This window comes from Cupressus sempervirens, chromosome 9, assembly GCF_028749045.1.
Source record: "Cupressus sempervirens isolate cs-2001-9-10 chromosome 9, ASM2874904v1, whole genome shotgun sequence".
Taxonomy (NCBI): Eukaryota; Viridiplantae; Streptophyta; class Pinopsida; order Cupressales; family Cupressaceae; genus Cupressus; species Cupressus sempervirens.
Window position 1 is genome coordinate 712,676,628 of NC_143126.1, and position 72,089 is coordinate 712,748,716.

Consider the following 72,089-nt stretch of genomic DNA (forward strand, 5'->3'; position numbering starts at 1 on the left):
AGATCAGTGACTTGAAGCATCCATTGGGCTATAGAGTCATGAAAAATGTGGATCCTATGCATTATGAAACCCTAACCCTACCTCTATGACAAAAAAACACTAAAAATCCTACCTCTAACTATAAAACAAGAACTATGCAACTCGAACTAGGAACTCAAAAACCTTTTGCAACCTTTAAAACTTCAAAACTTGCTATCTTCCAGAGGGACAACCTGCACTAATGCACTTAATTAAAAGCAAGAAAACTACTCTAATATGTACAATTTTTTTTAACCTTCTCTAAAAGTAACTTTTAAGGTAAATTTCATTGACTGAGATTAGGAGAACTTCACCATCAAGCCTGGATAGTTGAAAAATGTTGGCCTCTTTGCAATTGATAACTACATAGGGACCACTTCATAATGTATCAAACTTTGAGTGTCACCTTGGTTTTGCCCTGTCTGCATCCCATTTTAATACCAAATCACCTTCTCTAAATATTTGAACCCTAGCCTTCCTATCAAAACTCCTTTTTACCTGCTATTGATGTGTTTCTAGGGTTTGCATGGCCTATTTCCTTTTCTCTTCTAGTTCCATCAATTCTGCTATTCTTACTATCATGACATCATTTTATATTAGCTCTAGCTGATGAGCTAGTTCTAGGGATGGAAACTCTAATAAAATTGGAAGCTTGGCTTCCTTGCCATATACCAACATAAAGGGTGAATTTCCTATGGCCCTCCTAGGTGTTATTCTATCAGCCCACAATGCTATCCTTAACTTTTGATGCCAACATTTTTTATTGTCCTTTATAGTCCTTTTCATGATTTTGATTAGGTTTTTGTTGGATGATTTAACCAATATATTAACTTGAGGATAGTAGTTTGAGGATGTGCTCAAGTGGATATTATAATCAAGTGCCCATGCACAAATTTGAGCTCTTACAAAAGATTTTGCATTATTTGAAATAATGGTTGAAGGGACACCAAACCTAGTTATGATTCCATCAAAGAATTAAATAATAGAAGATTCTATGGTATCCTTGAATTCTATTGCCTCTATTCATTTGGTAAAATAATCTGTGGCTACCAAGATCCATTTGTGATGAGCAATAGAGGGTGGGTTTATTGGACCAATAAAATCCAAACCCCATTGAGAAAAGGGTTGGTTTACCTAAATGGGATGGAGAGGAAGAGCTACAAGCTTTTTCTTACTAGAGAAGAAGGCACATTTCTCACACTTCCTTACATATTTATGACAATCATGGAACACAGATGGCTAATAGTAACCAGCCTTCATGATCTTCATTGTAGTTGTCCTTGCTAAGAAGTGGCCACCATCAGGACCATCATGAAACTCGTTGATCATTCTTTCAGCTTGGTTTGTGTTAATGCATCTTAATAAGGCCCCATTAAATTCTCTCTTGAAAAGGATACCATCAACTATGATATAAGGAATTGATTGCAGCCTATACTCTCTCCTTTTAGTTCTATCAAATCCATGTGGATATCTTCCCTATACCAAGAAGGTATTCATATCATGCAACCAATCATTCTAATTTTCATTCCCTATTGGTTGCTCATTCTATATTAAGAGGGAAACTTCCTTAGGTGTCTCAAAAGAAGAGACCATCTACTCACACAATCCGCTACCTCTCACAAGTTTGGTGATCCTAATATCAATATCATATTCCATGACTTTTGTCATCTATCCATCTCTTTTTTCATTGATATCTTTATTTAGCAGGAACTCCTTTACACTTGCATGTGGAACCAAGAGCTAAACCTTTTTATGAGACAAAAGATGTCTACATTTTTTGAGATCCCTTATAACAACAAGGAATTTTTTCTCTACATAGCTATATCTTCCTTCATAATCCTTAAGCCTTTCACTAAAGAAAGTAGTGGGCTGCTTCAAATTCTCATCATTCAGCTATCTTAGAACAATTGATATACTTGATTCTCCTCCAAGGGAGTAAAGGATGAAGTCTCTATCAAACTTGGGATTGACAAGAATGGGAGCTAATGCAATTGATTTCTTGATCTTTTCAAAATTAAGTTTCCCCTCCTTGGTCCAAGTAAACACCATATTCTTCTTCAACATAGCTGTGAGAGTCTTCATCATGGAGGCAAGGTCCAAGATCAACCTTCTTACAAAGTTGATCCCACCAAGAAAGCTCTATAATCCTTTCTTATGACTAGGGAGTGGGAGAGAGGGAATTGCTTCTATTCTCTCTAGATCTATTGCTAACCTATCTCTTGACACAGTATGTCTTAGGAGCTTTCCTTGGTTAGTGGCAAACACACACTTCTTGGGATTTAGGAAAACACCATACTCTTTACATCTTTCAAATATCTTTCTCAAATGATCAAAGTGATCTGCTACATGCTTTGAGAAAATAGTTATATCATCAAGATAGACTAATAAAAAATTTTCCAACACACCCTTGAAGGCCATCTCCATTGCTTTCTAAAATGTGGCACTTGCATTGGTTAGTCCAAAAGGGATCTTACATAAGCACAGGTTCCCCATATGGTAGTGAATGTTGTTTTAGATCTATCTGACTCTTGGACCAGCAACTAATTATAGCCTAAAAAGAAAACTAAGAAAGAAAACCTTTCTGAGCCACTAACCTTGGATAGAACTTGCTCCATAGAAGGAAGGGGATGGTGATCATTAAGAGAAGCCTTAGTAAGATCCCTAAAATCTACACACAATCTGATTTCTCCATTCTTCTTTCTAATAGGAACAAGATTGGCTACCCATGAAGAATGCTTAATAGGAAAAATGATATTGGCTTCTATAAGTTTGGATACTTCCTTTCTCATTAAAGGTTCAATCTTGGATTCACTAGCCTTTATTTTTGTCTAATAGGCTTAGCATCATGGTTTAAATCTATGGTATGCTGAAATAAATTTGAGTCAAAACCCCTTAAGTCTCCATATGTCCAAGCAATAAAATCTTTGAATTCTTGACATAAATTAATAAAAACTTCTTGTTCAACATCAGTGCACACCTTTCCCAAGTTAAGAGTCTTTCCATCAACAACAATGACATTAGTGTAGTCATCCCTCTTTGTGGTCAAGTTTGAACCTCTACCTTTGGTTTGATCATCAAAGTTGAAAATGCCCCCTAAGGTGACTAGATCTTTAGGATTTTTTTTGGAATTTAGGTTCATAATCTGGTCCCCATACTAACTTTGTAGCTTGGACTAATTTCTAGTAGGGAACTCTACTTCATTTTGCAAGAAATTAACAATCTATAAATCAAAATCAAATACTTGTCAATTTGTGAAATTATCTAGGATGGAAGGCCTTACAAAATTTTTGATTCACTACTTCTTTTCATTAGTAACATGCTCTGGTATATCATAATGAGCACCAATGGTTGCAAGTCTATTAGCATGTTTGCTTTTATTTCTTGGGATGCTCTAAATATTGAAAGCCTGAAAGCCTTCGAGTAGATCCCAAACTCTATGTTTGTATGATTTGAGGAGGTTGTTCTTCATGATATTCAGATTTTTAACTTGATTAACAACCAACTCACTATCCCCAAATATCCCTAAGATTTTGATTCCCCTCCTTTGTGCTTGTTGGAGACCTTGGATCAAAGCCTCATATTCTGCCACATTATTAGTACAACTAAATTGGAGCCTAAAGGAGAAGTAGTACTTTACTTGTGTGGGATAAATCAACATCACACCTACCCATGATCCATTCTTATTTCTTGAGCCATTACATAAATACTCCATAGCCCACTTACATCCTCTTTGGTTTTCATAAGGTTAGGGACAAGAGCATCCTTTTCTAACACAAAATATGTACCAAGACCTATCTCAAGGGTTTCTAATATGGGATCAAATTGATATGCATTAGCCCATTTATCTAAGAGAAAATTAGGTGTCTCTACTAGGGAAGTGGTAGGTTCATTCACTATGTCATTCTCATCCATTTCTAGGATAGTGCAATTCATATTGATGAGATTAGGGGTGTAGGGTTCAATATGATGGAGGGCTAGAGGCTCTACTTTGATTGAAGCCTTGGTCCCATATTTTGTTCTAAAAAACATGAATGACCAATCAGAAGATATGTAACCACCTTTTTGGTGCAATGAAGTCTCTTGAAAGACAAATGGAAAGGTGTGGCTTGACTTCAACAACGGATATATCTTGAGTTACAATACAACGAAGGCATGCATATAGGGCCATTTCTACATTCCTAAGGATCCCTATAGTCTTGATAGTACTGGCATCTAATTGTAATACATCCCTAACAGTGGGTTCATATATCATCTCTAAAACATCAACAACACACTTAGGCATCATTAAACTACTAGCCCCTAAATTAGTCATGAAATTGTGGACTAGGTTATCCCCTATAATTAGAGAAACATAAAATGGAGGAGGTATAACCTTTTTACTTTCCATTCTAGGTGGCTAATCTTTTAGTTCAATACTTTTGAACTCCTGTGGCAATAACTTCTTATGTATGGGTATAGTACGAATAGCATCCCACATAGAAATATTCACATTTGTCTTCTTCATCTAATCTACTACATTGAATGAGGCATTATGTGCTATAATAGAAGCTTTAGGAACTGCATGTGTAGGAGGTTGAGATGGAACAAATTGGGGACTATTCACATCTCCTCTAGGATTACTTTTCCTTTGTTGTAGAAGAGCAGTGGCTCAATCATCTTTTGCTTGTACATGAGGCACCCAATTTGACATTGAAGCTTGTTAGGAGGAGGAGGGGTAGCATCTTTAATAGCTGTTCTTTTTCTCCTAGTGTTGTGAGCAATGGAATCATGTTATACATTACAATGTTCCTCCACCTGATGATTCATAAAGGAACAGTACCCTATCTTTGCATATATGAGGCATCTTTGGATTGGTTTTCCTTGTATGATTGTCCTACTATAGGCTCTTGAACTATCAAAGCCAATTAAGATTTAGCCTTCTAACACATGCAATAGACATAGGAGTAATTGCAGGAGGGAGAAAAATCTTGATCTTGGGCTATATTGTTTTGAGGGACTATGGCCCTACTTTGGTTTGAATTTGAGGTAGAGACATGACTATTCTACCTAGTTTGATCAAAATAATTGTTCCCATAATCAGGCTTTGGAGCCTACCATTGTTCAAAGTTTGATATTGCAATTGATGAGCATTACTACCTTGAGCTTTTTGCCTTTCCAATGTCACCACTTTGTTACCCACCTTTTGCATCATATAGAAGTTATCTTCCAATTTTTTCTCTTGGCCTTGCAATCTTTTATCTATTTTCAATATCATAGACTACATCATCTCCTTGATTTCACCTTTTCCACTTGAATACAGGGAAGCTTGAGGGACTATGGAAAGGGGTTGTGATGTAGAAGTTATGGGAATAGGGGCCATTACTAGTTGGTGATTTGGGGCATTGGGGAAGAAGGGCATAGGAGGCCTTAGGGCTAACTTTCCTCCTTGTATCAATATGTTTTCAGCCCTTATTTCAATTACATAAGCATTAGGTAAATTGTCTCCTCCCATGGTTTGGATTGTGGTGACAATGTCATTGTTAAAAGCCTTGAGGTAATGTATGAAGGGATTACCAGGGGTAGACTTCACTGAAGTTAGTATTTTGTCCCATGTTTTTTGAAATTTGTAATTGAAATCAGTGATACATTAATGGGGGGATCTTTTTATAGTAGTTAGTTGTTCTAAAAGTGACAAATAGTCACTTTTTTCCTCAAAGTGTTTACATAGTCCTGCTCCTAATCAATCCCAATCTATTATAGAACCATGAGGCAACACTCTATACCATTGAAGTGCTTTACCTTTTAAAAATGAAGCTAGGAGTCTAGTAGCCACATCATCTTCTATAATACCATGGATATTACAAACATTTGCTACCTCTTGAATATGTTCCAAGGAAGAGATAGAAGTTTTACCAATAAATTCAGGTATACTTTTAAGTCTAGCTACTAGTATGTCATGTCTTTGTGCTAATAAAAGGGGACTTCCACCATTAAAAGTGGAAAAAGCATGAGATCTAGGATGGGCCATATGAAATAATGGTCTATTTATATGAGCAGATAACAACCTAGGCTAAGGTTTGACAACAAGAGGAGTAGAGATGGATCTTGTAGGTGTATTTGTTACTACTATGCTCCTAACTAGTGATAAAGATACAAGTTATCTAAAAAGGACGAGACTTCTACTATTGAGCAAAAGAAGTATAGATCTATGATCAGAGGATTGCAATATCTTACTCACACAAGGCCAAATATATAAAATGTAGTTGGAATTGTTACAAGATTCCAAACTGATCCTAGAGAAGCACATTATGTAGTAGTCAAAATGATATTTAGATATTTGAAAGGAACACTAGAGTTTAGATTGTGGTATGAAAAGTCTAATGATTTTACTCTAAGTGCTTATACTAATGCTGATTAGGTAGACAATATGATGATAGAAAGAGCACCGGTGGCGGAGCCTTTTTTCTTGGAGGAAGATTGGTTTCTTAGCTAATAAAGAAGTAAGATTGTACCTCATAAAGTACAATGGAAGTAAAATATGTTGTAGTAGCAAAAAATTACAATCAAGTTGTTTTGATGAAGCAGATTTTGAAAGATATAAGGATAGAAATTAGTGAACTTGTTGTCATACATTGTGACAACACAAGCACAATAAATATGTCTAAGAATCTAGTGTTGCATTTGAAGACCAAGCACATTTCTATCAAGTATCACATTTTGAGAGAGAAAGTTGTAGAAAAAGAAATTACATTGGAGTATGTGAGCACTAAAGAGCAGATTGTAGATATATTCACCAAGCCTCTTCCCAAAGAGACTTTTGAGTATTTGTGAGGTATGCTAGGGGTTATGCCCCTTATTACATTAGAGTAGAAGATGCAAGAGTGCATCAGTCTAGTGTAACAGAGCACCATTGTTTGTCTAGACTAAATGCTGATGCTTCCTATATGGGGGAGTATTCAGGATGGATAGAGTCATCTAGGAATCTTTTTGGATATTTTTTTAAATAGTGTCTTTGGAAACTTGAGCTAGTAAGAATAAATTGATGCAGAGTTTGATGGTTGTAGATACCTTTGACATTGGTGTTAATGGGGGAGAAGTACAACCTAAAAAAAATCATAAAAAAATCATGGGGGAGAAACAAAAACATCATGAGGAAAAAGATCACAGGGAGAAGAAAAGATAAGAAAGAACAAGTACAACATGTTTGAGAGAAGAAAAAAGTTGGGGAGAATGATTGATGAAGATGATTTGAAAATATAGGTTAATAGTCTTTTGCAATTGGTATTCTTGGAACTAGATGTTTCTCATCTATGTTTCCATCAATTCCAAAGGGGTAGATTGTTGGAAACATGAATGCTGATGATATTCCTAAGGGGGAGTATTGTAGATATGTTACATTCATGATCGAGTTTGTCATTGATGTCAGCATAGTAGTTTTCTGTGGTATCTAATAGAAGAATAGTGGAAAGATCAAGTTAATACAGATGACTAGTTGAGTATTCTCACTATCTAAGGATATGGGGGATAATTTTGAGTATCTAGTATATGCAATTAACATTAGATGAAGAAATGTTAATTTTGGAAGAAGTTATGTAAGTTTTGGTGATGTCTGTTTTGAGATAGAGTTTACAAAGGCATGTTCTACTAAACTTGTTATATCTCTTAGTAGAATCATTAGTATGAGAATTGAGGTTGAGGATGTGAAGAAGACATGTGTGTGATGACATGGCTAAGTTCACTCATCATAATATTGCATGTATAGAAATATATTCAAGTTGCAAGGTGAAAGATTAATGGTATTGCTAAGTGTAACATGTTCTTAATGTGGTCCTCTAATAATTAATTGAGAAGGTCTAACAACTGACTCAAGGGATTGTTTTATGGACTTGGTATAAAGGAAGGACATTTTACTTTATCATATGGTATGGAATTTTATCATAGAGAGATGATTGTAAGAAATAGAGAGAGAAAAATGTGAAGTTGAACAAAGCAAAGCGGAAGTGAAGGAAACTTCATTGCTAAGGTTTTATTATGTGATCTAAGTTTGATATTTGGATCTGAGGTTCATGAACTAGTCTACAAGGTCTAATAGTGATTGGTTCAATTAATAGAACAAATAAAAGAGGAACATGATAGTAAATTACTTTTTTGGGAAATGAGCTCTTCTTGTAGTTGAAATTGCATGTTTTGTCAGTGGGCTCTTCTTGCATAAATTAGACTACAACTCCTAACAAGGTTGGCACAACTCCTAATAGGATTGGAATCTTCTAATAGGGATTTAAAGTCTCCTAATAGGGACTCTATGTACTAAATGTTGTAATGGACTCCTATCAGGGTCCATCCTGTAAAAAGTAATATTTATATTAATATATCATCTTGTGGGCATCATTCCCACCAAGTTTTTCCCTTTGATCAAGGGTTTCCTTAGTTAACATATCTGGTGTTATTATCTATGTGCACCTTATTATAGTTTTTGCTTACTTTGGTTGAACAAATAAGATTGTTTAAGAATAATAAATGTTTTAATTATTGGATGAATAATTCACCTCCCCTCTCAGTTATCTTGGTGGACTATTTTTTCTAACAATTTCCTCCTCCCCAAAGTATCCTTTAGGATCTAGTTTGTAGACATAAGCTGATTGTGGTGGTGGATTTTTGTGTGGTGTCTCATCTACCATGAATTTGAGGAGTGCATACTCTATAGAGAACTTGTCAACATGGATAATTCTTGGTTGGCCCCAATAAATGAGTTCAAGATGAGTGAGGGGAAGGTCTATGAGGTTAATAGATAGTTCATGGAGCACAAAGGATCCCAAGATAATTTTTTCAAGGAAAATGTCACCTTAGGATTTCATTTTGACTTCCTTGGGGATGTCTTCAACCTCTACAAGATTTTCAAGATGTTTAAGAAGGCATGGCCATCTTTAGTGGTGCACCTTGTTACAAGGAGTCCATAGCCTAGACCTTTCCTTTTCTCTTCCTTGTATAGTTCTATAGGTTGTCTGATGTCTAACTCTTCATGACCTAGGCCACCTCCTTGATAATCCCATTATTTAGTAGCAAGGCAATGTGAGTGTGGATATTTTTGTTTGAAGTAGTCAATGAGGTCTTTAACCTTTGGTGGTGGTTCTCTATATAGCCATGTACTAATATTAGGGATTATTTCCTCTCCATTGAGGATCCCATTAGCAATAAATGTGGTGGTTCTAAGTTGTTTGAATTGAGGAGTCATGTCTGGCTTTGGCCCCTGATAGGTTAGGTGCCCCCAAGTATGTGGGTCAAGTGGTAAAACACCTACAATAAATGCATTTGAGAGACTATATTCACCACAACCTTGGTCATTGATCTTAACTATGGAAAGAGTGGAGGCCAAGATGTTATCTAGATCATGAAAAGTACTAGAGGAGCTATCCATGGTGTTTTTAGTTTCAATTTTGAGGAAATGGTTATCATATGAGGCATTGAATGCATTTCAGTAAGAAAAGGGTTTAGGATCAATGTGGATGGTTATCTCAGTGTCATGATACAAAAATTTGATGCAATGATGATATGTGGACATAACGACCTTCATAGCATGAATCCATGGTCGGCCAAGGAGGATTTTGAATGGTAAGTTAAGATCAACTATATGAAGATTTTTTCTTGAGTGGTAGGGAAAACTCTAAGTGGTAGCAAGATAGTTCTTTCAATGGTTCACATCAGGTTGTCATAGGCTTTGATAGTGATGACTTCATTTATGATATCTTCCTCAATGTATCCTTCTTGTTTGATGAACTTTAAAGTGCATAGAATTAAGGTTGATTCATTATCTATCATGACCCTTTTTGATAACAAAATTAGAAACCATGATGGCAATGTGGAGTGGAAGTATATGATCTAGTTCAATAGCTAGGATGTTAGAGGTTTTGAAGGACAATATGCATGAGGCAGAGATATGGCCTTCTAAGTTTTGGAACTCGGTGGAATTGATATCAGTGGGAACGCAAGACTCATGAAGGGTATTGTCAAGGATTTATTTTTAAAGTGGACTCATGCATAGAAGATTTAAAATAGAAATTTGTGTGAGCATATTTCCAAGGTCTTCCAAGATATTATATAGGGGTCTCGATGGGATAGCTATAGATATCTTAGCTATATTGATTCATGCCCTTCTTGTGGTAAGTGCACATTGGTTATCTGGGCCTTTCATAATTATCACATTTATAGAAGGATTTATCTGAGATATGGAACCAATTAAATTACCATAATCTAAGTATTTCAAAGTGTATCTATGTGATTTACCATAGTTATCACCTTGTTTGGTCTAAAAATTATTTGGATTGTTGGTATTGCTGGTGTTGGTGTTATTTATAGGGGCCTTCCCTATATTTTTGTTGTGTGGGGGAAATACATTTTGGTAGATCAATAGTCCTACATTCAAAGAGGCTTGGGCCCCCAATATGATTTTCTTTTGATTGATGAGGTCTTGTACATAGTCCTTGAGTTGCATATACTTAAGGGTGGGATGTCCTTTAACATGGTGAAATTTGCAAAACTCACTTTCTCTATATGAGGATATCCTTGATTGATTATGATATAATGGTTGTGTTTGTGGATGTCAGATAAGATTGTCTTTGGTTAGGTTTTCAAAAATGACATCAAGTGGCTCCCCCAAAGGGGTGTATACTTAGGACTACCTTTGGACTCGTGGCCTTGGCCTAGCTGCTATAGTAATGACATTAGTTTCATTTCAAGGATTGGGTGTGTGTATTGTGTTGATTGTTCTTTGGTAGAGTTTTTTGGTAGGATTATTAGTACACACTTTGTTGATAGGTTACCTATTGTTTTTGTTGCTTTATTTGTTGATAAGGAGTATTTGGTGTGCTTTGTGCTACTCCAACTGCATGAACTTGTCAGGTATCTATAGAGCCATCCATGACTATGTTTTTAAAAAAAAGTTCCAATACCATGGTTTATCATTGTATTGTCCTCATTCTTGGGTGTTTTCTTTGTAAATTTTGGTGACACCATCATTAATGATTCCTTACTCAAGAATCATCCATTTTTCCTTGATATCTTTATATGTTTGCAAGTAATTCATAACCATGTGGTCTACAAGACTAGGATGTGTGTTTTTAATGGTCATCTTCACAAGGTAGTGTTTGGGTAAGGTGCATGAGATCTAAGTTGTGAGATTTTTCCATCTTTATAAGTAACTAGAGAGGCTTCCCCCCCCCCCACTTTTGTTTGGTGTTGACTAGATCTATGAAAAATAACTCAGTTTGAACTAGGTGAGCATATTGGGCCACAAAGGCTTTTGAAAGATTAGCAAAGTTACTAATTGTGCCTTGTGGTATGCAACCAAACCATTCAAGAGTAGGGCCTCCTAGACTTTTAGGAAAAATTTGTATGAGGAATATGTCATTGTAAGTGACTTCTTGGTAGTGCATATAAAACTCTTTGGCATGTGTGACAGGGTGTCTTTTCCCCCTAAATTTATCAAATTTGAGGACTTCAAAGTGTTTAGGGAAGGATGTCATCATTATAGTCTTGTCAAAGGGATATGGACAATCATTCTCAAACTTGAAGGTCTTGGATTTAATTCCATCCTTAACTGATTTTAGGGAATTTTTATTTTCTTCTCCCTTAGGGTTGACAGGTGTTATTATTGGTGCTCCTAGCAGAGGGTATGTATCAGATGTCATAGGTAAATGTAGATGGCTTTGGTTTGTATACTATGGTGGATGAAATATAGATTGTGGTACTATAGCGATGAGATTTATGAATTCTTAGAATGGTGGTTGGATGCATTATTGTATTTGTTGGATGTTTTTTTGATAAGGAGGTTATCATGATAGAGGTTAGATGTGAGACTGCTATCTAGTCAAAGGTTCTATATGGAGGTTTCGAAATGTGATGAGTATATTGGGATTTTCTAGAAGGGTGGTGGTGGTGGATATAATGGTGCTACAGTTTGGGATTGAGTGCTTTGCTAAGGTGGCAAATGGGAGTTTTATGGAGCCAAATAGTTAGTATAAGGAAATGTGCCTAGTGTATGTACTGATTGGTGTTGTATGGTTTTGTTTCTTCCTAGAGGTGGCATGTAAAAATAATTTGTGATGGTTGATTTAGGGTTAATGGAGGATGGTGGTGGTAGTTGGAAATTGGGCATGAATAGATTTCTAGTGAAAAGGTTAGTAGGTGGTCCTTGTGGTTGTGTAAAATTCCAAGGGCCTAGTGGAAATGAAGTGGTGGTGCTTTGACCAGAAACAAATGGGTTGATATTGATAGTGGGTGGGATAAAAGGTGGATTGCCAAACACTGAGGAAGGAATTCTTGTGGTGTAATGAAGTAGTGATTGGATGTGTTGTTGAGAGGGATTGACTATAGTGCTAGTAGATGTATATGAAGTGGAAGAAAAAACTGAGGGAAAGAGGGTGCAATGCTACAAAGTGAGACAGAAGTAGATTGCAAAATTGGAGTAGTAATGGTGGAGATGGTTTAAGACATGGATGGTGTAGTAGTGGTAAGTTGGGATGTTGTGTGGACTAATGATTGTGCCATGGTGGGTTGATTACTTTGTGGAATGGGAGCTTTGAGTTGAGTTGATGGTATCTTTGAATCTATGGGTTTTGGTTGTGTTAATTGATATCCTTTGTTTGCTATAAAAAGGAGGTCATTAGGATCATAAGGACCAATAGGTAGTGGTAGTCATCCAAACAAAGGATGTGTAGGATTTGATATGTCGAAAGACAATAGTCTCTCAAAGTCAAAGACACTGACATTATATCTTAAGAAGTTTGCCATGATGGTTTCCCTATTGTTAGATTGTCATGATTGATTAGGAAAGTACTGTACATCATAAATTCTTTAGGGCTAGGGGCATCACCACAAAAAAAATTTTGGGCCCTATTTTATCAAGATTTTGGGCTGGCATGTAATTATTAATTATAACACTAAAGCAGTAAACATACTTGTATAAAAAGAGCTTAGGGTTAGGGATTATTTCATAGTTGTGATGAGAAATTGGTTCTTGCAATGGTATTGAGTTGAAAGGGATTATAGATTGTAATCAGGTTATAATCACTATATCATACTAATATTGGACTTGTTGTTTGGTGGACATAGTCCAAGGATTGGGTGAACCATCTTAAATCTTGGTGTCTTGTGTTCTTTTCTATGTGATCTATTGTTTTTTATTATTGGATATATTTGCATGTAATTGTTATTTATGTCTGTGGTTTAATCCTAACAAGTGGCATTAGAGCAAGGTTGTTCTTTCAATTATCCTCTATAGGAAAGTCTCACAGTTGAGTGGGAGTCTCACAGTCAAGTGGGAGTGATGGCAGATGAGGGTAAGTTGAGGGTTGATAGGTTTAATGGGTAGAACTTCCAGTTATGGAAGATACAAATAGAAGATTATCTTTATTAGAAGAATTTATAGAAGTCGTTAGAAGGAAAAATTAAGAATTAGGGATCTATGTCAAATGATGAATGTGATCTTTTAGACAAAAAGACACTTGGAAGCATTCAATTATGCATGGCACCATCAGTGACATTTAATATTACAAAAGCAAAGACAATAGAAGAGTTGATAAAAACCCTAGTGACACTATATGAAAAGCCCTTTGCTTCAAACAAGGTATTTCTCATGAAGTATTTATTTAATATGAAAATGGTAGAAGGTGGATCTATTGCAGATCATTTAAATGAGTTTAATACTATTACTAATTAGTTATCTTCTATGGGTATCAATTTTGATGAAGAAATTAGGGCTCTCTTGATTTTGTGTTCTTTGCCTGAAAGCTAGAATGACTTGGTAATGGATGTGAGTAATTCTATTCCTGGATCTAGTACCCTAAAATGTGAAGATGTGATCAGTGTTGTTTTGAGTGAGGAAATTTGTAGGAAAACCTCAGGTGGATCTACATTAAGAAGTGCTTTGAATGCACAAAGCAAGAGCGAAATGACTGAGAGAGGAAGTAACTCTAGAAATCATGGGAAATCAAGAGGAAAGTCAAAGGACAAGAGGTCTCAATCAAGAGGACCAAATGACTATTGGTACTATGGGAAACGAAGGCAAAAAAAAGAAAGATTGTTGGAATCAAAAGAAAAATGAAGGAGATAAACTAGATGGAGATAAGGAGGCAAATGTGGTAAGTAAAAAATCCAAAGAGGATGCTTTGCTTTTGTCTTTAGAAAGTATTGATGATTCATGGGTTTTAGATTCTAGTGCTTCATTTCATGCTACATCTCATAGAGGTTATTTCATTGATTATGTCCAAGGAAATTTTGGACTTGTTTATTTGGGGGATAATGAACCCTATCAAATTGTTGGAAAGGAAAAAGTTAAGATTAAGTTGCAGAATGGGAATGATTGGCTACTACATGAGGTAAGACATGTTCCAAGGCTGAGTAGGAATTTAATTTCAGCAGGGCAACTCGGTGATGAGGGTTGTGTAGTTACTTTTCATGATAAAAATTGGAAGGTTTCAAAAGGTTCCCTTGTAGTAGCAAAAGGTGTGAAAGTAGGCACCTTATATCTTTGTATAGGTCATATTGTTCCTTCTACTTTAATTGTTCAAGAGAAAAATGAATGTTTAGAAATATTTGCTACAGTTGAGTAGGGAGAACAAATAGCTACTGTAAGTTTTGATACAGCACTGTGGCACAATAGACTTGGGCACATGAGTGAGAAAGGTATGAAAGTACTTCATTCAAAGAAAGTTTTACTAGGTCTAAAATGTGTTAATATAGATTTATGTGAAAGTCATGTGTATGGAAAACAAAAGAGAGTGAGTTTTTTAAAGACTAGGAAGGAAAATAAAAAGGAGAAATTAGAGCTTGTGCATACTGATTTATGAGGACCAGCTCAGGTATCTTCCCTTGGTGGCTCTCATTATTAGGTTACATTTATTGATGACACAACTAGAAAAGTATGAGTTTATTTATTTAGATAGAAATCTAATGTATTTCAAACTTTTAAGAAATGGAAATGTTTGGTTGAAAATGAAATTGGTAAGAAATTAAAATGTCTCAGATCTAATAATAGTGGTAAGTATTGCAGTCATGAATTTGAAGATTATTTCTCCACTAATGTTATTTATAGAAAACTATTCCAAGGATTCCATAGGAAAATGGAGTCGATGAACACATGAACTAGACTATAATAGAATGTGTAAGGAGCATGAGGTTGCATGCTAGGTTGCCCTTACACATGTGGGTGGAGGCTATCAATACTGCTATATATTTTTGATTAATAGAGGTCCCTCTACTCCTTTGGGTTGTGGTATTTGTTAGGAACCTGTGTGTTCCTTCTATTTATTTTGTTAGAGTAGTGTTGTTGGACGCATATGCTTTGTAAGTCGTCCCGTGAGTATATTTTATTATCCCACATGCATAGGTAGTATTACTTTTCTAGATCGTACCCAGTATATAAGAATAGGTTGAGGCCCTTGATGGGCACGGACGAATTTATTGTATTGAGCTTGCTCAAAGGAGGTTACCCCCTCGAAGTGGCCTGCGATCAGTAGATTCATTCTGAGTTCTGCTATCACTTTGTATTCTGTTATTTCGAGCATTCTCACGATATTGCTATAAGGAGGTTCTTCACATCTGGTATCAGAGCACTCTCTTGGGCTCGCTGGGTGGAAATTACATCAAATTTTTTTTCTGTCGTGGCCTTCAGGTTCCTCTCACTTCTAATATCTCTTGTTATTGCAATAACTCTTTTCAGTTGTTCTGTCTGTGAGTGAATTTTTCTAAGTCGACTGTTCAAAAAAAAAAAAAAAAAAAAAAGAGTAAAATTTTTTCTGTTTTTTAGTCGTAGCTTCCTTGTTTGCTTTCTGTTTCTGCTCATACTTCCGCAGAACGTCTGCAATATCATTTCGCATACTTCCTTCCTTGGCGACCCAACCCCAAATTTTACATATCAAAGCCCTAAATCCCTCATTTATCTAATTTTTGGGTTTGCCCTATCTTTTTCACCGCTCATCCAATCGCCACCAAACTGAGCCACAAGATTCAATTCCTCATTTTGCTCCCTTATCCCTCTTGGACTGTTCGCCTCATTTCGCCTCCCTACCCTTGAAACCCTCATTTTTCTTTTTCCCTTGCCCCCAGATAGTCTCCCACCACCCGTCGAACACCCATTTCCTATATGAGTTTTACCCAAATCCAAGTTTGCCGTAACTAAAAAAGTTTTTGTTTCTCATCTTCTACCCATTCCAAAAAAAAAAAAAAACTTTGTTTTATGGTTGTTACGCGTACAAGAGCAAAAATCATGGAAGAGGACATTGCATCCCTCAAAACCAAACTTCAAGATCTAGATGACAAAATTCTGGGTCTTAACTTTCAGCAGTCAGCCATGAGCCGAAACCATTCAGGAGATACTGGGTCCTCTTCTGGCAATTTCCGTGGACCAAAGCTTGATTTTCCATGCTTCGATGGTTCTGATCCGACTGGATGGATCTATAGGGCAGAGCAGTATTTCAGCTTGCATAATACTTTGGATAACCACAAAGTCCCCCTTGCATCTTTTCATTTGGAACATGAAGCTCTTCAATGGTTCCGTTGGTACATCAAGGCTAATGTAGGCCCAACGTGGAGAGAATTGTGCACCCTCATTTTGGAGCGCTTTGGCCCTAGTTCCTTTGATGATTTCACAGGAGCACTCACTAAACTGCGTCAAACAGGCACTGTAAGAGAATACCAGACAGAGTTTGAAAAATTAGCTAATTACACAGAGGGCTTGTCTGATGAATTCTTCCGTAGTTGTTTTGTCAGTGGTCTGAAGGATGCACTTCGCTCAGAAGTCAAAATGTTTCGACCTACTACAATGATGGAAGCCCTTGGGTTGGCTAAGTTAGCGGAAGACAAGATTAGTGCTCTACAACGCTCCAGATCTAATTTTGTTCCATTCAGAAATACAGGTTCTCACAACCCTCCAGTCATACCAGCTCCCAGAACTACTCCGATCAAGCACTTGTCTGAAACAGAGATGCGAGTCAGGCGAGACAAAGGGCTTTGTTATAATTGTGATGAGAAATGGTCTCGGGGCCATAGATGTGTTCAGCAAAAGCTCTATCTCTTGGATGTGGATTCTCCACCGGAACTGGAAGAATATGTAGATGCTCAGGAAACAGTGAATGATGAAGTTGAGCCTCACCAGCCTGAACCTCCTTCACCAGAAGCTCCACCAGAGATATCTGTCCATGCTTTGGCAGGAGTCACTACTCCACAAACCATGTGGGTCCAGGGTTTCTTCAAGAAGATCCCTCTTACTATACTCATTGATTCTGGTAGCACTCATAACTTCATTGATCCACGAATAGCCAAACAGGCTGATTGCTTTATCCATCCCTGCTCTAGCTTTGAAGTCATGATTGCCAATGGGGGCACTTTACCTTGTAAAGGGAAATGTTGCAATGTGTGTCTCTCTATTGGAGATTATAACATGTGCTCTGACATGTTTGCCTTACCCTTAGGTGGCTGTGATGTGGTTTTGGGTGCCCAATGGTTACGCACTCTTGGCCCCATTCTCTGGGATTTTGCTGAACTTTGGATGCAGTTTTCAGCCGAGGGGCACCAACACACTTTGAAAGGCTTACAACCAGGGTCTCTCAGCATCATCAGTTCCCACCGTATGGAAAAACTTCTTAAGAAGAATTCACATGGTGTCATCGCTCAGCTCCATTCCATTCAGATGCAGCCATCAGCAGTCTCTAGCACTCCTACCGATCTCCAACACATTTTGGACAAGTATTCTGGTATATTTGCTGAACCTGTGGGATTACCTCCTTCTCGTCCAGAGGACCACCGTATTCAGCTCCTTCCTGGCAGTGTTTCGCCCAACATCAGGCCCTACCGCTACCCATTTCATCAGAAGACCAAAATCGAGATACTTGTCCGTGACTTACTGAAGCAAGGTATTATTCGCCCTCGTACCAGTTCCTTTTCTTCTCCAGTTCTGCTTGTTCGCAAAAAAGATGGGTCATGGCAACTCTGCATTGATTTCCGAGCACTTAATCATCTCACTATAAAGGACAAGTTTCCCATTCCAGTTGTTGATAAACTTCTTGATGAACTTCATGGGGCTCATTTTTTCTCCAAGTTAGATCTTCGTTCTGGGTATCATCAAATTCGGGTTAATGAGGAGGATATACCTAAAACTGCCTTCCGCACACATGATGGTCACTATGAATTTTTAGTCATGCCCTTTGGCCTCACGAATGCTCCTTCAACATTTCAGGCAGTGATGAATAACATATTTCGACCATACCTCCAGAAATTCATTCTGGTCTTCTTTGATGATATCCTCATATATAGCAAAACTTGGGCTGAGCATCTCCATCATCTGGAGCTTGTCTTGCAACTTCTCTCTGATCATCAACTCTATGCAAAACTATCTAAATGTGTGTTTGGCCAGGAGGAAGTGGAGTATCTCGGGCATATTGTTGCACACCATGGAGTGCGGGTGGATCCTACAAAAATAGATGCCATGAAAACTTGGTCGCATCCTAAAACTCTCAAGAGCCTTCAGGGTTTTTTTGGGTTGACTGGCTACTACCGCAAGTTTGTCAAAGATTACGGGAAAATTGCAGCACCATTGACAGCTCTGTTAAAAAAGGATGCCTTCTCCTGGACCCCTGTTGCTGAGACTGCATTTGAACAACTGAAACAAGCTATGTGCAGTACACCTGTTCTCGCGATGCCAGATTTTTCCAAACCCTTCACTATTGAGAGTGATGCTTGCGGCAATGGATTGGGTGCTGTTCTCCTGCAAGATGACCATCCTATTGCGTTCACTAGAAAAGCCCTCTCTGGTAAGAATCTAGCCCTCTCTACTTATGAAAAAGAAATGATGGCTATTTTGCATGCTGTACAGAAGTGGCGGCCATACCTCTTAGGGAGTCATTTTTGCATCAGAACCGATCACCAAAGTCTGAAATACTTCCTGGAACAACGGGTATCCTCTCCTACACAACAGAAATGGGTCAGCAAACTCATGGGGTATGATTATGAGATCACCTACAAGAAGGGTAAGGAGAATATTGTGGCAGATGCTCTTTCTCGCACATTTGATAATCAAGCTTCCCTTTTCGCTATTTCTATGCCCATTCCCAATTGGTTAGCGTCTCTTCAGCAGGGCTATGACAGTGACTCTTCTTTATCTCAAATCATTCACCAGCTAGCCAATAATCCTTCTGCTATACCACATTACTCTTGGGATGGTGCTTCTCTTCGATACAAGGGTCGGCTAGTGCTTCCTCAGAACCCAGCTCTACATCAGGCTATTTTTTATGAACTCCATGCTTCTCCTTTAGCAGGGCACTCAGGCTTCCTCAAAACTTATGAGCGAGCAAGGAGAAACTTCTTTTGGAAAGGGATGAAACAGATGATTCAACAGATGGTGGCTGAATGTGATACTTGCCAACGCCACAAGGGTGAAACGACCCTCCTTCCTGGCTTGCTCGAACCATTGCCCATCCCTACACGGATTTGGACTGATATTTCTATGGATTTCATTGAAGGGCTTCCTAAATCTGGTGGCAAGACAGTGATCTTGGTTATGGTTGATCGTCTCTCAAAATATAGTCATTTTTGTGCCCTCAGCCACCCCTATACTGCCTCCTCTGTTGCACAAATCTTCATGGACCAGATATTTCGTCTTCATGGACTCCCTTCTTCCATTGTCTCTGATCGTGATGCAACTTTTACCAGTCATTTTTGGACTGAACTGTTTCAGAAAACTGGCACCAAACTGAAGATGAGTTCGGGCTATCACCCACAAACTGATGGTCAAACTGAAATTGTCAATAAATGCTTGGAAACTTATCTTCGTTGCTTCACTTCCGAACAGCAACATCAGTGGGCCAAGTGGCTCCCTTTAGCTGAATGGTGGTACAATACCTCTTACCACACTACCTCTAAAATGACTCCATATGAAGCAGTCTATGGTCAGGCACCTCCAGTGCTCCTTCCCTACACTCCCAACAGCTCACCAGTCCAGGCAGTTGACATAGTTCTCCGCAGCAGGGATCAGATTCTTCGTACCTTACAGGATAATCTTCACATGGCCCGTAATCGGATGAAACAGCAAGCAGATCAACACCGTTCTGAGCGCTCATTTCAAGTTGGGGATATGGTTTTTCTTCGTCTACAACCATACAAACAATCCTCCCTAAAGTTGAAAGGGCGTCATAAGCTGGCCCCAAAATTTTATGGGCCTTATAAGGTTCTGCAAAAGATTGGTTCAGTTGCTTATAAACTGGAACTTCCTCCTTCTTCCCGCATTCATCCAGTCTTTCATGTTTCTTGTCTAAAGAAAGTTCTGGGTACCACTGTCAGAGCACAAACTACTCTCCCTGAAATGGATACGGAAGGATCCATTATCCTGGAGCCGGTGGCAATCATTGGCCAGTGCACTCGCCAGCTTCGCTCTCGCTCCATCTCTGAGGTCTTGATTCAGTGGCATGGCATGCAACCAGAGGATGCTACCTGGGAACCCCTTCTTCAGATTCAACAACAATTTCCACACCTTAAGCTTTGAGGACAAAGCTTTTTTCTAAGGGAGAGGGGATGTTAGGAACCTGTGTGTTCCTTCTGTTTATTTTGTTAGAGTAGTGTTGTTGGATGCATATGCTTTGTAAGTCGTCTCGTGAGTATATTTTATTATCCCACATGCATAGGTAGTATTACTTTTCTAGATCGTACCCAGTATATAAGAATAGGTTGAGGCCCTTGATGGGCACGGACGAATTTATTGTATTGAGCTTGCTCAAAGGAGGTTACCCCCTCGAAGTGGCCTGCGATCAGTAGATTCATTCTGAGTTCTGCTATCACTTTGTATTCTGTTATTTCGAGCATTCTCATGATATTGCTATAAGGAGGTTCTTCACAGTATTCTAGAGGAAGCATGGACTAGTAAGAAGGCAAGTTATTCTTTTCTCAAAACCTTCAGTTGTGAAGCATTTTCTCACATAGATTTTGAAAATAGAACCAAGCTAGAAGCTAAGTCAAAGAAATGTGTATTTGTTGGATATGGCATTAATGAATTTGGTTATAGGCTTTGGGATTTTGAAAATTAGAAAAATGTAAGAAGTAGGGATGTCATATTCAATGAGAAAGTGTTGTAGAAAGATCTATTGCAACAATATGAGAAGAAAGAAGATGATTATGTAGTGCTAGATGATACTCCACAAGATGATGTTCCAACCATTCCTCATGATGTGCAATAACTGCAACAACAAATACCACACACACTGGTGCATGTTAGAGATCAAAAAGACAAATTAGACCTCCAAAATGATCTTCTCCCTCTTTGTAGTCTATTTTATTAACAGATGTTGGTGAACTTAAATGTTATGATGAAGCTGTGCAGGTGGATACTAAGATTCAGTTGGAGTTTGAAATGAAAGACAAAATGGACTCTTCGCTACAGAATAAGACATGGGATTAATGCAAGTTGCTTGTTGGTAAAAAGGCTTTATAGAATAAGTGGGTTTACAAGCTGAAAGAAGAGGAAGGAGGACAGAAAATATTTAAAGCTAGGTTAGTTGTAAAAGGATTTGCACAAAAAAAGGGCATTGATTTTGATGAGATATTTTCTCTAGTTGTTTAAATGACTTCTATCCATACTATTTTAAGTCTTGTGGCTATTGAAGATTTGCATTTAGAGAAGCTTGATGTTAAAACAACCTTTCTTCATGGTGATTTGGATGAAGAGATATATATGGCTCAACCACAGGGATTTGCAGTCAAAGGTAAGGAGAACTTAGTGTGCAAATTGAAGAAAAGTTTATATGACTTGAAGCAAGCACCTTGGCAATGGTATTTGAAATTTGATAGTTTTATGCATGAGCATGGATATAATAGGTGTCATTTAGATCACTGTATTTAATTTTTGAGGTTGTGTAATGCCCCACCAAGGGATCCAAAGAATTAACCTAAAATTTCACTAAGTTTGGTAGAATTTTTTTTTATAAAAGACATGAAAGTTAAACCATACACATAGTAACGGAAGTAATAACAACATTTAACTAAAAGTAAACATAAACATACATAATAGGTTACACTTCTTTAAGGATCCCTTAACGTTGAATCACATCAAAATTAACTAATGTTGATTCTATCTAATTCCATCTAACATCACATCCTCATGAAGTAATAATGATAAATCCAACATTCTCAAAATAATATGCTTTTGTTCCAAATGTCCCTTAGTAAATTATATTTCAGAATGCTCAATCATCCACTGTACATGCCACAGGGTATGAAAGACATAAAAGAATATACATATGTGAAAATTAAGTACATCATCCTAATCTAATCCGTGATGCAAGTGTAGTAAGTAAATGAAACCGATGTCATACATGATATCATCATCATAGAAGATATAAACATCCATCATAACAGATATCCATATATCACAAACATAACTAACTAAGTGCATGGTTCCTCCCAACCATAAATAGCATCATTAGACCATCGTGGGTCCTAGCCATCCCTCTGTGCATAACATTCCAAATCACCGAAGAGATCATTGGTATTATCATAGTAGGAATGTCACTCCTAAAACATACTACATCATATGTAGAAAGAAATCTAATCATGCAAAATAAAGCATAAGGAAAATAAATAACATCATCTATCATATGCTAATCATCAATATAAGGATACATGTCCACCATCATAATCCATGAACAAAATGAAGATAGATGCCAACAAAGAATGCATCAGCCACGGTGTCTCAGATAGATCTCAAATGGTAAGAGTGAAAAAGCACTACCACCTGACTGCATGGAACCTAAATGGTCCATTCCCACCATGCTAAGGAGATAATCTCAAATCCCAAATAGGTTATCAAATCACATAGCACAAATACTTTCTAAGTCTAGGAATCCTAAATGTATACTAACTCAAGGGTTCCAATCACAAAACGACATCTAATCCCAGAGGCACAAAAAAGACATGTAGGAAACCTACTATGCAAGTGAGAAGTGTCATCACATGGATCATGCTAGAGTTACCCTGGTAGTCTCTCACTCAATAGACCCTAGCCCACTAGTGATCCCTATGTAGCCACTAGTATCCTCTTGTACTGACGAGGCATACTACAGAATGCAAGGTCGCAACCAAGCATTCTCTCTACTCCCATCCTAGTCTATACTAGCACTCGAGGCATGGGCGAGAACAAACAATTATCTTATTAGGTTCATTTAAGACAATATTAAGTGTAATTTTTTCACTTATTAAAACAACTTACAATGAGTTACCCTGGTAGCCTCTTAGGGCCCCAACCCCCATTGCAAGCCACTTCTTGACACTATAAGTAGATAACCTACACTAAGCATATGGAATCATAAATCACAAAATCACCATAGTCCTATACAAGTGATTGGAAAAATACCAAAACATAATCCATATTAAGAGCATCAAATCTCCATGAGCAACTGAAAAGCATCCATAGATAATCATGACCACAACAGTTTTCTATTGGCAACTAAAGGTATCACTGATAATATTGGTTCTCAACAAGCAACCAAAAAGTATCTCAAAGTCATACTGATCGAAGAATCCAAAATGGTCGAGTCAAAACATGTCACAACATGACATCATCAAGATCAAATAAAAAATTCAATTCCATCAAAGTGACTGGAATGTAATCCAAATACAACTGATCGATATCTCATAAAAAGTTTACATATATCACAGCTTACACAAGTAGACTGAAGACAATATCAATCAGCATGCCCTGGTTGGGTTTAAAAAGACCGAGATCAAAAGACATCATCATGACAACACAATCATAACCCTCGAGCCTCTGGTAGACATCCTATAACTAGTCAACAATCTAGTCAACCCAAAAACCCAAAATAGATAGCATAGAGAAAACACAAAATGCAAGCACATGTTTGGGTTTGTTTAAAATCACATAGTTGAATTAAGTATGGGGTTCCAATTTTCATTTTGGAATTAAAAATCAAATGAGGGAACGTTTATACGTTTTTTTCAAACCCGTGTATTTGTTTTGATGGATAAAGGTTTCCCCCTATAACTCTTAGAGTTCAATGTTCTAGGAATATATGTTATACATTATATGTTATTTTGGTAATGAATTGTAGTTTTCAAATAACTCAATTTCTTCTCTTGAGAACCCCAAAATAATAACTTAAATATTTCATTTATAACATTCTCATTAACCTTAATTAGACTAAATTCTAATTAAGTAAATTGATTAATTTAAAACTATATATTATTTATTTAAAATCTAATTAACTTGAATATTAAAATTTCATTAATATATATATACATATATACATATATATACATATATATACATATAGATATATATATACATATATATATATACACATATATATATATATATACATATATACATATATATATATATACATATATACACATACATATATATATATATATATACATATACATATATATATATATATATACATATATACATATATATATATATACACATATATACATATATATATACATATATACATACATATATATATATACATATATACATACATACATATATATATATATATCAATTATTAATATATATATACATATATTTATATATATAATAATTAACATATAATAAATTTTTTAATATTTAATATTATTAATCACATATGAAATCAAATCTCAAATCATATCATATCTTTTACCAATGATAATATAAAAAAAATTGGTATATTGTACATGCCGTGGCCCGCATTATTGATGTTGTTGTTAAGCGACAATGTCGTGCAATCCTATCTCTATCGCAGGGCCTGCGACGACAGTCACAGTACTTGCGATAGCAGGCTCGTGGTTGATGATGGCTTAAAAAGGGAACGGGATGGGATAAAACCCCCCTCCCATTGTGATATATATTATTTTTGTTTGCTATAATTTTTTTAAAAAAAAACAAACATTGATTCCCATTTGCAAGTACACTATGAATTTATTCCTTCTACCACACATGAGGTCGTTGGGGTTCGGGTCCGTCCCTCCCAAATATTTTAAATAATTTTTTTTACAAATGTTATATAAACTCTTTTGTATTTTAAATTACGAATTTGCATAGTGAATTTATATATATAAAGGATTTATATATATACATATTCAGATCAAGCTCAAATCTGAGATATGAATACAACATACCCTTTTTAAAAAGAATTATCTATTTATTCCTTCTAATAGATTTGCTTATAAAAAATTTAACCCCTAGTCCGATAGATTCCTCAGATCTATGCATGTGGGGGATTTCTCATATAGGAATTTAAATATCCAAGACAAGAATGAATATAATTAGAACATTCATGCATAAAATCCTCAGAAAGTATTCATAAAACACGAAGAAGACAGGAAGTGCAAGAAGTGAAAATAACATATGCAAAAATCATGAGTGACTACCTAGATGCTGATGCTAAATCACTTCTCCTCAGAATTTGTAGAGCAAGCTCCTTCCTTCTCCTACGTTCCTCGGGTCCTCTAAACACCCTCCTCGAGCTTCTAGGAGTGCCTGAATATAAAGAACTCTCAGGAAGCACCTAGAATGTCTGTAGAAACAACCAGAAGATGGGATAAGTGTTAACAACTAAGCACAAGCTTTTTCCAACCTTCTAGATGAGTCACAAGGTTGTAGACACCATGTGCTTAATTTGTGTGCTAACTCCTATGTTGTAGACATATGTGCTATCAAGAGGTGCACTTACTCCTAGGTAGACTTATAACTTTTATTTTAATTCTTTTACCATTATTAATATTATTTTTTATTATTATTAATTTTAATTTCTTTTATTTAATCCTATTACTCAATTAATTTCCCAATTAATTAATGAGAATCAAAATATCAAAATATTATAACATTATATTAATTTTCCCCAGCATAATTAAATTATTAATTAAATCTTTTAATTTTAGACTTAATTAATAGAAAATTCACCATAGACCTCCAAGATAAAATATGAAAACCCATCATAGAACAATCCATACAAAATCAGTCTAAAGGGTTAAAATCATGAATTATGTCATCTGACGCATTCGGTGGGTAGAACATCTCAGATATCTGTCCTACCTTTCTAGGACAATTGGTTTAAGGGTTTAGGATTTGGACTTGAGAATTTATCTCTCTTGTCTTACCATTGAGATAGTGTGATAGGGTATGCTCATCCTGGCAATTCAGGGAAGTCAGTACCTAGTACCTGCAACCTGCATAAAATACTATGCATCTACATACTATATATATATGCTAAGCTAAATAGGCAATGGTAGGAAGTGGTGCATCATGTAGATCTCGACTAGCAGGTGACTACGACTCCCTTCCTTAATCACATCAGAAATGCCATACATAAAGAGAACAACCACACACACCATACACATGCAAGTATGGGGTAAGTATCCATAAGAAAACACATGTGATAATAAACCATCTAACTAATCATCATCAATAACTAGAAATAATGTAATAATCATCATGCATATATGAAATGTAGAGTCTAAATAATCACATCATATATCAACTGAATCTGTAACTCAATATCTGGTAGTCCCAAAACAATGCTACTAACCATCAACATAAAACTAATCTAACAGAGTTCGACCATGATAGCAACAATGTATCTAGAAAAATGTAAACGAGGGTAGGCACTATAGGTTGGATGATAACATCTATATTCTTTTATGTTTATATGTTGATGATATGCTTGTAGCTAGGTCTAAAATGGATCACATTAAGGGGTTGAAATGCCAATTACCACATGAATTTGCTATGAAGGATTTGCGGGCAAATAAACAAATCATTGGTATGAAAATTTGCAGAGATAGAAAGAACAAAACATTGATGCTATCTTAGACTAATTATGTTGAGAAGGTGTTGCAACATTTCTCTATAGAGAATGCTAAAGCTATTAGCACACCTTTACCTAGTCATTTGAAGTTGACTAAGGAGATGTGTCCTAAGACATAGGAAGAGGAGGATAAGATGTCCAAGGTACCCTATGCTTCAGTTGGAGGAAGTTTGATGTATGCTATGGTATGTACCAGGCCAGATATTGCACATGTAGTGTGAGTTGTTAGCAGGTATATGAGTCATCCAGGAATTGAGAATTGGAATGTAGTCAAATGGATTCTCAAATATTTGAGAGGAACATCCAATAAGTGTTTACGCTTTGGGGGATCTACTACTGATTTACAAGGTTATGTTGAGTCAAATTTGGTAAGGGATATTGATACCAGGCAGAGTACTATAGGTTATGTCTTTACTATTGGTGGGGTAGCCATGAGCTATGTTTCAAGGTTACAAAAGATTAAAGCTTTATCCACTAATGAGGAAACCAAGGAGATGATATGCCTTTAGTTCTTCTTGGAAGAATTGGGACACCCTTAGAATGCTAATTATTTGTTTACAGATAGTCAAAGTGCCATTCATCTTGCAAAGAATTCAGCTCTACATTCAAAGACCAAACACATATAGTTGTGGTACCATTTCATTCGATAAGTTTTGGAGGATGGATAGTTAAAGCTAGAGAAGATACATACAAATGAAAATCTAGTAGATATGTTGAGAAAGGTAGTAACAAGGGAGAAGCTAAACTCCTCTTCAGCCTTGGTTGGTCTTCTAGATGGAACATGAATAAAAGAATAGTAGAGTCTAGGTTGATTTGAACCAATGGGAGCTTCATGGAGTAGTGACATAGCTACAAGATTAGTCTCTAAGTGGGAGATTGTTGTTTAGTGTGGAGCCTGATTAGTCCCCAAGTGGGAGATTGTTAGATTGTGGTGATTGATTAGGAAAGTACTATACATACTTCATAAATTATTTGGGGCTCAAAAAAATTTTTGGGCCCTATTTTATCAAGATTTTTAGCCAACATGTAATAATTAATTATAACCCTAAAGTGGTGAAAATACTTGTATAAAAAGAGCTTAGGGTTAGGGATTGTTTCATAGTTGTGATGCAAAATTGGTTCTTACAACAGTATTGAGCTATAAGGGATTATAGATTGTAATCAGGTTATAATCACTGGATCATAATACTATCGGACTTGCTATTTGGTGGACATAGCCCAGGGATTGGGTGAACCACATTAAATCTTGGTGTCTTGTGTTCTTTTCTGTGTGATCTATTATTTTCTATTATTGGATATATTTGCATGATATTGTTATTTCTATTTGTGGTTTAATCCTAACACCTTTTTCAATCTATAATGGCATTAAAAATGGTTGTGTGTATGGGTTGGTTCATAAAGGCATCTATGTATAGTGAGGGACTTGACTCTTCTGGATTCTATGGTGGTGGATCATGTGTGATTGCAAAATACTGTTGGGTATGGTTGTGCACTAGCCAAACTACATCTAAGACTAGGATCCATGTCTTTTTTCTTTTGTTTATTCTTAGAAAGATGTGTGGCAGGTTGCATAAAATGATGACATTCCTAAGGATGAAATGCAAGATGGTAGGACAACAAGTGCAAGTATAGGTGGGTGGATGGTTTTGCTATTTTTTTTTAGGATATAGCTATGATGGTGGGACTTTTTCTAGGATGCAAAAGGATGTATGATAGATGTGTAGGATGGATCCTAGTTCTAATGGTATGATACCTAGGAAGCCTAAGGGACCTAATCAAAGTGAGTATATCTAGTGTAATCAATAAGGCTTTGATTGACCCCATATCTTAATTTTAAGTTTTGAGCTTTATGATCCCACTCAATTTGTAGAGAAACTTCAATACCTTCCTTCTCAATTTTATCTAGCTTAGCAAGTCTTGGGTTAGGTGTGTGTTTCTTACATTCTACTCTATCTCTCTATAAACTATTTTTTGTGGAGGTTTGACCCTTTTGAATGTGGGTTTTGGTTGATTTGACATAAGGTTTCTGCTAGGTTTATCTGAATTGTGGGTTAAGGAAATGACTATGCTAAGTATGCTTTTTCCTTTAGGTTGGACAAACATGAAGCTTTAGGATAACAAATAGGTCAAAGTAGATAAGAAATGCATTTTTATTCAAGGGATGATATAACATCTTTTTTGTTTGAAAGAGGTGAAGTAAAACCAACTAGACTTAGAGTTTTTATGAATAAAATTTCTAACAACCATTTTCTGGAACAAATAGGATAGGAATATTTTGATAATGGATGGTTTTAAGTAGATATGTAGTGGTTATTATCAAAGAATTGTATAATGACTTTCATTTAGAAGAGGTGAAGGGAAACCAACTAGTCTGAGGGTTGTTGCGAATAGACTTGCTAACAACTATTTTTGAAACCAAGATAAGACTCTTTTTGATAGATGGATATGATGTATTGTGAGAAAGAAATCTCTCAAAGGACAAAAAAACTTTGAAAGAGACAAACTAGTGATCTCTTTAGCAAAAGGATTTGATGGTAACCACAAATGTGTATGTTTTACAAATGTTTTTTACAAGGTCTTTTTCACAAATAAGAAAATTCAAGCACACTTTTATCCATAGAGTCAATTTGGTTTCAATGTGTTACTCATTAGGCCCGATGAGAGGAGCCCATCTTGATGTTTTTTTGGATCTAGTATGATATTTCCCCCTAATTGAAGAGGTGAGATGATACAAGGGTCGATTGACAAAATTACACGTCAATGATCCTTCAAGGTATGAAAAATAGAATCCCCCCTTCTACAGGGACAATGACTCCTTGACATGAAACCCAAGTAGGCTTATGCCTCTACCAGTGAAAATACATATGTTAAGTAACTTTAGAGAAGCCTTATATTATCTTGCACCATGAGTAACACACTAAGGATAAAAGGGTTGCTACTAAGTTGGTTCGTAATTAGATCTTTGGAGTTAGTCACTCGATTGTTACATATGTGATTCACTTAAGAATCTAGTCTGGACATGCTGGAATCATGGGAAAGTTTTCCCACCTTAGGCTACCCCTAGAAATACACCACCTGAACTTTCCTGATGGAGAAAAAAGTTTACCCTTCTTCTCATTTATATATCAACTAGAATATTTTACTAGTTTGAGCCAATATCCAAATGGAACACGCTTCATAGAGGATGATGAACTCACTAGAAGAACTCCTAGGTTGTTGTGGATGATCTTGCTAACAACTTTCAGTACATGTGTCACGTATTTAAATGGTTCTATTTCACAAGGAAAAAGAAAAGTCAAAGATGTGTTAAAAGACACAATCTAAATATATGTAAGACACTCTATTCATTCTAATTTTGAAGCCTTTAGGTTTTTCCTATCTATGACTTGAAGATACTTGTGTTTAACATAAAATGTTCTTTCCAACTTAATAGTGGTGTTCAATAAAATAATTTGAGTCAACAAAACAAATCATGTGTGAAAGCATTGAAAAGGATGGGAATAAGTGCTTTTTACTTTAAGGCACTCAAGATTTTTTATTATTTTTTTAAAGTCCTAAATTGAAGTGTTTGTGATGCAAGAGCATCCTGGGTGTAAGAGCAATCTTGCATCACCCAAAAAATATTTTCTATTTTAATAAGGACTAGTAGACAGGGTGGTTACTATTAATGGGAACTTGCTATTTTTAGTTTGTTTTTCATATGAGCTTAGAATGTTTTCATTTTCTATAAGAAGTTTATTTTAAATTTGTAAGCCTATCATAAAATCCTCATTGCTCAAGGATAAGTATCAAAGAAGTTATTATGGATTTTTGGTAGAAAAATTTGCAAAAAATCTTCAGGCTCACCATTGGAGGCCTTAGAGTGCCTGGATGAGGTCTGAAAACTCGACAGAAGGATTCTTATGCAGTTCTAAGCTTGTAGATCATGAGCTAGCATTTCTAAAGCCAATTGAAGCAACAGTTTGAGAGTTATGACCTTCTAATGTTGGGCTACCCAAAATTCCTAAAATAAATGTCAAAGATGTATTTGGCTAACTCTATATATATTGTTAGGGTTTTTTAGCCCTAGGTATTAAGTTTCATTATCTAGAACCTTCTCGAGAGGCATATACTTACCTATTTAAGAAAGACTTAAACATTGTCTAGGACAGCTCTAGGTGATAATTCATAGCTTGTCTTGTAGATTATTGTAATGAAGGTGCCCATGTGGGTTAGCATATTGTACTTGTGAATTTTGTAATTCTACATTTGTAGTGCAAAAAAGAAGTCAATATTTTTTTTCTCACATTTTCTATTGTTTCTTTGTTTTTTTTATGGTTTATGGTATTAAGGGGAGCACCCTTCATCAAGTGGTATTAGAGTGTACCTTCATCAAGTGGTATCAGAGCTAGAGTTCTTGAGTGTGTGGAAAGATTACCAATTGTGAGGTAGTTCGCACTAGGATTGTGGTTAGGGCTGAGTGTGTAGATAGATCACCAATTGTGAGGTAGATTGCATTAGTATTTCAGTGGGAGTGTAAAAATGCCTCCACAAAGAGAGCATGGTGGAAGAGCTGTAGGTGTTACACCTAAGGGTTTTTGAGCCCTCCAAAGATAAATGAAAGCATTAGAAGAACAAATGCATAGAGGAATGGATCTTCCTGTAAGAGATGAAAGCGAGGATGAGGATGAAGTATAAGGAAATGTCGAAGCAAAGGCAATTCTAAACCCAGAGGAAGAGAGACCTTTTAGGACCATCTCCAAGATTGGAAAAAGACCTAAGTTTGAGGTTCCTACATTTTCAAGAAATCTTAACCCAGAGGAGCTGATTGATTGGATCAATGAACTAAAGAATTACTTTGAGTTTGTGAAGGAAAAAATGAAGGGACATGCAAAGATATGGTAGGAAGAGGTTTAGTTGGAGCAAAATAGAAAGGGAAAGGACAAAATCACTAGATGGGATCGAATGATAGCTAAACTAAAGTGACAATTAATTCCTATGGATTATGAGCTTTATCTATTAAGAAGATGCAATGGTTGAAGCAATCAGAAAAATATGTTCAAGATTATATTGAAGAGTTCTACCAAGCAATCATTAGAATTGACCATGCAAAAGCTGATAAGGAGAATGTTGCTTATTATCTTAATGGGTTAAGGCCAAGCATTCAAGACAAGCTAAGTCTAGTTTGAATGAATAGTATTGAGGAGGCAAACCAATTTTCACTAAGAGTTGAGGAGAAATTGGGCAAAACATTTGACAACAAGAATAGTGGAAGAGGTCATGGTGGAAGATCTATCAGATGATCTTATGGTGGCCATAATGATGATTAGAAGAAAAAAGATGAGGCTGGAAGTAGCAATAAGAATGAGAGGGGAAGTGATTCCAATAATTTCCATGATCAAAACAATATAGACCATAAAGGAAGAGGTAGAGGATAAGGATCTGGAAGAGGATGCTTTCATGGGAAATGTTTTCACTGTGAAGAAGAAGGGCATAAAGAATTTGAATATACCCAGTCCCAAGGAAGGAAAAATTGAGGAATAGAAGGCTAGGCCAGAGTTGCACATGTTGATGAAGATGCTAGATCATCACATTCTGAAGATGCTAAAAGAGGAGAAGTCCTAGTTAATAGAAGAGTCCTGCTAAGTGGTGAAAATGAACCTGATCAAAGAAGGAGTTTGTTTCACAGAAGGTGTAGATGTGAAGCTAAGTATAATGATGTGATTATTGATGGTGGAAGCAATGACAATTTGGTGTTAGAGATGATGGTCACCAAGTTGAAGCTAAGGAGGTAGAAACACTTGCATCCACATCATATTACTTGGGTGCAAGATGACCACAAGATCATGGTCAATGAGCAATGCTTGGTAAAATTCAAGATTGGAAGCTACCAAGATGAGGTACTTTGTGATATCATACCTATGGAAATATGTCATATGTTGTTGCGTAGGCCATGGCAGTTTGATAGGCACGTTGTACATGATGGGTGAGAAAATACCTACACTCTAACCAAGGATGGAGTGAAACATAAATTGAAGTAGTTGGAGGAGAAAGAGGAAAAGACATGTAGTGGTACTAGAATATATTTTGTTGATGGAAAAGAGTTTCTCAAAGGTATGAAGCATGAGCATATGTGTTTCACTATAATTCCAAAAGATAGCAAAGAAGAAGTAGAGATGATACCTGTAGAAGTTACATATATGTTGGGAGAGCTTTTTGATATTTTATTAAATAATGTACCTGATGGATTGCCCCTAATGAGGAAGATCAGTCACCGAATGGATTTGGTTCTAGGAGGTAGTTTTCCAGAAAAGGTAGTGCATAGAATGATACCAGTAGAGAGTAAAGAGTTCAACATGTAAGTTCATGAGTTATTGTAGAAGGGGTTGATTCCAGAGAGTTTGAGTCCATGTGCAATACTAGCTATATTAATACCAAAGAAGAATGAAGAATGGAGGATGTGCACAAATTGTTGCACTATCAACAAGATCACAATCAAATATAGATTTCTATTGCCAAGGATGGATGATATTATGGACTATTTGAATAGAGCTAAGCATTTCATGAAGATAGATTTGAAGAGTGGGTATCATCAAATTCGTATCAGAGAAGGTGATGAGTTGAAGATTGCTTTCAAGACAAAAGAAGGATTATACAAATGGTTAGTCATGCCTTTTGGGCCAACTAATGCACCAATCACTTTCATGAGGCTTATGAATGAGGTACTGAAGGATTTTTTGGGTAAGTTTCTCATTGTTTACCTAGATGATATATTAATCTTTACTAAGACATGGGAGGAACATTTCGTTCATATTCACAAGATGTTTGATAAGTTGAGTGAAGAAAATTTGTTGATAAACCCAAAGAAGTGCAGTTTTGTAAAGGATTTGGCGTACTTGGGATTTGTAGTCTCAGTAGAAGGTTTGAAAATGGACCTAGAGAAAATGAAGGCTATTCTTGAATGGTCTACTCCAAGGAGTGCAATAGAGATAAGATCTTTTCATGGACTAGCTAATTTTTACAAAAATTTCATAAGAGGTTTCAATAGTATTTGTGGACCCTTGATTGAAACAATGAGAGGGGATAGGAAAGAGTTTAAGTGGACTATAGGAGCATATAAGAGTTTTAATCTATTGAAATAGAAAGTTACTGAGCAACCTATTTTAGCACTTCCTAATTTTAACAAGGTATTTCAAATAGACTATGATGCTATTGGTACTGTAATTGGAGCTATTTTGAGCTAAGAAGGTAGACCTATTGCTTATTTCAATGAGAAATTGAATGATGCAAAAAGAAAATATTTTATTTATGATCAAAAATTTTATGCTATAGTTCAAGCATTGAAGAAGTGGAGACACTATCTTCTTCCTAAGGAGTTTTTTTTGTGTACTGATCATCAAGCCTTACAATATTTGTATAGTCAAAGAAAATTGAACCAAAGGCATTTAAAGTGGGTTGAGTTTTTGCAGAGTTATACATTTGTTTTGAAATACAAGAGTGGGAAGTCTAATAAAGTTGTTGATGCTTTTAGTAGAATACAATTTTTGTTGACAGAAATGTAGATAGAGGTGGTTGGGTTCAAGAAACTGAGTACTTTGTATCCAAATGGTCCTCATTTTGGTGAAGTGTGGAAGGCTTGTACAAAAATTGTTACACTTGACAAGACAAAGTGGTTGGATTTCATGATCTATGATAGTATGTTGTTCAAAGGAAGCTAGTTGTGCATTCCAAGAAGTTTAATGAGGGAGAATCTCATCAAGGAGAAGCATAGTGGAGGATTGGCTGGACATTTTGGTAGAGATAAAACCATAGTTTTGGTTACTAAGAATTATCATTGGCTCTAGTTGTAGCAAGATGTGAAGAAGTTTGTATAGAGTTGCAGAGTATGTCAGATGGCAAAAGGAGTGAAGAAGAATACGAGGTTTTATCATCCATTACCTATACCAAAGAAACCATGGCAGGATGTCAGCATGGATTTTGTTCTTAGATTACCGAGGACACAACTTGGGTATGATTCTATTTTTGTGGTGGTTGACAGGTTTTCAAAGATGGCACATTTTATTCCTTGTAGGAAGACTAGTGATGATGTTCATGTAGCAAAATTGTTTTTCAAAGAAGTGGTGAGACTACATGGTCTACCAAAGAGTATAGTTTTAGATCAAGATACCAAATTTATTGGGTATTTCTAGTGTACGTTGTGGAAGGATTTAAAAAAAAATTTGAAGTTTAGTTCATCACATAATCCATAGACTAATGGATAGACAAAAGTTGTGAATCACAAATTGGGAAACTTATTGAGATGCTTGGTTGGAGATAAAGAAAAAGGATGGGATATAATTTTAGCACAAGAAGAATTTTTATATAATAATTTTGTCAATAGGAGTACTGGTAAATCACCATTCTAGATTATATATGAGAGTAGTCCTCGAAATGCTTTTGAATTATAGTAGTTGGATACAGATGAGATAAGTAGTGCTAAAGTAGAAGATTTTGTTAAATATTTGAAGAACATCCATGAGGAGGTGAGGAAGCACATAATAAAGATGAATACATAGTATAGGGCTAAGGAAAATGTGAAAAAGAGGTATAAGGAATTTAAAATTAGAGATGAAGTCATGGTTCATTTGAGAAAAGAGCATTTTCTAGTGGGTACATATAATAAGTTGAAGATGAAGAAGTTTGGACCATGCAAGATAGTGAAAAGGCATGATTTTGGAAATGTGTATGAAGTGGAGTTACCTGTTAAAGTGAATATTTTACAATATTTAACATTTCAGATTTGATAGAGTATTATGAAGGAGGTGATGAAGATGAAGTTGCAGAAGCATGGTGGAGTATTCTAGGACCTAGTTTGGCTACAAAGGAAATTGAGGAGATACTAGATAGTCATGTTGGAAAAAGTACCAAGAATAGAACTTATGAGGAATATCTGGTCAAATGGAAAGAGAGGCCAATTGAAGATTCATCATGGTTAGCAAAGGAGGAGGTTAACCGTTATGGTTTTCCTTTGAACATTTGAGACGTGGTAGGGTCACTTCTCAAATTACCCTGGGTGTCTAATGTAGGAGAATCTTGGGTGAAAGAACAATCTTGTATCACCCAATTTTTTTTTTTCAGTCTTTTCTATTTTAATAAGGACTAGTAGACGGGGTGGTTACTATTTATGGGAAATTACTATTTTTAGTAAGTTTTTCATATGAGCTCAAAATGTTCTCATTTTCTATAGGAAGGTTCATTTTAGAGTTGTAAGCCTACCATAAAAATCTCATTGCTCAAGCATAAGTATCAAAGAAGTTATTGCAGATTTTCAGTGGAAAAAATTGAAGAAAAATGTTCAGGCTCACTATTGGAGGCTTTAGAGTGCCCGGATGAGGTCCAAAAACTTGATAGAAGGGCGCTTGTGCGGTTTTGAGCCTATAGATTAGGAGCTAGCATTTCCAAAAAGTGGTTATAATAGCCAATTAGAGCAATGGTTTGAGATTTATGACCTTCCAAAGTTGGGTTACCTAAAATTCCTAAAATAAATGTCAAAAATGTATTTGGCCCACTCCATATGTATTGTTAGGGTCTGTTGGCCCTAGGTATTAAGTTTTATTGTCTAGAACCTTCCCAGGTGGCATAAATATACCTATGTAAGAAAGACTCAAACATTGTCTAGGACAACTCTGGGTGATAGTTCGTAGTTTGTCTTGCAAATTATTGTAATGAAGGCACCCATGTGGGTTAGCATATTGTTATTGTGAATTCTATAATTTTGTATTTGCAGCACAAATAAGAAGTCCATAATTTGTTCTCACATTTCCTATTGTTTCTTTGTTTTCTGTTATGGTTTATGGTATTAAGGGGAGCACCCTTCATCAAGTGGTGTCAGATCGTACCTTCATTAGTTTGAATTGTTTGTTTTAAAACCCAAAATAAAATGTGTGGTTCTTTTGTCTTTGTAAACACTCAAGAATTGTTTGATTTGCACACAATCAGTCTAATGAAATTTTTGTTGATTTCTTTAAGACATTCAAGATTGAACTTTGATTAAGTTTTATCTTTTTGCATTAAAGATTGATTGATAATTTTGTTAAACCCAAATTGAAGTGTGATTTCATCAAACCAATGATTAAATATGCAAGTTATTTAAAAAAATAAAAAAATCTAATGTGTTTGATAGACAACCTGCAAGCAAGTGAAAATAATAGTTTCCTAAGCCACTTGCACAAAGATGAAATGCACAGTTAGATCTATAGGATTTTGTAGTTTTATAAATGCACAGTTAGATCTATAGGATTTTGCAGTTTTATAAATGTGCTATAGAAAACATCATATGTGCTACAAAATCTATCAAATATTCTACACAAACTATCAAATGCACTAAAAGACTAGGTAAATGTGTTACAAAAACTATCAAATGGGCTGTAGAAAATGGAAAATGGGCTAAAAGAAAAGGCAAATGCATTACAAAAATTGTCAAATGCATTACAGAAAATGGAAAATGTGCTACAAAAAATGGAAAATGCACTAAAAGACTTGGCAAACATCACTACAATATTTGGGGTAAAATTGTGACAGTAATTTGTGATAGTGGTGTAATTTGTGGTAATTTTTTTTTTTTTTTTTTGCAAGTGTCTTGGTTACCATCACAATACCAATTTTGGTGTCACAATTGTGATGTAGGTATGATTATAAATAAAAAGCCAAAACATGACATAGCTCATTCCCCATTTATTTTGATTGTGGAGAGTTGTGTGCAAAAGAGGTGGAGAGCTCCAAATATGGGTGGAGAGCTCTAAAAGTTGTCGTGCCCTTGTGATTGGTGCATTTCATTGTTGTGATCTCTATAGTTCATTGCCGAGCCCTTGCTCTGTGATTTTGTTGTTGTGATCTCTGCATTTTGTTTTCATTTCCTTGCTCTACAATTTATTTTCCATGTCATGCCCTTGTGATCTTTGTGCCCTTTCTCTATGATTTTCATCAAGGGGAGAAGAGGTACCTATGTAAATGTTCTTTTCTTTTCCTTCTAAATATGTATGTCTTTATATTTCCTTCTAAACATGTATCAATTTATATATACAGAGAGATCTTTTTTAAAGTGCTTATTACATATTAGCTCACAATAGAAAAATTAATCCAACTACATACATAGTCCATAATCCAAATAATAAAACAATAAAACTCACTCAACTCATGCTAAGTGACTTACCTCAAGATCCTGCACAAAAATAATGCAAACTAGGAAAAATGGGTAGAGTTTGCAAGAAATTTTACAAAAACATATCATAGCAGATATTTTTAGAAAGAAACAAGCCATAACCTAGTTAAATTGGTCTAGTTTTTGATTAGCTAGGTTGATTGCAAATTTCTACAAAACTATCATTAGATTAGGTACAATAAAATGAATAATTAGTTGTTCCCAGCTAGCAGGATCAAATATAATTTTTCAAGTTGATAAAATTGCATATGCAGATGCATCACTTGCATGCTAGGCATTAATTGCATTCTCCAACTTATAATGAATGGTTGGATATAAAGGCTCCATATGATGGCCCAACAATGGAAAAGCCAAGGATATAACCAAGCATGTATTGCCATAGTCTCCTTGCAAGCCCTAGTATCTATTGTTGTTGTTAATTTGAGCATCACTATATAATCTATAGGATGTTATGAAGTATTGAAGCCTATAGTAACTTCTCTCATGTCTCCATAAAATGTAGCATAGGTTCAGGGTCCCTTGGCCCCCACGAATTTGTAGCAGTGATTCTCCCTGCTGAAAGAATTATTAGAGTATTTATTTATTTACTCCTATTAATTAAATCATGTTGATTTAATTAATTAAGTCATGTATTACTCTAATATACTTAAGCTTACTCTTAGGTGCATATAATTAATATTTTATATTAATTATAATTCACAAACCTAGTTTTCTTTCCCTTTAGGGTTTTGTTCACCTTTAAGGTTGAACTTTTTGTACTTTTTATTTTCATAACTTGGAATACAATTTCATACTAACACCATTGATATTTTTCAAGCTCTCCTTTTTCCTTCTCTGGTTTCTCTTTAGTACAGGTTATTTGCATGCAGGTGTTCTTGGCAACTTGTGAAGTTGGATTTCACAACTTCTACATGGTATTAGAGTGTCCTTGTTGCTTCCTAATTTGGAGATTTTGAAGCCGATATTTAGAGACAAAAACCCTAGGTTTTTCTTCAATCAAGAGGAGGCACATTTTTTCGGGGCACTTTGGGAAAAAATAGATGCTGCCATCATGCTTAAAAGGTCTAGTATAGTCAAAAATCATATAATTTTTTTAAATTTTTGGTCACTATAGCTTTTGGAAAAAAATTTGGCCCCCCAGAAGGCCGTACAGACAGATTTTTTGAAAAAAAAAAATCATTTTTTTGGCCACTCTACCAAGTGGTCACCCAAGCACCACCCCACTGCCACTAAAGTGTCACCCACGCTCGGCCAGTACTTTTCCATAGCCAGCGCATTGCCATGGTGCAGTCCATGCCCTGTCGCCACCAGCAGTGTTGCCCCCCGACCAACTCCACTGGCGTAGCACTGCCCTCCAACCACCTCTGTCAGTGCAGTGCTACTTGGCGAACACCACTGGCAATGCCCAACCATTTTTTTTGCTGATGTAGGCTGACATAGTTTTCCAGCCTATGACATCAACATTTTGGCTACTGATGTCAACATTCAGGTTGCTGACATAATCATTCTAGCCACCATTTTTTGCTCCTACTAATGTAATTTTCTAGTGAACTGATGTCACCTTTCTAGCTACTGACACCATCTTTCTAGTGACTAGATTTTTTTTAGTGACAGGTTGTTGATGGCTATACGACCATGAAATTTTTTCTAGTGACTGTATTTTTCCAGTGAGCTTGATTTTGGAGAAACAATTTATTTTTTAGCCATAACTTGAGCATACAAAGGTCTTTTTTTGATTTGAAAGAAGCATCAAAAATTTGGTTTCAAGACAAAGACAATGATTTAAGTTTTATTTCATTCCAAGTGCATTTAAGCTCCTATTTTTGGCATTGAAGTAGAGGCTTTAGTTTCCTCCCTCTCTACATTTGGCATCCAAGTTTTTTCTTAGTTTTTGTGCTTCTAGTACTTTTTCCTTTGGTTTTTGAGGGATATATTTATATGTTGTGGGAGGCAACATTTTCTTTTCTATAATTTACTTCAGAATTGACCCTTCTGCTTCTGTCTTCTTCTCTCAATGTTAGACCCCTATGTGGCCTTGCTAACGCCACACATTTATCACAATTGGAAAACACAGATGACTTGAATTCTTATGCCACATTGCTTCTGGTCATGTCTAGATGAGAATCAACCTATCCTATAGTGCCCTTTTGAGGTTCTTTAGCATAGGAACAAAATGGATAAGCCATGGGATTGATTACATTGAACATCTCCAATAGTCTACTATTTCACTTGGATGGTTTGACCACTCCTCGGGCTATTTGGACCAAGTTTCACAACTTTTTTAGCATAGTGAATGAGTTCTAGGTACTATATCTTGATGTAAAGTTGACTTCTTTGACACCTACTAGCTTCCCCACCATTGAGGGCTTCTTGATGAAGTTCAAATCTATGTGTACAATTTTGTAGGGATGTGGGAAAAACAAAATAGATGATGCGTGTATTTTTTTGATACTCTCAAAGTTGCAAGGATAACATCAGATCTTTTCTTCCACTTTCTACTCCACTATGGATGCCTTGGGTAACAAACATCAGATGCCTTCTTTTAAGACATTTTGTGATCAGTTGATATTGGAACAGGCTAAGATCTAATAGGTGGATGCCTTTGGCTCTTCCAACCAAGCATTGGTTGCTTAGAATTCTCAAGGGAAACCAAAACAAAAAGCCAAAATGAAGAAAGATACACTAAAAAATAATTCCAAACCTTCGGCTAACTCTTTTAAGGGTAAATCCACTTCAAAGTCTATTGATTCTACCTCGAAGACTAAGAAGAAATTAGTTGAGACCTATAGTTTTTATGGAAAGGATGGACATCCCATTTCTAGGTGTTGGAAATGTTTGGAGGCTTTAGAGGAAGCCATTAAGAAGCATCACATTTTAGCTCCTAAGTCTTCATCCCCCTCCAGGGAAAGGTCACATTCTTACTGCACGAGCTATGACTTTTAGGCCTACCTAGATTCTTGATTTTGGTGCCTCTCACCATATGAAAAACACTCAATAGTTGGTCACCTCACTTGCTCCTTGTGCTACTTCAAAAATTTTTGTTGGGAACTCATCACATCTTTTAGTCATGGGTTCTAGTTATGTTGTATTAGCTAGGGTTCTATTCAGGATGTTCTTTTTGTCCCTGAGATCTCAACAAACCTATTGTCTATTTATCAGATTTGCCACTTTAGCTTTGGTAAGACAATTGAGTTCTCACCACATGATGTGGTTATTCAAGACTTATTAGATTCTGAGTTGATTGTGGCTACTAGGAGTGTTGACTCTACATCTCACCTCTACAAATTTGATGGATTTGAGTCTTCTATAGACATAGGTTCCTATCTTATAACACATGCAATTTTAGTAAGAAGACTTTGGCATGAGCATTTGGGCCATGTCAATTATAGATATCTTTAGTAGATGAGCACACATGCACTTGTTCTTGGGCTTCCCCAGATTTCCTACACAGATGGTGTTTGTCTGAGTTGTCCTCTTGGAAAGCAACATAGGGATCCTTTTCCACATGGATGAGCCACTCATGCTTTTGCACCATTGGAGTTGATTAATAGTGATCTCATGTCATTTCCCACTCCTTTTTCTAGTGCTAGATATGTGCTTACTTTCATTGATGACTTCTCTAGATGTACATGGGTGTACTTTTTGAAGTACAAGTCTGATGTCATTAATTCATTTTGAGTCTTTAAGACATTTGTAGAGAAGTAGTTTGGTCTTTCTATTCAGCAGATACAAACATATAATGGGGGGGAGTACGTGAACCAAGATTTCAAGGATTTTTACTCTAAACATGGTCTTCAACATCAATTTTTAGTGCCCTACACCCCTTAGCAGAATGGTGTGGTAGAGAGAAAGAACAAAACACTTCAGGAGATGGTTTATTGTATAATTTAGTCTAGGTCCATGGATTTGTCTTTTTGGGCAGAGATAGTCAATTGTGCCAACTGTATTAAGAATCAAATGCCTCATAAGGCCATTTGACATATGACTTTTAAGGAGGCTTGGTCTCATGTCAAGCCTGATGTACCTTCATTCTAAGCTTTTGGTAGTGAAGCATGGGCATTTGTACTAGATTCTTAGAGGAGAGAAATAGAGCAGAAGAGCTGACACCTCATTTTTGTTGGCTACTGTGAGGATGTTAAGGTCTACATGCTATTTGATCCTAATTCCAGAGAGTTCCTATTTCAATCAGATGTCCAATTTGATGAGCACCTTCCTACAATAGGTACCCTATCTCTAGAGTCTACTTCACTTACCACTACTCCCTCATCCTTACTAGTGAATTTTTTGGCTGATGAAGATGATGATCTTGGTGATCCCCATTTACCTTCACCATAGGATCCTCCCCAAATGCTTAAATGGGCTCGAGATATAGTTGAGGCTACAGGATCTCTAGTTGGTGACCCTTGCACTTCCTGTTGCACTCAATCTCATACTGTGGGTTCTAGTCTTCTCAGTCATGCTATTTGTGATGATCCTCAGACATTTGCAATAGTGACAAGACATTCTAAGTGGGATAGTGTAATGGAGGAGGAGTATTCTTCTTTGATTGGGATCTTTGTTCTCTTCCCAAGGGAAGAAAGTTAGTGTGATGCAAATGGTTGTATCATACTAAGTTTGTTGTTGATGGTTCTATTGATAAGCATAAGATACGTCTTGTTGCAAAGGGTTTTTCACATGTTGAGGGTATTAATTACACTGAGAGATTTGCCCCTATTGCCAAGATAAACTCTATTTGCCTTATCTTTTCCCTCACAACTTCATAGGGATCACCCATTTTTTAGATGGATGTGAAGAGTGCATTCTTGCATGGTGATCTCATTGAGGAGATTTACATGGAGCAGCCTTAAGGATTTGTATAGGATTTCTCCTTGGTTTTTAGACTTTGACACTCATTATATGGTCTCAAATAGGCCCCTCAATCTTGGTATGAGAAGATGGACTCCTTTCTTCTTTCTACAGGCTTCACACGTTGCTACTTTGATCCTATAGTCTATATTCAACATCTTGAGGCTGAGGTTTTGATCCTTGTGCTATATGCTGATGACCTTCTTCTCACAGGTAACTTGTATTCTATGATTCAAGAGGTTCAGTGAGCATTGATGGACTAGTTTGAGATGACTAATCTTGGTTTGTTACACTATTTTCTTGGTCTACAGATTGTTTAGTCCTCTATTGGAATCTTTGTTTATTAGCAGAAGTATGCTCTTGGCATGCTTCGATAGTTTGACATGTTTGATTGTAAACCTACTCTCACACTTTTTTAATTGAGTGTCACTTTGTCTACCTCCTAAACTTTTCCTTCAGTGGATCCCACCTTGTACCAATAGTTGGTTGGCAGCTTGTTGTACCTGACCCATGCTCGTCTTGATCTCTCCTTTGTAGTTGGTCTTGTCTCTCATTTTTCACATGAACCTCATGAGAGTCATTGACAAGCTACAAAGCATATTTTGCGATACATTTAGGGAACCCTTAAGTATGATATTCATTACACATTCGGGACTAGTCACATTGTTGGCTACATTGACTTAGATTGGGCCAATGATGTTGATGATTGGAAGTCTACTTTTGGATTTTTTTTATCTTGGCTTTGGTCCTATCACATGGTCATGCAAGAAGCAGCATGCTCACACACTTTCATTTATAGAGGCTAAGTATAGAGTAGCAGTTCTTGCTATTCAAGAGATTTAATGGCTTCAGCAGCTAATGACTAAGTTTGGTTTTCCTTTTGATCATCCCACTATTCTATGGTGCGATAATCATAGTGCTATTCATATTTCTCACAACCTGATGAAACATCAGCATACTAACCACATTGAGCTTCATATACATTTCATTTTCCAACTGATCCAAGATGGTGTTCTCTCTTTGGAGTATGTTCCCATAGATGGCCATGTTTCCAACATCTTCACTAAGTCATTTGAATCACCTAGCTATCTTCAGCTGTTGCAAATGCTTGGGGTTACAGAAGTTTTCCTTAAGGGGTCTTGTTGAGGCCTTCCTTCCTTCATGTTTTTTCATCATGTTTGTTCTATCTCTTTTTGGAGAGGGGTTTTTCCCACTAGGTTTTCTCCTTTGTCTCTGGTTTACAAAGATTTCCTTCTTTTCGGTACCTGATTAGGCCTTGTTGCTGGGACCCATTTTCCTACTTTCATAGCTTTTCTAGGTTAGCTTACCTCTTGAGCTTAAGGGGGGGTGTTAGAGTAATTATTTATTTATGCCTATTAATTAAATCATGTTGATTTAATTAATTAAGTCATGTATTATTCTAGTCTACTTAAGTTTACTGTTAAGTGCATATAATTAATATTTTATATTAATTATAATGTGCAAACCTAGTTTTCTTTCCCTTTAGGGTTTCGTTCACCTTTAAGGTTGAACTTTTTGTACTTTTTATTTCCATAGCTTGGAGTAAAATTTTTCTCTCACACCATTGAGATTTTCCAAGCTCTACTTTTTCCTTCTCTGGTTTCTCTTTAGTATAGGTTATTTGCATGCAGGTGTTCTTGGCAATTTGCAAAGTTGGATTTCACAACTTGTACAAGAATAACTTTAGTGAAGAGTTGAGTGTAAGGAGTTGAAGAAGCAAGTTCTACTTCTATGTAAATGCCATAATTATGAGGCTCATTCTCTTGTAGAAGTGTCTTCCACAATTACATTACCTCTAAACCACACAAAGGATGTTGAAGTGGTTCCCAACCTTTTTATAAGAAATGACAAAGAAAATGCAAATGCAATACATGACAAATTGCAGAACTTGTAGTCTTTATATATATAGAGAGATCTTTTTTAAGGTGCTTATTACATATTAAAAAAATTGAAAAATTGATTTGATTGCATACATATTCCAAAATCCAAATAATAAAACAATAAAACTCACTCAACCCATGCTAAGTGACTTAGCTAAAGATCCTTCACAAAAATGATGCAGTCTTGGAAAAATGGGCAGAGTTCATAAGAAATTTTATAAAAAAATCATAGTAGATATTTTTAGAAAGAAACAAGTCATAAGCGAGTTAAATTGGTCTAATTGTTGATTAGTTGGGTTGATTAAAAATTCCTATAGAACTATCATTATATTAGGTACAATAAAATGAACAATCAGTTGTTCCCAACTAGCAGGATCAAATATAGTTTTCCAAGGTGATAAAATTGCATATGCAAATGCATCACTTGTATGCTAGGCATGAACTAATGAAAGATGTAGAAGAACCAAATGAGGAATCATGTGAAAAACTCTGTAAATGTTCAAGAAAAAAGGAAGGCCAAAACAAGAAGAAGAATGGAGGGAGTCATAAGGAGTTACAAATAGGAGGAATGAAGAGGAAGGGGATAGAGGATAAGGGGCCACCTCAAAAGAAGCAAAGGTCAAAAGGTGAGATGGCTTCACAAGTTGTGACTAAATTAAAAACAAAAAGAAGTTCAAGTTCATGGTACTCACCCTTATGTCCAAGTAAGAAAGAGATGGATTCCCCTTCTAATTAAAGTAATGAACAACATATTGAGAGACATTTTGTGGTCGACCTTGAGGCCCTTTCAAATGATGATCAAATAGGGCCCTAAGGTGCAAATTTCTTGGACATTAATTTGAGCACCCAAGATCATGATTAAGGAATTCAAAGGCATGAGGATGAACTATGTGAGATCACCTCCCTAACATGGCTATCAAAGAGAATGTGAGGGGGAAAAATAATAATAGCCCAACCCATTAGGAGTTAGCAAGGTAGATCTAAGATTTACCTTTGGATTTAGTTTTCTTTGTGCAATCTTATTTCATTTATGAGGTTGATTCCTAGATAGGGGTTCCACTCCCCCATCCTTTCCATATTTTATTTGATGGTGTAAATGTCATAACAGATTCATAAATGTTAGACTTGTGGGATTGTAAGTAGTCAATTTTTTGGTCAAACTCCCTAGGAAACAAAATGTCTAGCCCATTTTGTTTCCAATTTTAAGGAATTTTGCTACACTTCAAAAAACGTCAGACTTAGTATAAAGGTTAATATTTTTAGCTTTTCAATTATGATGATTACAAGTTTTTGTTTATTTTTGTTAGTATGTATTTTCCAAAGCTACTTAATTAAGTTTATTTGAATCATTTAGGTTGCACTATTATTTTAAATTCCCTCAATCCATTTCATCCCTAATCATAAAATTGTTTCATTTAGCACTTGAATTTAACTTAAGCCTTCTGAGGAATCTTTCTTTTGATCATAAAAAAGGTGTGGAAGCATCTCTTTCGTACCAAATAGACATCCCCACCTATCTTTCTTTAATGTACATTTTCATTCTCAAGAAAATTATTTGAACATTTGCATTCTCATTGGAAGAATAACTTCAGCGAAGAGTTGAGTTTAAGAAGTTGAAGAAGCAAGTTCTACTTCTATGTAAATGCCATAATTATGAGGCTCATTCCCTTGTAGAAGCCTCTACCAAAATGACATTACCTCTAAACCATGCAAAGAATGTTGAAGTAGTTCCCAACCTTGAAACACTCTTATAAGCAATGGAAAAGAAAATGTAGATGCAATACATGACAAATTGCATAACTTGTAGTCCTCCCAATATTTGGACTATGAATTCTCATAGACACTTGCAAGTGATTCCAATCTCATAACTTATCTAATACAACACTTTCCTAGATTCTATCCAGTGCTCCCATAATATCTTTTATGTGGTCTAGCTATAGTTTCTATTGTGCAATCTCTTTCTAAATCTACTCCTCCTTTTGTTATATTTCCATAGACTCTCTCTCATGCCTTCAATTTTGATCAAACTTTAGAATATCTTCCTCTACCATATCTAAAATCAACTTCACATTATGTTGTAACTTTGGCATAGGTGTTTGATCCTCGATAGCTTTCATTTCAGCAATCAAGTTTTCAAGATTGGTCAACACCCTTACATGTAGACCTCTCATGTCAAGCACTTTTTGTATTGTTTCAACACCATGTTCTTGCTTCTGAACTAACAATTCTTTAGGTGCATATTAATTTTGTTGAACAATTGTAAACTCAAAAAATGCATTCTTGTTTTCTATTACCATTGATAGGCTTCCCTTGAATAAAATCAAAATGAAGAGGCATAGATACACCAAATTTTTCTTTCAAAACCATGTGTGTAGATATAAACATTAAGTATAACATGTCTAGTATTTTTGTAGATATACACATTAATTACAACAAATTTTTATTTCAAAAGAATATGTGCAGATATAAACATTAAGTAGAACATGTCCAATATTTTTGCAGATATACACATTAATTACACCAATTTTTTTCTTTCAAAATCATATGTGCATATATAAACATTAAGTACATGTCTGATATTTTTGCAGATAAACACATTAATTACAACAAGTTTTTCTTTCAAAACCATATGTGCAGATATAAACATTAAGTACAACCAACTCAATAAGGTTACAAGAATAAGTTATTCCTATGAAGAAGGATCATGCTAGATCATACAAGGGAATTTGATCAAAATAGGGAGACAAACGCTAGATTTTTGTCTAACTTTCAAAGAAAAGGCAATGAAAAATTTTATTGTCCTTGCAAGAGTTGTAATGGCTTAAAGACAATTATAATCAAAATCAAATTAGCTAAGAGACATTGTAGGGAGAATGGTCACACTGAAGGGGAGTTTGATTATCATCCATTGGGAAATTGTTTGTTATACTATTTTTGCAATTAATATACATATGAACCATGGAATGGTAGTTTTATTATCATCATTTTTATATAGGTAAATCTCCCCAGGGTAATACATGAAATGGATCACTAGATCTGGGAGAAACATGGAGGTGTGAATATGGAGGAACATAGAGTTGTGAGTATTGAAGGAGAAGATCCGATCCCATGGAAGATGATGATCATGCGCCAATTTTTTTTTTGGAGATGATGGTATGAATGCATTGACCCATAACACATTTGGTACTAGTGTAGTTATTGTTGTTGCTAATTATTATTATTATGAAATTGAGGTTGTCCATGATACACCTCTACTTGAGAAGGCAAACACAACCCTTTACAAAGGATCCCATTAAAATCTTCTCTCTATTGTATTGTTTCTGGTTAATTTGAAGGTTATGAATGGTTTATCCAACATAACAATGTACATATGCTAAGGTTTGTGATATATGTCATTATAGTCTATAAAAGGTGAAATATGTACCATTTTAAGATTGTTTATACTAGAATGACATTTTTTTTTCTCTAGATTGGTAGGTGACTATTTTTTACCACCATAAAATGTTCTCCCTTGATTGTACTAAGAATTATGTGTCACTATGAAACATATTGGAATGGAGTATCAAGCAATATATTTGTGTCTTGAAGATCATGTAATTTATCATAAAGAACACAAAAATGAAATAGAATGCCCCAAATTCCATACAAGTAGATATTGAGATGATCAAGTAACATAAAAGGTGTCATATAAGGTTCTTCATTACATCCCCATTATTTTACATCTTAAATGATTATTTAGGTGTAGTAGCTTGGCAAAATTTATGGATTACCATGCATGCAATAGAAGTTGAGATGACATTATTTGAATGCATGTAGATGGTTCAAAATTTATGGACATAGAGGAAAAATGACCACACTTTAAAGAAGAACCTCAAAATCTCAGGCTTTCTCTAGAAACTAATGGTGTCAATCCATTTGGAGATATGAGATCTATTTACTGGGTGTGGGCTATGTTTGTTATCAACAATAACCTTCCTCCATGGATGTCAATAAAGAGGGAGAACATTATGTTGGCAATGATTGTTCTAGGTATTTAATTGTTTTATTGTTACCTACATGTAACTATAAGTCTTGGAGTGAAATGACCATAATAATAATTTGATGTTGTTCATTCAACTAGGTAAATACCAGGTGAAAAATATGAATGTATATATTGTGCTTCTTATCGACGAGTTGTTAGTCTTATGGAATGGTTTCACTAATGTATGATATCTCTAGATTGGTTAGACACAAATGATTTTAATTCTATGCAATGCTTGTGTGGACAATTTATGATGCCCCAGGGTTGATAGATTTATGTGGTATGTTATGTTGAAATCTAGTTGTATACAATAATACTAATTCCAAAAATAAACATTTTTAATCCAATTGTATCATTATCTTGTAGGTCTTTAAACAAAGGAAACATTTACATGTCCAATATGTGGTCCAAAGATGAAAATTTGTCATTCCAAAAGTTTAAGAAAGTGGGTGTTTGATGAGAATACACACTTCCTCCACATACATCATAAGTATTGAAGTGCCAAAAAAACATCTTTTCAATAGGAAAGAAGAGACTACATCAAAGCCACGAAGAATGACACCTCACCTATGGTAGTTGGAATATAATAGAATTTGAAGTAGTATTCCTCCACCTAATGGTTTATATTTTGTTGGCTAATTATGTAATTTGATGATCATGAAGGTCGTCAAGGCATCACTGACCACTTCCAAAGGGACTAAAATGTTATCCCATAGAATTGAGTAGGATGCCCTACTACAGGAAGCTACAATTTGTGCATTTGTTTGATACTATGCATATTGGAAAGAATGTAATAAAGACACTATGGAAAATATTGGATGGAAGGTGTGACAAAGAAAAATTTGCCAAAATTTTTAGTGACATTCATGATTCCAATCATGCAATAAAAAAAATCATTGAATTGAATAGAAATGGAGACCAAATTAATGCAAGTGCCCTTCCTTGGTTATTAATGGAGCATCAAAGTAATGCCATAAAAGAAGTCATACAAAAAATTTGATTTCATATAGAATTTTCTATGAATATAAGCAATCTCACATCAAAGAAAAGTGAATTTGGTTTAGGGCTAAAAATGCATGATTAACATACCTTCATCAAGGTAAGTCATGGTCTTTTGTATTTACAATATATTTTTGAAACTACATTCAACTTTTATTGTATTATGTTAGAAAAGAATGAAATGATCAGTTGACAATTGTTGCAATATGTGCTACCTCTATCACTCCTAAACAACTTCGATAATAATATCAAACAAGTGATATATGATCTTGAAAAATACATGAGGTAAGAAGTGACATTTTTTCAATATATCAAACAAGTAATATATTGTAAAGTCTCATATTTATATGTTTTTGTGTCTTGAATCCCTTGTAGGTGGTTGTCATCTAAAAATTCCTTAAAGAAGACATAAAATATTGGAAGAAAAGAATTTGTCTACTAATGTGTGAAATGAAAAAGTGTTTACCTTTAACTTTTTTTAATGCACAAGAACACTACCTCATACAACAAGTTGAGGAGATTGAATTATGTGGACTTATACAACCTAGGTCAATGTGGATGGTTGAGAGACACTTAAAATTTTTGAAGGGTTTGATTTGAAAAAGAGCATGTCTTGAGGGTTCTATGATTGAAGGATATATGGTATACTAGATGATGGTGTACATTACTTAATATATTCCTAATCTTTTAGCAAAGACCCATGTAGATTGATTTTGGGATCTTGACTCCATTAAAAAATTCTAAGGGGAGTAGTTGGTGGGGAACAATAGATTTAGAAAAATGAAAGGTAATAAATTATGAGATGTTATTGTAGTTAATTAATTTGGAATCTTCAAAATAAGTCTATTGTACATCATCTATTTACTTTTGTACAACTATTAAAGAGTGGGATGCAATACATTTGTTTATTCTAAACAATCAAAGATTGGATGATGATATGGATTGAACGATGTCAACATTCTAGTCATAAATTGAAATGGCTTCATTGGTTAAACAAACTCATTGTAATGGAGATCTCAATGTTACACAAAAGGAAATAGATTTGGCATATGGTTTAAGAGATCTCTGGGTACTTATAAGTTTTTTAATCAACTGTATGTTTTTGAATTCATGATGCAATAATTTATATATGTTTGACACTATTGTAGGTGAAACATCACAAGGCTATGTTATGCAATAGTTATAAATTTTACATCAAATATTTTGATGACATGAAGAGAACTTGTGATTTCTGGATAAGTGCAGTCTTTCAGGTGACCAATATTACATATAGAAATGACTTACATCCTTGAGAATCTCAAAATTGATACTATGACATTTTGGTTGATATACTTGACTATTAATTTAATTCCTTCAAATTAGTTCTCTTCTTCATCAAATGGTACAAGCTATGACTCAATCAAAATTATCCTGATACAACTGTTATTGAGCATGAGAATGGATTTTAAAAGATTAATACAAGATTGTTTGAGCCAGTTGGGGATGAATCCTATGTTCTTCCAAGAAATTATGAGTAGGTATTTTACTCAGAGGTTCCACATAAACTGGGTTGGTCATTTTTTCTTAGACATGATCCAAGGGGAAGGCTGATAAAGTATAATCTGATGGAAGAAGTAGATACTGAGGAAGAGGAAGAAGTGGATCACGATCAAGATTAGTTGATGATGCTCCTGATGTAAATGATGCTTCTACTGATCATGATGATGATGCTTCTACTGATCATAATAATGAGGATGATGATGATGATGATGATGATGATGACTAAAATGATAATGATGATGACGATGATGATGACGATGACTATGATGATGATAATGATGATGACAATGATGATGATGACAACGATGATGATTATGATGATGATGATGATAGTGGTGGTGACAATGTTGACAATGACCACAAAATTGGTGGTGATGATGTTGACAATGACAATAATCCTAATGATGAGATGGATGAAGAATAATATCAATGATAGGGGGTTTGATTAGCTAACATTGGAGGAGGGTTTGATTATCAATGAGAAGAATGAAATGTACAGTTATGTGATCAATGCCTATGCTATTCAATATTCAATTCTTGATAGATCAATGATTAATTTGATTAACTTGTCATGTACCTTTTATTATTTATAATTCATATGATTCTAATATTCGATGTAATTTTGAGTATGTGTATCATGACTTTTTTAGCTAACATAAGACAATTGATTTACTATTGTAGAAACTCAAAGCCCTTTCACGAGCATCCCACATAGTCTCATGGATCATTAGGTATAAGTCAGTACACCCCATAGAGATTAATGTCTTTTATCATTTGTAACATATTTCTTTGATTGCCACATATCTCTCTTATTTTGCGGAGTGCAGGTACTAGTGAATAGATATTTGTTAGATTTGTCTTTTTCAAGCAAGGAAAATATAGGAATGGAAGAAGAAAGTGAGACATTTAGTATGTCTAAATCAAGGAAATAAACTTGACTTAAAAAAATTAGAAAGAAATTCAATAAGTGCATGAAATTTTTCCTTGTGCAAGGGGGGCCATGTTCTTATGATGATGAGAGTGAAGGTAACTTTGATGTACCCTTTAGGTAGAAACATCTACAGAAACAATGGGTCCCTAATGAACTTCCTCTAATAAATAGTTATTTTTGTGTTGAAGAGAGGATACATCACATAGAACCATCCTCATTACATGGTTTGGTAATATTTTTCATGGATTGCATAAAAGGTCTCTTACAACAAGGTTTTTGAGTTGATGGAGTATGTCAAACCTTGCTATGATTATAGTATTTGGATGTAGATTGTTAGATATAAAAAAAGTATGTGTAGTTATGCACTCGTGAAAAATTATATACAACAAAAATTTAGCGAAAAAAGTAAAAAAATATCTATATAAATTGATGAAAAGACAAAAGCATCAAGGAATGTTGCAGGTTTTATAAATAGTACACAACCTATGTCAACTAAGAAGTGACCCAATTGCATATTTGAGGTGAGCGAGGGAAATCACGTATTTGTATGTGTAATAAAATCAATATGTGGAGACAAAGAGCTTCTTATTGATCACAATTCAAATCGCATAGATACAAATAAAGGCACTATCATGGGTGAGGTGGTACGTACTATGCACATTTAAAATCAAATTCAATTGATGAATCCAACACATCATTAAAATTTTTATATATTTTTTGCTAACTTAGAATAATAACACATGTGTTTTAACATGTCATGGTGGATATTTTTGAAATACAAGCTACAGTATGGATCAAGAAGCTTTGGTTGAAAATTTTGGTAAAAAAACAAGGGAAAATGTACTAGTGGCAGTGATGGTTCTTCTTCTTGATAGGTAAAAATCATTATTGTTGTAAAAATTAGATACAAGAAATATGTCAATGTGTATTTTCTATTATTTTTTATTCTTCACTACTATTTTGGATTGATTTTAAATATAGCACTAATAACATTGCTCTCACAAACAAATGTTGATCAGTATAAGGGAAAGGAAAAAGAAGTCCACAAGGAGCCACATGATGAGGAGTATGAATTTATTATTGATTTTTCATCAACTGTTGATCTTGTGGCTATAGTATAAAAGGTGTTTTGTGCTTTAGGAAGAAGGATTTCACAATTGGCATCAACTCAATGTCAGACTCCTAAAATACAACAGATGGAGGATAGGTTGATGCACCAAGTTTGTACATATATAGTAAGTATTAATGTAGATTCTAATTATAAAAAAAGTTAAATAATAGTTTTTATAGTATACTATTTTATTTATGCCATTAAATAAAATGCATATGTGTTTTTTTGTATAGGATGTTGAGGACATACAAAGGCAATGCCCCAAAGGATGATACTTCAGGTGGTTCAAGTACATCGCATGTTCTATCCTACACTTGTGTTTTTCTTGAACAATATATTTTTTAATAGCTCTAACAATATAGTTTTATTATGCTCTAACAACCTCATTTTCAGCTCCTACCATTGATCCTATGTTCACTACACTGCTTGCTACAAGGAACATAATTGAAGAGGCACTACTGATTGCAAATTTGCCAACACATAGCACGATGATATATGCGGTGGAAATGACTATTGGTAAGTATATTCCTCTTTTTCTCTCACATTTTTCATGTGTTTATTTCACTTGAACTATTATTTATTAATAAGAATTTTGTAATATTGAATTCATTTATTGTAGGAGGTGATGAGGACATTCTTGGGTGTACCTATGTTAGATGTATGAGAACAATAAAGAATTGTGATCAATTTCTCATTAGCAATGAAGATGGTCTTCCCTTGAAAGTAGCCCAACTTCTAGGTACTTTAAAGATTGATCATTTCTTTTACTATACAATCTTATACTCATAATAAAATGCACTAACCTCTCGTGCAATCCCTTGCAATAACTACTAATCCTATTATTATTTTTGTAGGCAATAATATATTTTATAATAAACTTAATAATGAATGTTTGCATATATTTGGGCCGACCATAAGCACATGGTATCATATTTTAATTTCATTTCTAGATCATGTTTCCTTTGATCAATTTCTTCAAGTAAATTAAAAGGTAGCTTCAATTCATTTATGAATCTAACCATTTTTCTTTTCTTTTCTTAAAAGGTGGAATTTTCAAACTAAAGAGTTAAAGGATAAACTCATTGATGCCATGACAACACTTTTTGGACCCAACATCTTTCAAAGACTTAGGATTCTTGAGAAAGTGGGCCAAGCTTTGAAGTATATTAGGTACAAATACATTCCCCAAATGAAAAAGAACCCTTGTTATGAGTGGCCTCACTATATTGCTATTATTGAGTGGGAGAATATTCAAAAGGATGCCACTGAAAGAAAAACAATAGATGATGGAGAAATGGTACCACCCAAGGAAAGAAGGTATGTTATAATATTAAGAATAAAATTATGTAATAGTTACTCTTAATACTTATGTGATCTAACATATTTCAAACTCCACATAGGTTTCCTGACACATCAAAGGCAATTGAAGCAAGAACCCATAAGCATGTGCAACACAAGCTCAACTTGAGTGGATATTCAAAACCTGCTGCATGAATTGTAAGTATAAGTAAATGAAAAATTATATGCAAATATTTATAAATTGTAAATAATTCGGCCTTGATGAAATTTATTACAAAAACAATTCATGATACCAAGCAAAAATGTATGTCGTGGAGTTTAAAAAGACAACTTCTTAATAGGACAAGAAATTAGCCTACACAAAAGGCTATACAATTATGGTTGAACAACTCTAATCAATGAGTGCACAAGGTTCTACTGCTAGATCTATCGATGAGGTAAATAATTCAATTGATTTTTATTTTAAATTGGATACTTTAGAAATTATCGTATTTGATATTAAGTTCCAAAAATATAAGTCATTATATTTGTTTTAAGTAATGAAATAATGATTATATATTTGTTTAAAACTTTAAAGTGAATATATTTATATGTATTAAAATGAATGATTAGCATTTCTCAAGATTTTTTTTGTATTTATATGTATATTTTGTTGATAAATGAACTAATTATTTACATTAGATTATATCTTGTCAATCCTGATACATCAGTTGAGCACCATGGAGGCATCGATTTGAATGTGGATCTTAGTACTCAAGGTATATATTTTCTATTTGATTCTTGATTTCTAAAAATTATTAATACAAGTAAACATTTTAAATTGAATTTGGTGTAGTAATACAAATGTAACTATACTATGTGTTGGGATTAAGAAAACATCTTGTAGTGCAGTTGCAGGGAATGCAAAGGTTGTTCTTGATGAGCATGTTGAGGTACAAGCTGACAGGCAAGATGATGTGGTTAGACAAGGTAAAGAGCGCTACAATGTTCTTTCAAATTTTTAAAGTCACAAATTTTTTAAATTTAACCATTTTTTGTTATTGCAGAGGACCCAACTTTGCAAATGATAGCGAGTGCATGTCCATGAGTAAGAAGAAATATTGATGACAACATGGATATGCCTCTGCAACAATATAGGAAAGGACAAAAGAAGAAAAAAAGAAAAAAGAAATGATTCGCATAAATTTATGTAACTTATTTGATAATGACTGGTATTTATGTCTAGCTGTTTTATTTATGTTCTATTGAATGTTCTAATGAATTTTATGTTTTAATGTTAATGTGAATGTTGTAATGAAACTTTTTGTTAGTGAATGTTATCTTGTGATAATTCATTAATGTTACATTTTATTAATAGAATGAATGCATTTTAGATGTTAACGGGGAATTTAGATGTTGGCCCTGATTAGTAGAGAATAATAAACTATTCTTGAAACCAAGTGAAGCTCAATATTAACCAATGATTGCAAGTCAACTAATTGTGTGAATCTCTTGGTTTTAGCAATGCATATAGAATGCAGATGCACATGTATTCTTGATTTAGAGTGGCATTCACAAGTTTATCAAATCAATGGTATGATGTCATTCACATCTACAATTTTGCATTAGCAAGTTTAGTTAATTGTAAGGTATTTTTTAGAGTTTTAAATGATAGATTCATGATAAGTAGGTGGTATTTTTTGAATTATGTCAAATTATGACATTGCTATTACAATTCATGTGTACTTTTTAAAGTCAAATTCATTGATTTATGAAATTTAGTTGTAGTGTATGAAGTATTAAAAAGTATGGCTTTTTATGGGATTGCCTCAAATTATTCCTCTCTAAGGTATTCTATTGTTTTTATTTATTTGCAATCACGTTCTATCTTTATTTGGGATATAATTCTATTGTATGTTTGAAATGAATCAGAAAGTATATACAACTTTTAGATTTGATTGTGTAGAAGTATTTGCATTACATTCTATGGATTATCATTAGAATGATAGAGTGCTAGAATATATATTCTAAGATGAATCCCAAAGAGTGATCTAAAAAGGTGGAAGAAAAGGTTCAACACAATTGAATCATATTCTAGTGAAATGATCAAATTAGTATGATCTAGAACATTGATGATTTTTTTTCAATATAATCAAATCATATCTTCATGTTGGACCATGAAGTGATTGAAAGCTTTGATAAAAAAGCTTTAACACGATGATGAATCATAAAATGTAATTTAGAACATCAATACACAAACTTCAATAAAATTCAATCTAGAAATAATTTGCACAACAAAATAAATCATGGAAACTTGAGACCATAATGAACTAAAATGTTTTTTTGTGTCTTTCAAATGTTGTGGCTAAATAAAAGTAGAAACAAATTCTTGAGAAAAGCACAATATAAGATCAAAGAAGGTGAATGATTTGCTAATGTTATATTCAATATTAGAAAATTACATTAAGTTATATTGGTATTATTCTTTCCATCAAGGTTCATATGATCTTGATGCTAATGAATAATAAATAACATACTATGAATAAGGAGATTTCCAAAATTCATATGAACCTATCATTTATGGTTCTGGATTTGATTGCGTTGTTATTTTTGCATCTATGTCTTGAATCAGATCACATTCTATGATTCATCATATAAATAAGAGAAAGATAGTATCATGAGAAAACATGATCCAATGTATGTAAATAACATAATTAAAGTATTTGGCTTGATTTCTTCTGAATTGCTTGCAAAATTGATGTTGTTGGGATTTATCTTGCTTCTGGTTAGTATAGGATAGACAAGAATTGCAAATATTTGTATATCTAAGAGATCAAGAGACTCTTTCCTTCCATGTCCAAAGGAGGGGGCCTTAGAAGAAGAAGATAGTAGTGTTGAGGAGACTTAAAAGTTTACAATTCATAGAAAGCTCATGTTCATAGCTTCTCATGAAATACCATTAAGGTAGAGCTTGGCAATAGATCGGGTTACAAGAGGTCATTGTGCTTCAAAGGTAGTTTTTTTTTCTTGATTATTATGTTGCAAATCTTTCAAGGTTTAGATTTACTCATGAAACTACTTTTGGAGTCAATCAAATAAAAGTTTATCAAATTGATGGTATGATGTCATTCACATCTACAATTTTACATTAGCAAGTTTAGTTAATTGTAAGGTGTTTTGTAGAGTTTTAATTGATAGATTCATGATAAGTAAGCAATATTGTTTAAATTGTGTCAAATTATGATATTGCTATTACAATTCATGTGTACTTTTTAAAGTCAAACTCATTGATTTATGAAATTTAGTTGCAGTTTATGAAGTATTTGAAAGAAAGGCTTTCTAAGGGATTTCCTCAAATTATTCCTCTCTAAGGTATTCTATTATTTCTATTTATTTGCAATCATGTTTTATCTTTGTTTTAGATATAATTCTATTGTATGTTTGAAATGAATTAGAGAGCATATACAACTTTTTTATTTGACTGTGCAGAAGTATTTACATTACATTGTATGGATTATCATTAGAATGATAGAGCATTAGAATATATATTTTGAGATGAATCCCAAAGAGTGGATCTGGCACATTGATGAAAAGGTTCAACACAATTGAAATATATTATGATGAAATGATCAAATTACATTTTTTGATTCATTATTAAGATAATCATATTTTTAAAAACATAACTAAGACCTAATAAGTTAATAGATATTTTGGTTTCATATTGATGCAGAATCTATAACCATGTTTAGAACACCACATATTGCTTCATAAAAGAATATGGCAATTCATCCAACTTGGTCTTCAATGTTTATATATATGACATCATTAAAAGAAAAAATTTGAAAGGCCATTACAATCTATCATCATACAACATAATAACAATAATTGATATTATTTTGTATATGTCTAATAGATTGTTTAATTTGAGAAGTTCATGAAGTCTCATAGAAACATAAGAGAAATAAATAAAGAGATTAACTACAGTATATGACTTAATTTATTTTGAGAAGTTGAAGAAGTCTCATAGCAACAGGAAAGCAGTATTAATAAAGGAGGAGTAGATTAATTACAGTTTGGATAGTAGTAGTATCCTCGCTCATTATACTTTCCCTTCTTGTAATACACATCCTCATGTTCCTCATAGTCACCATCTATGTCACATAGAATGCCACCATAGGAATTAATGTAACAACAATATCCCATCATATTACCACCATATTTTTTGATGTTGCAGCATACATCAGTCTCCTTCTCATAGTCACCATCTTCACTGCATTGAACATTTTTATCGTAGGGATCTTCTTGAGCTAGTGCCAATATACTTGCCATACACACTGAACAAATCAACATCACTATAATGCATAAAAATTTCACAAATGCTCCCATTCTCTTTCTCTTTCTCTTTTACATTATTTTGGCAGCAACTTTGTTCCATTCAAATTTATAACCCTCCAAAACCTTACATCTATCAATAAATTTGTAGAGTTATGAACTTCGGCTGCAGTTATTGCATTTGTGAGAGAGCAAGAGTGGAGTCTAAGAATATTATTATCTAAGTGTAGTTATCAATAAAGTCTCAAACATTATTATTCCAAGCATCATTCTCTTGCTATAGTTATCTATAAAGTCTCCAACACTATTGTTCCAAGCATCATTCTCCTAGTGTTGGTATCTATAAAGTCTTGTCCTCCAAAGCCTCGATCTAATCAACAAGTTGCATTCGCCATGGCTAAGAATAAGAATCTATCTATTATATTAGTCTTGGCTTGTACAAGAAACAAAAAGAAAAAATAGCCATAGGAATGTTGGTGCTCCAAACTTTCTATACCTGCCTCCTCCACTAGTAAATTTAGGCCTAATTTGCGACGCAAAAAGGTCTCAATTTTGACACAAGTTGGTCGCTAAAGCCACCAAAGTCATTGTCGAACAAATTTGGTCAGTTTTTTGCCACATTCATTGCGTGTTAGAATTTTGACTACATAAATGTTGATTTATCGACACAAATTTTGTCCATTTCTCTATCCAGCCTAAAATGTTATTTTCCCAATTTCAACGTAAACTTGCCCAATTTTGAGTTGGAATTCTGAAAACAAACCCTTAGCTTTTGATGCCGGAGCCATACTCGCAACGTAAATGGTGCCAGTTTGGTGTCTCAATTGCGATGAAGATTGATTGCAATTGAGACCAACATATGTCGCAATTGAGACACGCTGTCCCATTTTTTTAAAAGCTTTGCTCTCATAGGAGCGTTCAAAAATGCACAAAACTTGATTGTAAAGCGTAATTGCTTGATGCATGAGAGTCAAGGTATCATGCACATTTCTTCCTCGACACCATTGTTTTGTTCATCAAATGATTTATTTTATACAAAACAATGGGAAGGAGGAAGAAATGTGCACGATATCCTGTTTCCACCAAGCAATTATGCTTTACAACTCAAATTTTGTGGAGTTTAGAAGGCTCCTATGAGAGAAAAGGCTTTGCAATAATTGGCACAGCTCGTCTAAATTTCGATTCCTACAGGGAAGAATAAAATTAGGAAATAATTATTTATCAGGAATGAAAGCCAATAATTTCATCTATTTTTCAAACAGATAAACGTGACAAAAAAGCTTACAGTCCCAATCACATCATCATAAGAGCACATATATAACTATAACTATAACTGTCTAAAACCAACATAATTTACAAATATCCACAATTCAAATATTATCCCTTGATGTTTTCTTTAAAAATGCTCCAATGCCTTAGGGCATTCAGTTAGAAACTTCAAAATTAATGCTATCAAGTTAGATGTCGTTTCATAGCCACCAAGGATAAGGTCCATAATAAGATTCAATATCTCTTCATCCATAATGTATATTAATGCTATCAAGTTAGTTGTTATATTAATAAGATTCAATATCTCTTCATCAATATACATCTGGTTCTCGATGGAGACGTGCTCCAATCAATAGGAAACGTCATCATGAAGCAGGAGGTGAGGTTGAAGGATTTTATGGAGGCATTCAAAAGTTAATTACAGAGGAAGAGATTTTAGCTTGGAAGAAGTTGTGGCCAAAAGAATCGCTAGAATGATTGATTGTTACATTAGAATTATCTTCATTTAACATTAAAGCTGCATGCATATTGGAATGGCTGACATCATCGTTAAGTGCATTTGATGATAGCACATTTGTTTAGGATATACATAGAGAATGTCAAGAGTGTTGTTGACAACTTTTGTATTTCTTTTGGCTTTAACATTGATGACTGTGTTCCAATTGTTTTGGGCTAATATTTGCTTCACAAATGGCCGATGTATATGAATCTTGTGCCAATAGAATGAGTTTTGTTGAAGTTAACCATAATGTATACATATATTTGTAATCATTATAGTCAGGATGACAACTGTTGCAGTTCACTTGCCCATTAAAGAGTTGATTTTTTTATGACGGTACAACAAAATGTTCTGAACCATAGATTGCTTATCCTAAAAATCTTTCATCATCCTCCAAAATTGATCAATAATAATGCAATATATTGTAGTATTAACTATTTAAATTATTCCTACAAATGAGGAACTTAATATAATTTGATTGAGAAACGTTACATTTTGTACGTTTCCATTTTGTATTATACCTCAAACAAAAAAATGATGGTGCCATGTGATCAAGACAGCAAAAATCTCTATGGAATGTACAAACCTTGGCACTAGACTTCTTCTCCATCTACGAGACATTCAATGCTAGAGACAGAACCTTGTATCTAATCCACAAATAATGTGCTTACTAAAGTTGTTGTGGCAGAAAGTTCTCATAGGTTAGTTCTAATCAGGTCTGGTGAATAATATGTGAAAACATCAATACAACCAAGGCACTAATTTTGCCCCATTTTCCTCATGTATGAGAGCCTTGAAGAGAAGCTTGGATAAAAAGAAATTAGTCGTATGGATTAACTTAATAGTAGCAAAACTGAAGAGAAAAATTGTTGGCGGTGAACTACTTAAGTTGCAAATATAAGAAAAAGACTGGTCGCAATATATGGGCTATCCTAAGTGGCAGAAATGGTCATAGTACAGTTCACAGTTTCAATTAATCTAATTTGTAATTAAAAAGAAATTTCACTGTATGGAAATATGAGGGCTTCTTTTAAAAACTTTTTTTCATTTATAAGAATTTTCAGAAACTTTTTTTGTCAAATTTTAAACCAAAAGGATTGCATTGAGCTAATGTTTGAAACTCTACCAAGAGGAAATTGAACTAAGGCATCCAAATCTTAACACACTATATTATAACAATTTCATAGTTAAGAGTTGTGCTTGTAGACAACATCCAAATCTTATCTGGTGGGTGCCTCTCATATTAAATTTTAAAATTATTTTTTTCTAGTTCAACATGGAATGACCTTTCATGTTGGTTAGTCTACTAACCCTAACTCATCTCATCTAGGTCATATCAGATCTTGATAAAGGCTAGTTTGTAACAATTTAACTTCTAATAGCTAGTTTGTAAAAGTAGTTAAAATAACTTGTTAGCAATACAATTATCTTCATAAGGAGGTCTAATTTGCATTCTCAGTACAAAACTCACCCAAATATGCTTTCAAAAGGTATTTAAACAAAAATTAGATCTTGAAAAAATTAGATATGAAAGTGGAAATGATAATCAGGTCATGTACCTCTTCTTCATCTCGTTTGCGCTTATTTTCCTTAACCTTTTCGTGAAGATTTGCAATGTACTTATCAAATATCTCTCGATAGAAGCTTTCATCACTAATTGCCCTGAATATTCATATCCAATATATTTATAGCTACTACTAGTGTAAGGTACATGATAACTACCTTTAATTACTCACAATAAGATTAATTCCTGATAGTGGCTCTTTTACTTGTATGCTTCCGCATCTTTGAGAAAATGTATGCAATCCTCCCATTCTAAGGAAGCAACAATTTCCTAAAATGGAAAAACAATATATAACTAATTTATTGTTACATAGATAGAAATTTGTTTATGATAAGAATAGAAATTCATTCATATTCAGGATTTTTAATGTACAAAACTCTGTGAAATTTTACTCCAAGTGTAAAAGTAGTAGAGGAAAAAGAGATTGCATTAGAAGGATTTTTTCCAAAATAAATAATGTAAACCTTCAGAGAATAAAGCAAAGCCATGAAATCATCTGCCAGCCTTTCCCTCCTTTTTGCTTCTTTCTCTTCCTTTTCCTTTACTTGTTCAATCACTTCTTCAAACACAAGCTGCAAGCAATACACAGGATGTCAGTAAGACCTAACCAAATCATATATCCCAAAACAACTTGCATTACTTTCAACATTTGCAATTGTTTCAGTTTAACCTAATAAAAATCCATTATCCACTAATGAGAACAGACTAATGCATTTGTGATAGCGATTCACTTCCAGCAACTACTTACCAGTGCAAATGAGTCAAAACATAATATAGCTGATGCAATGATCGAATCAGTTAGGAACCAGTGTCATATGGAACATAAGGATAAGATCCTTGTTTGTATAAATAGTAGTTACTAGGAACATAACAATATGTGACAACATTGTTCAAAGGCAAATACCAAATACTTTTATTGTGAAGTCTTTTGTAGCTGAGACAAAAAATCTAGAAATGTAACCAGAACAAACCTTAAGATTTGTTTCAGATGCAGTAGCCAAATCATATAGTTCCCCAATGGAGGCTTTGAACTTTTCAAGAGTCCATGCTGATGTTACTGCGAGTTGCAATCATTACATAAAAAATATTACAATATATTTTACATCCAATGGAAAATCTTAAAGCACAAAAGGCACACCTTTCCTGATTCCATAGCATCTTTTATGTTTGATTTGTCCTCTTGGTACTGCCAAAGATACATATTCAAAAAATGGCTACATCAAAGGAATCAAACATACATTGCCTTGAGTAATAATGATTGCAAGCCTGATTGTGAAAGTGCAATTAAATCCTGCAATCAAATCATTAAAATATATGCAACTTTCTTACCTGCTTTTTCATCCCTTCTGCAACATCTTCAAACAAATCCTTGGGTGGTGAACTAGATGTATTTGAAGCAAGCTCTTTGCTTTATGATCCTCCAGTTCTTTGCTTTATCAAAGAACTGGAGGATCATAAAGCAAAGAGCTTTCTTCAAATGAAGTGTGTCTTTTCTGTAAGCAGGCTAGTTGCTTTATGATCCTCTAGCAATCTTCGAAATTCATCCCGGTTTTTACGTTCTTTTTGGCATAGTTCTTTCTGCATTTAAAAATATTCAAGTCATTCCAATATACAAAAATAAGACAGACGAAAACTATGGAAGCACACTACTCTCTCATTCTAGACAACCTTTTGAATCGTTTGTACTTCTTCCTCCTCCAAATCAAATATAACACGTCAAAATTTCAAGATGTTCTCAGGTCATTAGGTATAACAGCTTTTGGAAAGATAAGATGCCCATAACCGAAGCCATTATCCACATAATGACATCAAACTATTCATCAATCAAGATAAAAATCAAACAGCTTTCCAAACACAGGCATTTCATAGCTATGCCATCTCCAGCGCGCCTTCCAAATTCGAGTACAACAATATGGGTTCTAAGATTACACCAAAAGTAGGTCCAAAGAGAAAGTTAGATAAATTTGCAGGTTAACATGTGTATTCAACACAAGATCACAATTTCCTACAGGCAAGACTTTAAGAAAGAAGAAAAAGAATGTGAATTTGAGATTTGCTGGGATACCTTGCAAAGTCATTACAATTTTAGAGATTCCTAACTTCAGAATTCATAAAAGAAATGGAATAATGTTTTAAGGAAGATCAATTGGGGTTATAAAACCCAAGCATGAAATTGAGGAATAGGACAAAGAATGAAATGTCATTAGTTTATTAATCTAATTTCATGTTCATGTTTTTTGCTCACCATAACCTTCCTACCCATCTCAAATATTATAATGTGAGCAAATGCCGAAAACTCACCTTGGTTGAGTGACTTTTCCACCCTTTTGATTCACTCCACTGTTGAAAGAACTAAAATATATCAACAAATTAAGTGTTAGTGAAACTACTTGAACAAATGAAAGGGAAAAGTTAACAAATTTTGTACAATCTAAGGGATTTATTGTGAATTAAGTAGACTTCGAGATCATTTGATTTCTAACATATGATAATAGATCACACTATTGAAACATTGATATAAAAAGCATACAATATATTGAAAAATAACAACAAAAAGCATTACATATTGTAAAAACAATAATATGTACTAGAGATGCAAGGGGTGAGGACGCCATCTCTTATAACCATACAAGTCCCCACAAGGGCTAGTATTAACAAACATCTCTTGGCAAAGTTACTTTGTTCAAGAGCTTCCTTTATCCTAATGGCTCTATTGGGCTGTCTACCTGCAACTTCAAGTGTATATGAGGAGAGTTTCCTATCTTCTTCCTGGTGATTGGGTATCATGCTAGCATTTGCATGGTAGAAAATCAAAGAATAAATAGAAAATGTTCCACCTGCAAAAGAAACTATCCCTTTAAACTTAGAACACATGTTTTCACATCAAAAAGATCAAACTTTGACCTAAAAAAAAAGTGAGACTAGAGCTATTATAATCTTACCATCTCCATTATCATTGGCCCACAATACAATGAAGACGTATTTGATGAGGGGCAAAAGAGAGAGAATATATGATCAAAGACAAAGCCTCAAGAATGTCATCAGGATGTTTGATGCCATCAGGAAAAGTACTCGCATACACATAAAGTGGTGATGTTCCTATGTCCCCATAAACCACACCAATACTCTGAAGCACCAATTGCACAACTGCAGCCATGCTCAACATCTGAGAAACAGGATTTGTCATAAAGCAATGTTAGAATAGTTACTAAAATGGTCATAAATTATGTTGTTATAGTAAAAGAATACTTTAACTTAAGAGAAAAAAACTATACAATATTAAAACATGATGTCGTGCTTTAAAAACTAAAAAGGTACCTGTAACGAAGAACTTCATTTCGACTTGCTAATTGGTTGTCACTATTAACTATAAGCTTATCTTTAAAGTTTGAGCTTCACTTGGTTTCGAGAATAGTTAAATATTCTCTACTTAACAGGGCCAACCACGTGAAAGTGGAAGCTCATTTGGCCCCTCCCCCCCCCCCCAACATCACTCTAAATTCCCCATTAACATTTAATAACATTCAGTTCATCCATTTTTGAAATAGAACATTCAATCATTATAATCACATGATAACATTTATTAACACATAAAATTCATAAACACACAACTTTCACGAATAATTCATTAACACACAACATTCAAGAGTAAGTCATTCATGAATAATCATCTCTTTTTTTCTTTCTTTCCATTTCTTTTTTTCATTAAATTTCTAAGAGGAATATCAATGTCCTCGTTAGGATCCCCCTCCTCTACTAGTTCTAACACATGGCTCCTCCTCATCCGTTCAAGAACACCATGAGGCCACTGCACCAAAGGGGGGTCCACTACAATAACAAGTACTTCATGAGGTTAAATTCCCACCATTTTATATTAGTGAATTATGAGTTTTTATTTAAGTAAAAGAACTATAAATCAAAAAATTAATTTAAAAGAACAAAACATAGATTTTCTTTAGGTGAATGTGCCACATGATCTACCTCCTGATCAGTCTGAACATCCTCTGGCACTCATTCAGCACGACATGATTCTATATCTTCAATACAAAAAGCTTACACCAAGTTCAATTAAAGATGTTAAATTGTATTAATAATTACATAATTAGTTTTAAATAAAAAATGAGCACCTCCATCGACAGTACGATGCACATCAGGGGCTTCATGATGCTGCATATGATCTGTGTCAAGATTAATAGGCTACATTGCAATGTCATGCACATTATTATCAAATAAATTGTTGCTCAAGTATTCAATTTCTAATATATTTTTTGGCATATTTACCTATGCACATGATGCAGGAGACTGTTTGGTTGGGGTAATGGAAGCTTGCTGTAGGCGTTCAGCCACCGCTGCATAGCCTTGCTTGAAGGCAATTTTTTTGTGTTCTTCTGTGGCCTCCAGATTAAAATCAACGCCCTACATTTTTTTATTAATTAAAAAAATTATTTTCATTTTATAAATAATTTTTCTTTGCAATTCATTTATTGCTACTTACAACGCATGATTTGATTTTTGAATATCCCCCAGAGCCAAGTTTGTGCTGCCCAACCTTTTCCAGCCTCGCCTTTGTTTCCTTTGATGTGTCTTGCAACCTATGAAAAGTTTGAAATATGTTAGATGATATAAAGAGAATACTAGAATCATTGTGGAAACATTTACTTCACTTGGTTTTGATGTCTTTGGAGGAAAAAATGCACCATATGTATGGGTTCGATTTCCTAGTCAAGATTCATGTGATATTTTTACTGAGATCCTTGAGAAAGCACATATAGTTACAACTCCAGGAAGTGGGTTTGGACCCGCAGGTGAAGGTTTTATAAGGGTGAGTGCCTTTGGTCATAGAGAGAACATATTAGAAACTTCATTTGTCAATATATCTTCATTTGTCAATATATCTTATGTAGGATTTATTCCCAGATTAAGATTGAGATTTATAAGCAATTGTGTCAGCATATGAATTACATACCTTTCATATTTACAATAACAAAATTTAAATACCAAAATTGAGGATTATGCATGGTAGTATGTTGGAGAAATAACTCCTATTTTAGGGATTTTGAGAAAACAACATAGCGAGAAATATTGAATTCAAAAGGATGAGAATGTGAAGGAACAAGAGGTGTAGGTGAAGGTTCAAATCACAAGAAAAGTCATTTGTACACACTGTGAATTTTGTTGTACATTATGTTGTATTTTAAGAGTGCTCCCCCAAGGTAGATGTGTTAGGCTTGGTACTTTGTCTCTTTACTTCACTGATATATGTGTTTGAATTAGTCTACACACAAATAATTAACATGTTACCAAAGCTGATACATCTTTTGTGAGCTTGCAAAGAGCTAAGGAACATAAGAGAAAGATTGGAAGCAGGGTGATATCAGGAAAAATCTCTTAATGAGTTTCCATCTTTACAGTTTCCATAGGAGAAAAAGAAGGGATTCCCTAAAAAGGATAATCTATTGGTTGGGTATAGACACATAATCCATGCGATCAAAGCTTCAGCAGCAACGAAAAATACTAAAAAAGAAGAATGGATTTTAGATGTGGTGGAAATGCTCAGCTTTAAATTCTTTAGTATTCTCAGACTACATTGTTATCTAAAGATAGAGATTAGATTTTGTGATGCTTCACACTTAAATCTGATGTATAGTGTCTATGCACTTCTTTTTTGATATGCAACAAAGCACAAATGGAATTGATGATAGTATAAAATAACAATCACTAATGACAACATTATATATTGTTATCATAGTTAACAAAATACTACAGAATATGGGATTTGATATCTTCAATGATGGATTTCATCAGGATTTACACACAGATTAAGTGTATATTTGATGCACACATAACCCAAAAGAAAACATGGGATAGGAAACTCAAGATAGTGAGCAATTATTGTAAAAGAAAGGGAAAGTCAACAAGTATAGTGGTCAAGGCGTTGCCTATTTTTATGACTCAAAATCTAACATGGTACATCATATCACAAGATTCGGTTGTCACAACTTTGAGTAGGAATTTCGTAGTTGAATTAGAGTTTGAGTTCATCGAAGATAAAATTTGAGAAAAGAACCCATAGGAGACATAGGCTCTAAAATTTGTCACTAAATATGAATAAAGGGCTTCATTTTGTCAATATATCTTATGTAGGATTTATTCCCAGATTGAGATTGAGATTTATAAGCAATTGTGTCAGCATATGACTTACATACCTTTCATCAATAGATAGATTAAATTGAGCTAGTTGAAATTGTTGATACTGAAGTTGAACCCTAAATTTGCTCATTAATGTACTAGTAGTTAATACTATTGCATACCTTTTTGGATTTGCTGGTGCACTTTCTTTTGGCGGACGTTGCCCTTTCTCCTTTGCATCCAAAATGAACTCATTCCAGTCCCTCACTGAAACAAAGGGAGGACGCTCGTACTTCGGGTTGTGGATGAGGCTCTTTCTATATGTGTCCCTCACAACCTTAAGATGTCTGGCAGCTTTTTGTAACAATTTCTTACGATAAAAAATATTACTACCAAACTCATGCTCTATATCTTTGATGAGCTCATCTTTTAATTTTTGAGATTGGTAGTTCCACCTTTTAAGAAAAAACACAAAATTGTTAGATATAGCTAGTATAAGAAAAGACTCGAATGAAAGGAAAAATGTTGCACCAATTAATGATATGAAAAAAAATAGTGGGATAAAATTAGTTCAATTATGATGTACAACAACCTAGTACGTATGGTGGGCTCGAATCTTTGCATCGTGAGGTCATAAAGCCTCCTATAAAATGTATCGTTTCCTGCAAAAAATGTCATGGGATAATTAATAGTAAAAACCATTAAAATGAATCATATGAAAGAAGACTCCCACTTTTGGTTCTCTATAGAAAAATTAGTTAGTATCTTCTACTCAAAGCATGAAATTGCAATGTACCAAATTACTAAACTAGAGAATTACTGGTATAGACAAAAGGTCATTGATAATTCAGATGATCCTACCAAACCCCTAATAAAAAGGAATTCCAAATTAATTAAACAACTTGTACAATACGACACACTAAAGGTCATGAGGCATCACTCCACATCAAAAGCCCTTGCATTCACCACTTCCTATCATGTTTACATCTTGCAAGAAAATCCTTATTAAAATATAAAAAATAATTATTTAACATACCTGGAAGCTTAGGACATTTCAAAGGCATTAATTCATTATGGTTAATCAACAACGATGTCTCCATAGATCTCGTGCTAGAAACACGGGTAGCTCCAAGAAATGATGGTGAATTATCACCAATAGATGTACTATGATCCGCATTTGGTGGCGTACCAGACGGTGCATCTCCTACCACAAAAAAAAATACACTATGTGATGCATCCCAAGATTAAAGTACATATTATCAACTCATAATTAGCACAAAACCAAATATAGCAAAACAAGGATTTACCAGCTGGATGTCCCCTTGTTACCGACATTGCAATCGGAAATCTCGTACGAGCATCCGTCAACCTCATAGGAGTCTCCTACACTAGATGACTTGAACAATACATTGTTAGGAAAGACATTCTGAAATAATAAAAGTAAGAGTTAAGAAGTTTTGAATGTTTGAAATAAAAAATTCCTTCTAACTTTTCAACTAAAAGATTATTTTACCAGTGGTAGCTGGAACTCTGCTACTACCACCCTCACCGCGTTGTCCTTGACCACGTTCTAGATCAATTTCCAAAAATTCCTGTATAACAAGAATTTAGTAGTTGAAGTTTCTTACAACTCTTTAAAAAAATTGCATCAATAAAGTATTTTTGCACATATTACATATTTTACTTCACAACATAAAAGATTATAAAATATAAATCTTTATTGAACTTTTGTTATAACTAAATATTCATTGGAGCTTACTTCATAATGCTGAGCTTGTGCTTTCAATTTTGATAGCCTCTTCCTCATCTCCTCGGGTTCCATATTTGCCTCATCCAAAATTTTCATTGCTTCTAAATTAATTTGCCTAATTTTTTTTTCAACATTTTTATAAAATTGGGAGTATCAGCAATATCAGCCTCATCAGAATGCATAGCTAGTGGCTCGGTGGTCACTGCTACTGCTTTACCCTTATCTCAAACATCAAATTGTGAGAGGAATATTAGTAAAACTATAATAAAAAATCAAAAATCGTAAATAAAATAACGTAATAATATAACATTTTTCAACTATCTAATTTGTACAATTTCAAAAAGGTTTACCCTCGCTGAAGAAGGGGTGGGAGTAGCATCTTGCTGACCTCTATCATCTGTCGGATCCATATCATCTTGTCACAAAGATTAAACATAAAAAATTCAGCTAACTGAAAGCAATAGACAACAAAAAAAACTTTATTAACAAAATGGTAAATAGTACTTACAACCCTCATGATAGTAACATTGTTTGTATCTATGCGATTTAAATGGTAATCAATTAGCAGTTCTTCCCCTGCACTTATTGATTTTATTGCACAAACAAAAACTTCATTCCCCTCACGTGCCTCAAATATGCAATTGGGTTGCTTACTAGTTGAAGTAGGTCGCGTACTATTTATAAAACCTACAATATTACCTATTGCTTTTGGTCTCCCATCAATGTACATAGCAAATCTTTTACTTTGATCATTTTCTTTTTGTTGTATATAATTAGCTAATACCCCATACCTACGCATACTTTTTATATATCGAACAATTCGCATCCAATCATTGTAATTGTAACATGGACTGACATACTTGAAAAATTTGACAACTTTTTTGTAACATACCTTTATCCCATCCATGGAAAATAGGCCCAAACCATGTAATGAGGATGGAGCAATGCGATATATCCTCTCATTAACACAAAAATCTGTGTTAATTGGAGGTAGCTCATTGGGTATCCATTCTTTCTCAATGTGTGAGTACCGAAAGGGCACCTTGATGTCGCCTTTGGTCTCATCATCATAAGAACATGACCCCCCATTAGCAAGGAAAAATTGCATGTGTTTATCAAAATTTTTTCTATTCTTTTGACCTCTAGTCGATCTCCCTCTTTTAGCCGTACTACATGTAGAGTTTTCATCTACCATTTCCTCATTTCCCTCATTCGATATAGATAGATCTGACAAGTACCTATTTGGTGGGTCCTGCAATCCATCAAATGGAAAGTGAAAGTGACATATATAAAATGTAGTAAGTTGAAAGTGATTATACAATTATATTTCTATACGAACCTTCTTTGTCTATATATACATTATATGATTATATAATGTCTATTTATAACATACGTGTTCAATGATAACCAAGAAAAATATAAGAAAATTATGTCTATTTATTGACTTATACCTACTGATCCATGTCACTGTGCACAATCCACGCCAAACGGGTCAAATCTCCTGTAGTCAATTGACTGTTTGCAAAAAGGGTGACAATCAGACACAATATAAACATTGGTAATTATAAATAACCTATGTTGTAATCATTAGAAATGAACACAATAAATATGTAATCAAATTTCCTGAATATGTTAATCATTTACCTTAAGTTAGCTAAAAATTATATGATACACGTTTGCTACAAATAACTTAGAAGACAACATGAACAATAGGCAACATCGCAAACATGTCAATAGAAGGGGTGATGATGTACCTGTAGTCAATTGACTGTTTGCAAAAAGGGTCATAATCAGACACAACATAAACATTGGTAACTATAAATAACATATGTTGTAATCATTAGAAATGAACACAATAAATATATAATCAAATTTCCTGCATATGTTAATAATTTA